At 58.2% G+C, this 68746-nt stretch overlaps 2 protein-coding genes across 4 annotated transcripts; both read left to right on the top strand.

Annotated features, from left to right (window-relative positions):
- The first annotated feature begins 1029 nt into the window (after nucleotides 1-1029).
- LOC141747809 (noggin-2-like) lies at nucleotides 1030-5232 on the top strand. The gene has a single exon (XM_074598579.1). The coding sequence runs from the start codon at nucleotides 2155-2157 to the stop codon at nucleotides 2794-2796; it is 642 nt and encodes a 213-aa protein (XP_074454680.1). The 5' UTR covers nucleotides 1030-2154; the 3' UTR covers nucleotides 2797-5232.
- Nucleotides 5233-24211: 18979 nt separating this feature from the next.
- On the top strand, nucleotides 24212-60328 carry NTN3 (netrin 3). Of its 3 annotated transcripts, none has more exons than XM_074598464.1 (7): nucleotides 24212-24862; nucleotides 33859-34854; nucleotides 41971-42159; nucleotides 49735-49884; nucleotides 50816-50869; nucleotides 58397-58471; nucleotides 58750-60328. In XM_074598464.1, exons 2-7 carry the CDS (start codon nucleotides 33888-33890, stop codon nucleotides 59076-59078), a joined length of 1764 nt encoding a protein of 587 aa, XP_074454565.1. In that variant the 5' UTR covers nucleotides 24212-24862; nucleotides 33859-33887; the 3' UTR covers nucleotides 59079-60328. The 3 variants fall into 3 exon arrangements, with proteins under 3 accessions (XP_074454565.1, XP_074454564.1, XP_074454566.1); XM_074598463.1 differs by lacking the exon at nucleotides 24212-24862 and adding an exon at nucleotides 30375-30796; XM_074598465.1 differs by lacking the exon at nucleotides 24212-24862 and adding an exon at nucleotides 30713-30848.
- The last annotated feature ends 8418 nt before the right edge of the window (nucleotides 60329-68746 follow it).

The following is a 68746-nucleotide window of genomic DNA, read 5'->3' as shown; positions in this document are numbered from 1 at the left end:
CGCCCTGCCTTGGCCCCAGTGGGTAGCTGGTTATCTCATGCCTTTGGGAGGGAGTGACTGGCATGGGCAGGAATGTTCTTACACACTGTCAGCCTGGAGGAACCAGCTGTGTGTCCAATTTCTGGACATGGTTCAAGTGTGAGCTCAGCGCCGAGCAATGTGGAGGTAAAAGAGGTGAGAAGGGTTTGGGTTTTCGCTGTATTGACACACACCAGGCTCCCACCCTCTGTTCCTCAAAGGTTGTGGGTCCAGCTCTCCACCAAAATATTGAGCCCCACACTCCTGAGAAAGGGGTGAAGAGACAGCCGCTGATTTATCCCGGCTTTCTATCATGCCATGTCACGCTGAGGGATGCGGGGACACTTTTGAGCGAGAGTGATGCTCCTGGAAGGCTGTAGCCTCCTTTTGCTGAAGGTGCCGAGATGGTGATCCTGGAGTGCCACACTCCGGTGTGCTGCCTCAGGGTCCTGCCCGAGAGGGGCTGTTGGGACATGGTGCCCTTCTCATCCTTTAGCTCTGTGGGAAGCTGGACGAGTGCTCCGAAGGTGGCGTGGGCTGCGATGGGGCAGCAGGGTGGCCGTGGAACGCAGAGGCAGAGCCAGGGATCGGCCGCCCGGGAGCTCTGCGCCGGTGCCCGGACCGCCCCGCCGCAGACAGAGGATGCCGAGGGCAGGCGAGGGCTCCTTCTGCCTCGTGGACCAACGCCACGAGCCCAGCGCTGGGCTGGTGGCCCCGGCGCCTCCCCGTGCGCGGCCCCCCCCGCCCCCGCGCCCCAGCCCGGGCCAGGGCCCCGAGGCCACCGTTCGTCCCGGCGCTGCGCGGCGCCGGCCGCTCCCGGCGGCGGCGGCAGGACCCGGCGGCGGCCGCGGTGGGGGTTGGGGGGGGAAACGGGACGGGGGGACGGGGGGGACGGGGCTGTCACTCAGCGCGCGGCGAAAGTGACAGCGGGGGCGGGGCGGCCGCGCGCCGGGCGCGTATTTAACTTGGGCGGCGGGCGGCGGCGCGGCAGTGCGCGGCGGGCGGGCGGTGGGGGCGGCGGGCAGGGGTGTGCGGCCGCACCGCACCGCACCGCACCGCACCGCACCGGGCTGAACCGCGCCGAAGCGGGCCGGAGCGAGACCCGCCGGGTTGGGCGGCACCGCGCCGGGCCGGCGGCAGCAGCAGCAGCAGCAGCAGCAGCAGCAGCAGCGCAGGGCGCGGAGCGGGCGAGGCGCAGAGCCGCGGCTGGATGCGCTGAGCGCGGCGGGGCCGAGCGGGCCCCCGGAGCAGCGGCAGCAGCGGCAGCAGCAGCGGCAGCAGCGGCAGCATGGGTCGCCGGGGTTGCTGAGAGGCGGCCAAGCCCGCCCCTGCCCGCCGCCGCCGCCGAGGAGCCGCACGGAGCGGCGGGCGACGCCAGGGACCGCGCCGGGAGCCGGTGCCGGGGACACCCCCCCCACACCCCCACCACCTCCACGCCGAGGATGCCCCGGGGCGCCGCGGGCCGCCCCAGCCGCTCGCCATGAGGAGGAGCCCGGCCGGGCCGCGGGCGCTGCCGCCGCCGCCCGCCGCCGCCTGAGCCCCGCGCCCCGGCGGTGGCCGCGCAGGGGCCGCCCGAGCGGGCCGCGCCGTGACCCTCCTCCCCGCCCCCTCGCCCGGCTCGCCCGGCTATAAAGGAGGGTTTTATTCTCGGGCTCCGGTCTCACGCCAAACCCTGTCACACCGTCTAGACAAGCTGTCGTGGGGCTCGGCCCAGCTGTCACCATGGCGATGGAGACGAGTCCGCTGTGAATTTTGGGGGGGAGCAAGCGAGAGCGGCGGCAGAGGAGGAGGAGGAGGAGGAGGAGGAGGAGGAGGAGGAGGAGGAAGGCTCGGCCGCCGCCGTGCCCTGCCCTGCCCCGCCGCCGCCCGCGGGGGAGGCACGGACCCCCCGGCGCTCTCGGCCGCGGCTGGAGCCGGCCCGGCGGGGAGTCCCGGGGAGCCAGCGGCCGCGGGCGCGGAGCGAGCCTCAGATGCGTCTGTCACACAACCCCGGCCGAGCTATTTAAAGTAACGGGCCTCGCCGGACTTTTGTCTCTGCCTATTTATGAGTCCCCGGGAGCTGGCAGGCGCCGCCGGGCAGCGCTAGGAGCCGAGCCCGCAGCGCCGAGCCGGGGCCGGCGGGGGCCCGCCCGGAGCATGACGGCGATCCGGGCGCTCCTGCTCTGCTCCTGCCTGGGGCTGCTGCTGCGCCCAGGGGGCGGGCAGCCCTTCCTGCGGCTGAGACCCTCGCCCAGCGACAACCTGCCCGTCAAAGACATCGTGGAGCACCCGGATCCCGAGTACGACCCCAAGGAGCAGGACCTGGACGAGAGGACTCTGAGGAAGAAGCTGGGCAGCCATTTCGATCCTGGTTTCATGGCCGTGGCCGTGCCGGGGCCGGCCAACGCCTCGGGCGCCGAGGCGGCGGCCGGGCGGGGGCGGGCGGCGCTGCCCGCCGAGCTGCGGCGGCTGGAGCTGGGCCCCCCCCAGGGACCGCGCCTGAGGGTGGGCAAGAAGGCGCGGAGGAAGGTGCTGCAGTGGCTCTGGGCGTACACCTACTGCCCCGTCCTCTACACCTGGAAGGACCTGGGCGTCCGCTTCTGGCCCCGCTACATCAAGGAGGGCAACTGCCTGGCCGAGAAGTCCTGCTCGCTGCCCGAGGGCATGTTCTGCAAGCCCGTCAAGTCGGTCACCAAGACCTTCCTGCGCTGGCACTGCCAGGGCTGGTCCAGCCAGAAGTACTGCACCTGGATCCCCGTGCAGTACCCGCTCATCTCCGAGTGCAAGTGCTCCTGCTAACGCCCCGGCCTTGCGCTGCCGCCGCCTCGCCTTTGGAGCATTTCGGGGGGTTGGGGGGTTATTTTTCCACGTCCCCACCCCCCCCCCACCCCCCAGCGCGGGGTTTGGGGGGGGGGGAGGAACTGGGATTTATTTTTATCTTTTGTTTTGTTTTTTGGTTTTTGTTTTTTTTTTTTTTGACTTATTTTAATGTTATTTTATTTGAGAGGGGAAAAGCGAACCCAGGAACTGCAGGGCAGGCCAAAGGCACAGTAAAGCACTACAATCAGATGTCTATTTTTATACGTATATAGCCTTCTAACAAAAGGAAAATAAAAAACTAAAAAAGAAAAAAAAAGAAAAAAAAAAGAAAAAATTACCAGCAGTGTAAATAGAGAGATTTTAAAGGAAAGGGGGGAAATTGCAGCTGTTTTTTTATTATTATTATAATTATTATTGTTATTATTATTATTTTAAAGACATAGGACCACATTTTAAAACCATCCCCACAGAACCTGAGCACTTCCCTGCTGAAGGGAAGGGCAGAAATTTCCCGTAAAGATGATTTTATCAAAAGGAGAAGGGGAGGGGGGCGGGTAAAAAAAAAAAAAAAAAAAGAAAGGAGAAGAAAGAACGGCAGCATCCCCGAAGATGGTTGTTTCTCTGTGCTGTATTTTTTTTTTGTCTTCTTCAGACCTTGTCACTGATGTTTGAACTAATTTGCCAAGCTCTCTAGGGTTTGTTTTTTTTTTAAAGTGTATAACAATTAATTAAGGAGGAAATTTTAATGAAAAGTACAAATCTATGAAAGAGTGGAATCGTTTTGTTGTGTGGGAATACATATAGTCATGTAGAGATGTTAAAGGAAATTTTCTGTGTACAGTTTATTTATTTTTAACGTTTGTGTATAGGAAAAAAAGCTAGAGATTATGCCAGAAACTATTGGAAATGTTTACTTGAATATTCCTTTAAAAACATATCAATGTAAATATGAGCTATCACTGATCAAAACATTTTTAGCAATAAACTCTATCTTTGAAGAAAAACCCCGCGCTGCACCCCAGCTCCCTGGGAGACCAGCGGAGACTCGAATTCTTGCTCGGAGCAGGTGATGAGTAAAGGGCTTTGGCTGGGCAACGCTGGTGTAAGTCACGAGACGCCCCGAAGGTTGGTAGAGCTCCACCAGTTTACGCCTCTCCTGGATCCCGCTCTGGGTTTTCTTTGCGTATATAACTTGTTGGGGAGAAGAAAAAAAAAAAAAAAAGACACGAGAGAATTGGCTCGTAACGCATGAAAGAGCTGCGATGTCCCGGACAAGGAGGTGTCATCTGAAGTCCTTGGGAGATTCCTGCTTCTTGTCGCCCATCCCGGGCTCCCGCATGCTCTGTGGCTCTTGGATTCGGCTCTCCCGCTGGCAGAGGAAGCGGTCGAGGTTACTGCCCCGGCCATCAAATCGCCTGACACAGCTTGGCAGCCTCGTGCGTGTCAGAACAAATGTTTTTTCTCGGCTGCCGCCACTAGCACAGGAGGGAAGGATGGAGACGAGCCCTGTGCCCAGCCCCATTGCCGTGATGGAGCCCCGGGGCTGGCACCTCTGCTGGGTGCGTGCTGGGGTCAGGAGGACACGCCAGTCCTGCAACAGTGCTGCGTGCCCTCAGCTTGCCGCCTGCCTGTGCCAGGGCCAGCAGCACCCACGGCTCTCCCGCTGGAGTTCATGGAGCCAGGGCGAGGGAGAGACAGGATGGCTCCGCACGGGCAGGCTGCTGGCAGTCTGGCCGGCTGGGGAGGAGCCCGGCACTGGCGAGCGGGGGCACTGGCAGTGCAAGCCCGCTCCCGACGGAGATCTGTCTGTCTGTCTGTCTGTCTTGTCATAGGACTTGGAGCGGGGCCCTGACAGGCTGCCAGGCCGTCCCCCTGTGTGCTCCGCGTGGGCTGCCGGTGCTGGAGGGGAAGGTTTGGCCGTTCCCTCCGGTGTCTGAAACGCGCCCGGCATCCCCGAGGAACAAACTGCTGCCGAAGGCCCTTGCCAGCGAGGAGCCGAGCTCTGCCAAGCCGTCTGCAGAGAGGCAGGGAGACCCCGTCCCCCTCCAGCTCGGCAGGCAGCAGAGGAGAGCAGCATGACACCGAGCCCTTGGGAAGGCGCTGGGACCCTCCGAGGGGTCTGGCTCACATCCCTCCATCTTCCTCCGGGGGGACCGCGCTGCAGCGAGCCCCCATAGAGCAGGCTGGCAGAGCCCGGAGGTCATACACAGATTGAGGCCGAAACAGAGAGAGGGCTTTCCTAAAGGGCGTGGTGGGGACAAGGCGAGAGGGACAGTGACATCCAACAGCCGATGTCCACGCAGAGCCCTGTGGCCATCCACTCAGCCCCGCACGAGGAAGCAGGTTGGCCTTTCCACGCCTTCGTCAGCGAAGGACCAGGGAAGGGGGGGACGCGAAGGGCAGGGTGAAAAAGAGACCTCGGTGAAGGCAATGTGCAAAACATCAGGGGCATTTGGGAGAGGAAGGGGAAAGCTCATTTTGCAAGAGGAACAACATCTGTGGTGTGGGGGCCGAACATCTGTAGGAGGGAGCATGGGGGGAGGGCATTCTGGGAAAATATTTCTGACATAATCCCAACAGTATCTGGTGTGTTGGGATTTGGTTACAAATGGCCCTCTAACGTCTTTGTGCGTTTTGTTCTGCTGGTTCCAGGGGCACACAGAGACCCCTGCTTTGTGCTAACCTGGGAAATAAACCATTCGCTGGACTCAATGGCTGAGTTCAGTTGCGCGGGGAAGGAGGGGGGTGGGAATAGGGAAGGCGAGATTTGTGTGAACTCCAGCGAAAACCAGCCTAAAAGCCTCCGTGCCATGTGCTGGAGGGAGGAGGGGGGCTGCCTCCGTCTCTGGGGAGAACTCAGTGGTCCCGCTTGAGATGACGGCTTGTCTGGAGGCGAAAGCAAAAGGCCCGAGTGCCGAGGCATTCAGTGCTGGCAGAGGGCGGCCCCGCGGGGTGGGGGCCTCCACAACCTGCCGCAGCGCTGGCCCGCGGTCACCTCGTGCCAACACGCGGTCGCCTCGTGCCGAGGCAGCCCCTGCTCGGCTGCCCTGGGAGGCGATGAGTCGGACGTGTGACGGCCAGGCCGTGGGCGTGATGGCTCGCCTCGTCTGCTGAGCCTCAAAGGAGCCAAAGACAAAGGGGAACAAGCCTGGTTCTTTGGTGCGGTTATTTCATTGTCTCCCCAAGCTGCTTGTGATTAAGGGACAAGCTTGGGGGGTGGGGGGAGAAGGGGGCAGAACAGGCAGAACCGTCAGAACCCCGAGATGTGGTGGGTGCCAACTTCTGAAGATGTGGGTCTTTCCCCTTGTGCTCTGGGGTGATGGCCTCGGAGGTGGGCCCGGAGCACCGAGGAAGGGTGGCGTCCTCTAGGTTGGGTCCCACTTGTCATCACGTTGTCAAGAGACACGCACGGCCATGGCCAGACACTGACAGGCACGTGCACACCCGCTCCTGGGCACCCAGACAGTCCCTCCGTTCGCCCAGTATTTGCAAGGGGACCGTGTCCATGCCCTGCGAAGCTGCAGTGAGCCACACGCTATGCGGTCTCCCTTCTCTGCGCTGAAGCTCAGGGGTTAAGCAGAAGGTGGTCAGCAGGAGGATCAGTGCTTTAACCCCTTCTTCCTTGAGGCAGGGCGGAGCGCAGGTGGCAGAGGAGGCTCCATGGGACCTGTTGGCTGCCCCACATCCTGGGAGCATGCATCCACTGGCACAACGGGGGAAGCAAAGGCAGCTTTCCCCTCCACAGCCAGCGCTGGCCAGAGCTCGCCTGTTCCGACACCACATGCTGTGCTGGGGCAGCTCCCTTGGCTGGATCACATCCATGTCTCTTCCTTGTAGTCCCTACAAAGCCCGACTTGGAGCAGAAAGCCCCTCTCTTGGGTCCGCAGAAGTCTCCATCTCTTCCTTCTGCATGTCAAGGCCCTTCTATCACCTGGGGAATTGCTCTCCCATGGACGAACCCAGATTTAGACGATCTTGTTTGTTTTGGGAGAGCGCGAGCTCAGGACGGCTTCTGACATTTGACTGAGTGGTACTGAGGCCCTTTTCCATTCTTCTGTCACATCCGGGTTTGGCCTTGACACCAGCAGCAGGTTAACTCTTTTGTCTCCAATGCCAAAGCGTATTTCATCCCCGTTTTCCCTTGCTGCCTTGCCCCATTTAGCTCAGGTCCCCTCAGCTAAAGCTGGTCTCCAGGAATGCAGTTTCTGTTGGCGTGCCGGCTCTGTCAGGGTGACCCAGATTCACGGGGCCAGAGCTCGCAGATGTCTAATGCCAGCTCTTGAGATATCTGACTCAGGCCCGGGTGATGATCTAAGCCCATCACTCATCATTCCTAGAAAGGCAGACGAATGGTCTGAAGGCAGTGATTGGCCTCCTCAAACTTTCGAGCCCAGGTTAAACCGGGCCTTTTTCCAATGTGCAAAATTGTGCTCGTCTCCTCCCCTGGTGTGAACATTTGCTGTCACTCGCCTTCGCAGCCCAGCATGGCCACCGGGAGCTGTTGGGGAAAGCCAGTCCCCCTGCACGCCCTGCTTGGTCCACCAGCAGGTCCCTGGTGAGCCCGTCCTGCTGACCGCTGCTGGCCAAGAGCTCCAGCTCAGCTGGACCTGCTCCCTCCAGACACCCCCAGCTCCTCATTTGTTACAACGATTGAAAACGTGCAACAACGCTCAGGGTTAACAGCGTACAGGCCAGGGTGGACCATGCTGACAGCCGGCATGCCCCATGGGGTAGGCAGAGGTGAGCTCTTTTCTCGCCATCTCCCCAGGGCTGCTGGGTGCGAGGGTGGGGGATCTGCTTCCTCTGTGCAAGCCCCACCTCAGGCTGCCTTTCTCTCCCTCCCCTCCTGTGCAGTTCTCCTTAGCTGCCTGTGTCTCCGTGTACAGTAAACCCAACCACATGCCTAGTTGCTGCTCGGCGGAGCTGGGCCCTGACCCCTTGGCAGCATGCGTGTGAGGGGATGCAGGGAGTATCTAGGGCTTTACTCACTGTCACTCCAAAGATGTCAGACGGACTGCTGGTTCATCTGCAAAAAATGTGCATGAGCCTCCCTTCCCCCTCGGTGATTAAAACCAAACATTAACAGCAGCACCATCCAGGAGACATGATTGCTCTTCGATGTTAGCTGTTTGGTATTCTACTCAAAAATGTCAGACACCCTGTCAAGGAGAAGGACCACATCATGTGGCGCCTAGGAGCCCAATCAGAGAGGCAGAGCCACGAAGAGCAAATCACGACTAGCTGGGAGGCAGCACTCGCAAGCCGACCATTGGCTAAAATGGCTCTTTCAGACGGACGGTGAATGAATCCATTCACAAAAAAAGCAGGGCTAGTTTGCAAACAGCCAAACAGTCTACATATTTTTTTTTTTTTGCACTGGATGCATCTGCCAGGGAGACACCCAAGCCCTGAAGCAGATGTGTAGGACATGGCTGGTACAGTTGTGCCCAAGCCCAGCATAGGTGCAGTGAATTCAGGGGGACCAATTCTGCCTCTCTCTGTTTGCAGGCCCTGCCATCCCTCCCAAGGATGTTCAATGCCCTGCTCAGAGAACCTCAGTCTCCTGCCAAACTCCCTGGAGCGGGGCACAGAGCACCAAGGGCCCACAGACCACCGTTGGGGTGTGGTAGGAGACCCTGCTCTTCAGCATTGCACAGATGTCCTGGAAAGGGAGAGGAGCCCTCACAGCAGCCCACACTCCCAGAGCGACGACAGAGCGGACAATGGGAAAGGCTCCTTCCTTGGATCTGGAAGCTGGGGGTCAAGGGCATTACTTTGTGTAACTGCCAGATCTGGGGCATGGTTGCTCATCGAGAGCCTGACTAGGTCAGCCATGTCATGTGCCTTGTTACCTGGTCTTTAGAAACCAGTTATCTCCCCATACTGGAGAGCAGAGAGCAAGGTGACCAGCCAAGATCACTGGATGCCCCCATGAGTTAGGATCTGGACTTTTCCCCCTAGGCAAGTCTTACAAGCCACTACAAAAAGGCAGGGCTTTGGAGCCAATGCTGCAAGAGCTGTCTGGGGGTCCATGGTGACCACTGGAGCTCCCAGGATGGCAATTCCACCAGCTGAGCAGCAGCATGCCCAGTGCACACCATGTTGCAGCTCCTCTGTCTCAGTGGTGGCTGCTGTGGAGGCAGCCTTTGGGAAGGTAGCAGGAGGCAGAGCTGAGCAGCAGGAACGCTGAGAAGGGAAGTAAATGCTGCATCCCTGGGTGCCAGGGCAGGACAGCCTTTGGGAAGCAGGCTCGAGTCTGGGGTGGGAAAAGAGAACAACAGCGAGCTTGTCATGGACGCTAGCTCACTCCGGGGAATCACGTACAGGTGTTCAGGTCTATAGGCTTCTCGGAGGGTTGTGCAAGAGCCATCAGACCCCCTCTGAGGCTGGCTGTGTCCTCAAGCGTTGTCTGGTCTGCTTCCATCCCATTTACTGCCAAAAGACACTTTCTCTCCAGGAGATGGTACTAACAAAGGACTGGGCCTCCAGCCTTGGCTCAGTTTATCTACTTTATTGGGACAGGGACCATATTTCATGCTGGAGCTGAGATTAAGCACTGAGCTGGAGTTGGTGTTCCGCTCTTTGACCGTATTTTAGGAAAGAACCTACTTCTGCCTCCTCCCTTCCCACCAGGAACCACGGCCAACAATCCTCTTGGACGCCTCTTTGAGCCGGAGAAGGCAGCGTGCGGGTCAATGCGTAGCCGTGAAGTTGGGACTTTGCCGCTAATAACGGAGGACGCCGGTGGAGATGGGTGTCGCGCTGTGGTACCAGCAGGAGGGAGTCCTCGGCCGAGCTGTACCAGGCCGTGCCCTCAGCCCCGGCTACCCACCGGCTGCCCTGCGGTCCCTCACCGGGAACACGGGGCTCTCCCTCCTCCCAGGCATTGCCCTGCAAGTGTCCCCAGCGGGGGACAGGCGGCGGTGGACCCCGCCGGCCGTGGCCAGGCCCTCCCTGCCGGGCGCTGCCCCTGAGCCCGAGGCGGGGCGCTATCGCTGCCCCCCTCGCTGGGAGGCCGGGGGGGGACCCTGGGGAGCGGCCGCGGCCGCCCCGCGCTGCGGCAGAGAGGTTTGGGGCGCTGGCCTGCCCCGTCCCCGCGGCCGCCCGTCCCCCTGCCCCATCCCCGGGGCCGGGCCGGGCCGGGCCCACCCGGGGCCGGGCCGGGCCCACCCGGCGCCGCCGCCGCCGCCGCCGCCGCGGGCGCCGTGACCCGGGAGGAGGGCGCCACCTGGCGGCCGCCGCGGGGCCGTGTCCGCCCCGTCCCGCCCGCGGGGTCGCTGCCGCCCGGACCCGCACAGCGGCCCTGCCCCGCCGCCGCCAAACCGGGCTCCGCAGGCTCCTCCCGGACGGCCGCCGCGCCGCGGGTTCCCCGGGCCTGTGGCTGTGCGCGGTGGCGGGCAGCGCCCTCCCGCCTGGGAGGGAGCGCGGCCGGCGGCCTGCCCTTGGGGCCTCGCCGGCCTTCCCGCACCGGCGGCCGCGGGGGGCGACTGGCGGAGCCCCGGCACCCGCGGCAGGGCTCACAGGGAGCAGCCGGCCGTGGGCCCTGCGCTTTGGGCACACCGAAGCCTTTGCCGGGTGGCGCGGTGGCGGAGAGGAGCTGGTCCCGCCAAGGGAGCTGAGCTTCCCCGTGGAGCGGCCAGGGCTCCTGCGGGCCAGACCTTTGAGCCCAGGCTGGAGACGTGTGTTGGAGGCGCAGCAGCTCTCCAGGAAGTGCAGCTTCTCACCAGCCACCACCGACCCCAGGGGTCCCGTTGGGCCACCCCGGCGTTGCTGGAGCTGCCTTTTCCCCTGGCCGCTGCAGCAGCAGTGGCAGCCACTGGCCCGCAAACAGACCCAAGAAATCCAAAGCCCTCCACGACTTTCCTCTGGGCTGAAGTGAATTTGCTCTTTGTGAGGAGCTTTAGCATGCCTTGAATATAAAGGCTTCCTACGGGGACTGACTAAGCAGCCCTCCATCCTCCCGAAGGGAGTGGTGGAAGAGGCACAACCAAAGATACCCTGCGTAGAAGAAAGGAGATATCCTCCGTGAATGCTCTGAGTGAAGTGGGATTCATCTAGGCCCCACCATCTCTTGTTGACTACACGCCGAGTGTCTGTACACAGTTGTTGTCCTGGTCCAGGTCCAGCCCTGTTGTCCAGCTCAGTTACTTCAATAAGCCTTCAAATTGCTTAACAAATACCACACAAATGTTTCAACGCTGAGAATTTGTACTCTGGGCTCAAAATGTGATTTATCTTCATCTATGCCTGCAAGATTTATCAGCCCCAATTTAGGGAATGGCTGCACTCTTTAAAGTGTGGTTCTAGTCAGAAAAACCAACTGGAGTCTCCTCTCAGTGAGTAGGACACAAGGCCAAACCAGAAGGGAAAAACTGAGAAATGTTTTTCTAAAAAAATCCTTGTGTTTTTTGGTCAAAAATTTTGAAGCATGGCTGAATTTAGAAACATTTGACCAACTCTGTAGCAAGCCAGGCGTCAGGAAAGGAATCGTGAAAATTCAGTCAGGTTTTTTCCTCTGTTCTTCATCAAAATTTCATATTCTGATGCCATTTTTCATCAAAAAGTGCTGGCAAGCACTACACAGCACATCTGCCTAAGAAAGGCCATCTGCAAACCTCCACCCCTTTGTAATGCGGATGGGGGATGTCTCCGTGGATACGCACACACAAGAGAATAAGAGCACTTGTTCATGTGCTCTGGGCAAGCCTGCTGAAGCATGGGGTGTGAGGACTTAATCCTGGGTGCAGAGGCGTGCACTGGTAAATATGGCAGTAATTTCTACTAACGAACCCTGCAGACTTGCAGTTCCAGTCATCGCTACTGTGCTTCTTCCTTTCTTCTTGCCGTGACACTGAGCTCCCAAGGGAGGAGGCTGGCTCTGCTACTCCCTGAGAGCCATTGGAGTGAGGCCAGGAAATCCCAATGCCATGGACAGCTTTGGAGAACGTGGAGTCTGCTTTCCTCCTTTGAAAGCCCTTCAATTCCATCTCCAACGTGCAGGCCATGCTCAGAAGGACAGGTCCAAAAAAAAACCCCAACCTCCAACAGGGTAAAACCTCAAACCAGGAAGAGCAGATCAAGAAATACAAGAAGACAGGCCATTAAATAGTTGTCACTAAGATCTAGAGAGGCCAGCATTGGAGCCAGATGACATTAAACGAGATCCATACTGTCAAATGCACCTTGTCTGGAGGTGGGAAGACCCGGAAGATGGGTGCAAAGACCCATGCCAGAAAGGAATAGCAACCAGAACTGGATTTGCTGTTGGCCGGAAACTTTTTCGGACCAAACTTATCTTGAAACTCTATTATTTGTCTATCTGTGCGATTTCCCATCAAATTAAATTGTAGCAAAAGAAGTCATGATGGGGCATTCTAGAGGTTTCCTTCAGAGAGCATCAGAGCCTTTTGACCCCATTTGAACCCCCAGACTCTGCACATTCGGTTTATCATGCTGGTGTGGTTGCCGTGACACAAGGCGAAGAAGGAACCAAAAGGTCCTTTCAGGCTGGATGGTGGGTGTGATCCTTTCCCCATAAGTGCAAGGAGAATGGTTTATTCCTCATCAACTTGTCTGAGTCTGTAAGTATTTCTCCCCCAAAGAAAATCCTTTGCAATTGAGCCTTTTCTGTGCAGTATTTGATGGTGCATAAGAAAAAGGATTTTCCTGCCTGGAGTAGCGTGCTGTTAGATGTTTCTAGCTGTAGCTCTCAGGTTGGAGGTATGGAACAAAAATCTGACCTTTTATGCCCACCATCTTTGAAGCTGGGAGGATCCCGATTTCAATCTCAGCAACAAAGGGCACACGTAAGTCTTGATTTAAAAGGTCTGAAATGACTCTCATCATCTCCTCTGGCTGCCTGTCTCATCCAGCCAGTCTCACCTCATCCCGCCTCACCTGGAGTCAGGCACAGGCAGCTGGATCCCATCCACACCGCCGTCCCGGCCAGCCCGCAGGTGAGATCATCTGGGCCAGATGTCCTGAGGTGGGGGCTCAAGGGGCATTATCCCCCTGTTTGTACCCATGTCACATAGCACGGCCGTGCAGCTGTGCGGTCCCCCAGGCCTGACCCAGCCTGGTTGTCATCCATCCCAGCCACGCGGGCAGCAATACAGGGGTGGGATGAAGTCCCGACCGACTTTCCCGAGGCTGAGCCAGACCCATGATGAGAGAGGAACCTCAGGAGATGCCCTCGTTTCCCCTACCACCATCAGCGATTCATTCTGCAGGCGAAGACCTGAGAGCAACCCCAGCCCACTCTCTGTGGTCCCCATGTCTCACCAGTGACGCCTGGTACCAGCCCTGCTTGTACTCATCCCCTTGGCTACCTCACAGAGGATGCTGAGCAGCTGCCATCCTGCTGTTTCTGTCTCGCGCACCGTTTGGCACCCAGACAGCAAGGGGCTGAGATGATGTGCAGTGACTAGCCTGTGGGGGTTAGCTTGTCATCACCTTTCTGAACAATTCTAACTAAAAAGAGATGATAAGCCACCCACTGGCAGGTGGCTGCCAATGAGCAGAGTCCCTGCGCAGTACTTCTGTCACTTGGAGTGCAGCAGGCAATATGCTCTCCACCAAGGAGCATTAGCTGGCAGTGCGTGTGTTTTTTCCCCAGATGGGGGGGATGGGGGGGTGGATCACAAGTGCAAAAAGTGCTACGGATGCTGACAGCACCTCTGAGACACCAGGTTAAATAAAAGCAGGGTCATGGTATCTGTTATCTCAAGACCTCTCCTGTGCAGGCGGGCATGTCTGGTCAGATGTGAATGATTTAAATCACACCAACAAATGAGATTTCCCCCTTACAGGATGCGTCAGCTTGGCCACTGCTCAATGTGCTCTGAGAATCGCAGTTCAGCATCATAGCCTTGTGCCTTCCGTCAGCAATCTAAGAACTGCAGCCAGGACCGCGCGGGCACCTCCCCGGGACTCCCTGGGCTTGCCATAGGGCTGTCCCTAGGGCGGCTCTTTGCCTTTGGCTTTGTTCAGCATCCCCAGGCCTTTCCTATGAGAGGAGCTGCTGGAAGTGTGAATTTCCGTGCCTCCAGACTGCTAGCCGGAGCACACGCTCTTCAGTAACCACTGGAGAAAACCGCAAGGTCTCATCCCTTGCTGTAGCTGCAAAACCTGCCTCCTTCTCGTTGCTGAGTGTCCTGCTGTGGGTATCTGCAGCTCTCCCATGCCTCCTGGTTAGGAGTAGAGCTCTGGGACCGTGAGGACACTTTCACTTTCACCTGCACATGCATGGGCAGGTTTCGCTCCTATCTGTGCTAGTTCTGCTTTTGGACAAGCCAAGGGACCGTCTGATGAGTTGTTTGGGTGTTTCAGTCCAAAGCCTGGTCCCGGGCTACAACTCCTCCAGGTTTGAGCTGCTTTTGACACATCTGCCGCCCAGGGCTGAGAAGAGGTTCCCAGGCCTGCTCAGAAGAAAACCGTCGCTGCCTGCTTGGCACCAGAGCTTGGACGGGAATTCTCTTGTTTTTCATGAACAGGCTGAGCGGTCAGCACATACCACGAGCAACAGTCAGAGGAGCAATAAATAGCCTACCCAGACCAGAAGGAGACAACCTGTTCAGTCTGGACCGCTCATCCCCTGCGCTGGGCAGAATGACTATTGCTCTGCGTCAAGGTCCCGTGCGTGCTGGGGAAAGAAAGCCTCCGGCCTGGCCCGGACTGCACCGAGTGCATCCTCCAAGAAGAGCCATGGTTACTGCTTTGCTCTGCACGTCCCAAGGATGTGGTAGGCAGCCATCGGGGTTGTCTTTGCTCCAGTGGGACATTTCCCTCCTGCTCCCGAAGCTGTGCCAAGACACGGATGCCATCGCTGCAGGCTGACTGTGGACTGCTCCTCCAGGGCTGGTTCCCGTTTGGGATCACACCCAACCATAGTCCTGCATCCCAACGAAAGACCCAGCTTTGCTTGTTCTCCAGGAAAAGGAACACTTTGAAAATGTTAAGTGTCTGTAACTCATCCCAGGAAAACCCTGTTTTCCCAGATTTTGTTTCTTTGCGGTCTTACACCACTGTAAGGGAGCAGGAGAGGTCCCAAGCAGTCAAGCACAAGGCCGTCACTTAGTGTTTCCCTTTTTCCTCTTTAAGGTCCGCAACAGAAGCGGGCGTGAAGGGTGTTCCTACTGCCACGGGCCAACATTTCCTCCTAGTTACCTCATGCCAAGCATCAAATCTGGAATAACCAGGGGTTGTAAAGTGCTCTGAACCTGAAAAGTGCTAACTAAGAAAATAAAGCACAACACGAGTGTTATTAATAAATGCCAGCCGCTGTTATATAACTCCTAATCATGAGCCGCGTCTTTCGGCCCCCATTGTTCCATTGTCAGGCCCCATTATCTGGGAACTCTTACCCACCGACCACAAGAAATACCCTGGGCTCTGCGGGTTTGCAAACTTTGTTGTTGGAAAGCTTTTCATGCAATTGTTTTTGCTTTGCGCTGTTGCCTTCCTTATTGTACAGATGTGGGTGTGTATCCCAGCCCACACCCTCTGTCTTTTGCCCCAGGATAACTTTGAAAATGAGCTGATCGTCTCAGTGAGTGTTTTTCCTAAGAAATCTCTTTAAAAACAACAACATTCAAACCAAAAAAACCCTTCATTTTCCTGAAGTGAAGCTTGTGCTGGGGAAGGATGCTGGCCTGCAATCCTAGCAGAATAAAGACTGCACTTTATCCTCAGAAGAGACTCCCCGCAGGACTGGCAGTGCCTTAGCCCAGGCCTGGAGGAAGAAGGGAGCGTTGGGGTAACCGGATCTCTGGGACTCGTTTGGAGCAGGGCATCTCTGTGGTTGCAGGGCTGGGCTATCAGTCCTCCCCCACTGGCCTACGAGCTTTCAGCAACGCCACTTCAGCGCTTCTTGTCCTGTTTGCCACAGCCCACGTGAGGTTTCTACCTGGGAGTCAACATGAAGCTCACCTGGTACCAGCACAAGCTCATTAGTGAGTCTCAGCTCTCCTTTACAAGCTAATCCAGATGCGTGCGAAAGTTTTCATGCCCCGATGAGGAGCATGTGGATCTTCGTGGCACCTTCGTGCTGGTCAGTGTGAGATACGCCAGCGTGGGCAGCTCTGCAGGCTGGATCACGGCTGCTGGGGTTGGTTGGGTCGTGGCCGCTCAGGTTAGAAGCGCTGTTGCTTCCCAGGGCTCAGGCTAGAGCTGACCACACCGAAAAATGGCTTTCTGCTCAAAATGAAAAATTTTACTGAACTTTGTCTGGATTTGGAAGAGAAATTATAAATCAAAACCAGAAAACGTTTGGCAAAAAGCTTTTGGTGTTCCGTTTCCGATGCCTGTATTTTCTCTACCAACAACATGTTTTAAAAATCAGTGCATTTTTTTCCTCCTTTCGCTGGAAAACCTGAAATGACACAGGAAGCTAAAAATAGTAACAATACCCAACCAACTCATTGGTGTTTTTCAATGAACTCCAATGCAAACTTCAGTGTTGGCTCGGGCAGGATTTGTTATTTTTCAGACCAGGGCCTGTATTAGGTTCCTGAATATATCCAACCAAAATGGTCTAGAAAAAGCCACCAATCCGTTCTTGAATGGTTTTCTCTGGAGCTCATCCAGCACCTCACACCTTCAGGCAGCAACAACCAGTAGAACACAGTGATGTTCTTGGGATGAGGATGGAGGTGAGGAGCACCCATGGCAGCGCTGCAGCATAACCGCAGCGTGGTCCCCAAGCCTGGGGCTCTGGGCTGGGGTCACCGTCCCTCGCCCTCAGGAGAGATGGGCTCTGGGACACTGTTCTCACAGGACCATCCTTGGTGCCTGCCTCTCCTCCCCAGGTGAGTCCCAGCTCTTCCAGGTGGCTGTCCTCTGGCACGTCCTGTGTTTTGCAGCAAAGGATGGGTGCAGAACATGCATGGCCACCACCAGACATCTTCTTGCCTCCTTCTGCCTGACCAATGCTTTCTCTTTAAGAGGGAGTGAGACGCAAGGCACAGAGGTTGTGTGTGCTGTGCGGGGAGCTGGGGCAACCCAGGAGATCACTCTCTTGGGACCTCTGCATGGCACAGAGACATCTACCTAACAATTGAGGGAATATTTTCCACCCAAAGAATCCATCTCGTGGTCCCCTCTTCATTTGTGACACAAGGGAAAATGTGAAGCAGCCAAGACGCGTGAATCACTGTCCCAAACAACATATAATGAACTCATAAAATCAAAGGCAGGGTTTGTTTCAACCCGTGCTGCCAGGGCTCCTTGGACATTGTCTGGAATGAATTTAAGTTGTTACAAAACTCTCTGTGTCTCTGTGTGTCTCTCTTCCCCCCAACCCCCCAACCCGTCTTTCTTCTCTTCCCCTTCATGCTCTGCTTTCCTATGAGCTCCTTCTCCCTCCTTTTCCTCCAACCTTTCCTCTCCCTCTCCTGCTTTCCTTCTCTCCTCATTCACCCTGGTCCCTCCTCCCCAGTCCTTTGCCCCAGCCCTTCCCCTCGGATCCCTGCTCCCTCCAGCCCTCCCTGTGCCTGGGGGCCAGGTACCCTCACCACTTTCCAGCCAGACTCATTTCCTGGACAGCTTCAGACAAAGACCTTTAGCTGATTCAACAGGACCCATAGCTCCTGCTCTATGGACATGGCCACGCCAAGGGATCCCCTGGGCTCTCCCCCAGCAGAAACTCAGCCCCGCCATCAGCAGAGGCTGGGTGGAGAGATGACCTTCCCAAGCAGTACCTGGGGCTGGAGGAGCACGGCCATGGAGAAGCAGCGTGAACCCCATTGCGAGTGCTCCAGCTGTCTGTAGGCCCAGCAAGCGCCACGCTAGGGGCTGAGGGTGGGGGGCACGCTGGCCCATGCTGGGTGCCGCAATGAGGGGCTTTGGCAATATGGCAGCAGCCATGCTTGGAAAATGCCTGCACACCCCATTTGCACATGCTGGCTTCAGGAGAGCATCGTGCTCCATCCCGCCGCTGCTGGGAGCAGGAACGTGCTCCCCAGTCTCTGCTGGGCATGATGATAATGGCAGTGGCGCAGGCAGCTGGTCCTGGCGGCGCATCAATCTGAGCAGGTGCTCACGCTCCTTCTGCTGCCTCCCAGGAACTGCCCTCATCCCTACAGACCTGACCATGTGCCAGCGCTCCGGAAGAGAGCAAGGAAGCAGGCGCTTAAATCCCACCGCCTCTTCAAAAGAAACAAGGATTTGTTTACATCACGCAAGGCGCTGCTTCTCACAAGTGAGCGTGCTCTGGAGCCTTGCAGAGCCTGCAGGGCACTGCCCGAGGCAGCCTTTGAGCAGAGTCAGTCCCTGCTGCTTTGGGAACCTGTGCTGGCATCTCTGTGCTGCGACTCATGGTCCCACCAGCAGGCTGGGAGAAGAAGGGACCCTGCGCCGTGCCCGGCTGAGCGTCAGATGCATGGCCCGAGCTGCTGAGGCTTTCTGGAATCCCAGCCCAAATCTGCCCAAACACTAAAGGCTGAATTGGTTTGGAGCAAACAAGACGCAAGCCAAACCTCAACCCCAGCCATGCCAGAGCCAGCCTAGCGAGCTGCTCCCGGCTCACACAGGACAGCCTCCATCTGCCAGGCAGGTTTGTGGACCTCTTCCCTTGATGTCTCGCTGGGAACACCCCTGCAGCACCAGGAGCGGGCTGTGCTCCGATTGCAACATCAGCAGCCGCTTTCTGTGGTGAATGCCTGCTTCTCCAGCGCTGCAGACGAGGTTTTATCCACCAGCCGGCACAGCTCAGATTCCTCCAGTGCATGAGGACATCGCCCAGCTCCTCCAGATCCCAGGAGTAAGCCCAAGGTTGGTGAGCAGCTGGAAATTGAGAGCAGACAGGAGTAGGTTCCTCAGCACCTAAAGATGCTGAGGTACCCAATGAGACTTATTAAAAGAGCTCCTTGTCCTAAAGCCAAGGTTTGCTGTGGACTTCAGGCCTGTGCACAGCGTTTGTGTCCCTTAAAAGCAGCACTCGGAGGTCAGATGAGGTGTTTCCAGCAGAAATCTTTGCTCTGCGTCCACATAACCCCGCTCAGCAGAGATGCTGCTAGCAGGCGGCTGTGCTTCCCTCATGGACCCGGCCACGCGTGGAGCATGGTGGTTCTCTGGTGGACCAGGCGTGCAAGACACCGCACAGCACCCTCCCGCTGATGAAAACACAAGTTTAGCTGCAAGCGCCCCGGGGGATGGGTTTTTCATGAATCCAGCGTACCGAGACACCCGCTCCCAGGCTGCTGGAGCCTCTCCCCGCCCAAGCCCCGAACAGCCGGGGATGCTCCGGGGCTGCGGGACCAGCGGCGGGGAAACGGCACCACCTCGCGGCTGCCCGGCCGGGGCCGCGCCGCCTCCGGGACGGATCAGGCCTCGCACCGAGCGGGGACACCTTTGGGGACGGTTCGGGACACGCGTGTCCCTGTGCCTGCTGTGGGGCAGGGACACGCCGGCTGCCGTAGCAGAGCAGGGGGTGACTAGAGAGACAGAATTGTAAGGGTGGGGTGGTGAAATTCTTGAGCCACCGGCACACACAGCCACAATGGTGATGTGGGAGTGGGACTAGTTAAAAAGGAACCGCAGCATGGCTGGAAAGGGCCAAGTTCAGGGCTTGCAGCTCAGAAAGCTGCCAAGAGAGGGAAGGAGGCACAAAATCAATTCCTGACCCCACTAACAGCTGCTGGTCTGGGGACCTGTGGTTAAGCAGGACACGCTCATGGCATTCAGCATTGCCCAGGGCATGTCTTCACTGTGGCAGCCAGCGTGAACAGGGACGTGCCTGTCCCTTCATTATGGGGCAAGGGCAGCTGCCAGGGGATAACATGGAGCTGGAGACATGCTGGAAGAGCAGAACCTGGGGTTCCTGCGGAGCTGCAGCTTGCTGGGAGAACAGAGGGTGTTTGGGGAGGTGTTGCACATCTTACCTGGCCTCTGCACCCTCCTCCCGCAGCATCCCCCCAGCCCACGGCTGGGAAGGGCGATGGCACCAGCACAGACTGTTGCGGGTCCAGCATCCCTCCAGCCTCCCCCCAGCTCCATCTCGCTGGGGAAGCTGCAGGGCAGGTTGGCCCTCGGTCTGCCCCAGCTTGGTCTTGTGCTATTAGCTAAAGCTCCAGCACCGCGCCTGACCTGTGCGATGTTAATGTACAGCATTCTCTGAGTGGGGTGGGCAGGGTCGGGGCATGGACAAATCCATGTAACGTCACTCTGCAGTGGCGTTATATGTTGGATGGTGCAGTGATGGTGCACCTTGTTTCTTTTTCCCAAGCCACATTCATTGCACACCTTTCAGCCAGCAGTCCCTGTCCTCACCAGTGTCTGCCTCTCATGTTGGCTTATGCTTGGAAACAGGTATTTATGTCAGTGGTGAAATGACTCATGTATAAATAAGACTCGATCCCCAGATGCTCAGCTTTCCCCTGACAGACTGCAAAGTCTCTGTCTGTCTGTGTTTTTCCCCATGGCAATGTCATGCCCATTTCACGCTGGCTCATAGGGGCATCCAGACTTGAAAAACTCATTGACCCTCCTGGGTGGCAGAGAAAAGTCATTATGGCACAGAGCAGTGCTGCCGGTGCCCAGGAAAGGCTCCTCTGGGCTGCCCCAGTACCCCCACGGTGCTCGGACCCCGGGCACTGCCTGCACCTGGACCCCAGGGTGGGCAGGCGGATGGGAGGTCTCAGTTCTCCAGCTGTGCAGAGGAAGGACCCAAATGCACCATGGTCGTGCTGCACCTGCAGGAAAGCTGGTGGTGAGTGGGAGGCTGAGGGCTGGAGGGGACAGACCCCACAGGCTGCTGAGCCACAGGCGAGCCTCGAGCTGCTGGTGTGATGGAGCAGTGGCAGGATGGCTTGTGCAAAGCACACCCAATGGGGCAGCGCCTTTGTACCTCTCTGCATGTCCTGGGAAGAGCACGTTTCAGTTCCTGGGGACAGCTGGGGTGACCTGCACTCCAGAAGAAACTGGGTGTGGGGACAGGCTCTAGACACAGCGTGGGAAGGGAGATGTGTCTGTCAGGAGACTGGCAGCCTGGCAAAGGAAGCAGGGGAGGTGTCCTTTGAAGAGTAAATGGCACAGAAAGAGGGGAAACATGAGAATCATGGGATCACCCTGAAGACAACCCAGTGGCTAAAATGCACTGGAGCAGGGACCTGCTGGGACCAGCCAAAGGAAAAAGTCTTCCCTTCTGGTAGCAAACCTCTTCCTTCTCCAGTGAAGAGATTAAAGAAGGACTCAGGGAAGGTGGTAAATGGTGTTTTCCCCCACCAGCAAGGTGGCAGGAGCCTGCCTGGGAACACAAATCATAGAATCATAGAATGGTTTGGGTCGGAAGGGACATTCAAAGGCCATCTAGTCCAACCCTCCTGCAATAGGCAGGGACACTTTCAACTCAAGCAGGTTGCCCAGAGCCCCGTCCAACCTGTCCTGGAATGTTTCCAGGGATGGGGCATCTACCACCTCTCTGGGCAACCTGGGCCAATGTCTCACCACCCTCAGCATAAAATTTCTTCCTTATAGCCAGTCTAAATCTTCCCTCTTTTAGTTTAAAACCATTTCCCCCTCTCCTTTTGCTACAGGCCCTGCTAAAAAGTCTGTCCCCATCTTTCTTATAAGCCGAGCGGGTGCCGCTGGGGCGGGCGGTGCGGGGCCAGCCCGGCAGAGGGCAAGCGAGGGCCGCGCATCGCCCCGCCGCTGCCGGGCACCGGGGAAGCCCGAGGTGCCGCTGGTCCCGAGCTCGCCGCCGGCAAAAAGCAAAGGCCAAGCAAGTCCCCTGCAGGAGGGGACCGGCCGTGAGTCCTCGTTGCGGGAGGGGATGTGAGATACCGGCTGCAGAGAAGGTGAGAGAGTTGGGATTGTTGAGCCTGGAGGAGAGAAGGCACCGTACTGCCGCTTTTCAATATATGCACCATATATATATGGGGATATAACCAAGATGGAGTGAGACTTTTTACCCATCTCCTGTAGCAACAGGACAAGGGGCAATGGTTTTAAACTGACAGAGAGTAGGATTGGACATAGAGGGTAGGTTTAGATTAGACATAAGGAAGAAATTATTTACTATGAGGGTGGTGAGACACTGGAACAGGTTGCCCAGAGAAGTTGTGAATGTCCCATCATTGGGAGTGTTCAAGGTCGGGTTGGATGGGGCTTTGAGCAACCTCATCTAGTGAAAGATGTCCCTGCAGAGGTGTTGGACTAGATGATCTTTTAAAAGTCCCTTCAACCCAAACCATTCTGTGATTCTGTATCTGCCCCAGCTGACTCGGTGCTGGAGCCACAACTTTTGCTCCAACAGCTCATGGATGTCTGTGTCCTTCCAGCAATCCATCGTTAAATGAGAAGCCTGGCTATTGCCAGACATCATGCCTTCATGTGGCACAAGGAGCAGGAATGAATGTGCACGCAGAACAGGAGCTTGCAGGGAGCAGTTTCCTGCAGCCACCAGGGTGACAGAAACCACACAGTGCATTCACCCTCTCCTCCTCCCAGCCCTCGTGAATTTGTCCAGGAATTAGTGCAATGTGGTGAGCATTGGGTAGCCAGTTCATGGTAATGTTGAAATGCCAAGGAACACCCAGCAGGGTCTCAGCAGTCTGATTCCTACTACAGTGAGTGTCCCATCCCTGCTGATGTCCTCAGCATGCCCCTGTTTGCCAAACCCAGATTCACATTTTTCTCTTGGGCTCTCCATCCTGCAAAGAGGGAATGTGCAGGGAACAGTGGAGACAGTTTCTGCCCTTCTCACCTGGGCTTTCACTGATGTGAGGCTTGTGGACACCAGCCCCAGGACTTGACTGTATGGTGGCCAACACCTTCAGTGTCACGCTAGGGTTCCCAGACAGGGGGTCTGACACCAACTTCTGAGTGTGAGAACAGCAGCCCCGAGGTGGTGGTGACACAGTTTCCCTGGATTAGCCAGGCCAGGGCAGCTCAGAACCATGGCTCATATCCATGGTAGTCCTTTTGCTTTCTGGTGAGGAAAACACCTTCAGGTCCATCCCTGGGACAACTCCTGCTTTGTGTCACCTCAGGATCGTGGAGCTGTATCCCCTTCTGCCCCCTTGCCTCGGTCATCCCAGCCTGTTCTCAGCCTCATGCACAGTCCTGCACTTTCCCAACCATCACTGTCCTCACTCTGCCCCACGCTCCCATCCAGCGCCAAGCAAGGCAAACACTGGCCCTGCACTTGCTTTCCCTCTGGGATCTGTATCTGCACTGCTGGCACTTTGTGGCTTGTGCCTCGGCCTCCTGGCTCTCCAAATGCACGAGTGTCCCTGAGAGAGACAGTGAGGCTGCAGGACACCCACAGCATTGGATGTAAAGAGCGTTGGGGTTCCCCTGTCCATGGCCTGGGTCTCCTCTGCCCTGTCACCTGGTGGTTTTGCCCTTGTTTATCCACGTCCCTGCTGCTGGAGTAGGGGGAAAACGCATTTTGTGCAACCAGCCTGAGAGCGGCAAACAGCATTTCCCCAGGGACTCGTGGCCAGCTGGGGTCTCCTCCTTCAGCAAGCATCTGCCAGCCGGCTGGGGAGAGCGCTTCTCCTGCAACCTGCTGCCCTGGAGCAACAGGATGTGGGTAACCAGGGGTCCTCCGGGAGCAGGGCCATGTGTGGTGGGGCCCTTGGATGTACCCGGTGAGCACCGTGCCTGCACCTTGCCCTTCTCCACACGTCCGGTACCTTCCTCAGTCCTCACATCCATTGCAAGGACAGCTATGGGAAGGATGTTCCCCAGGCCAAGCTGGGAGATGTGGGGGCTGCAGTGCTGTGAACACAACCCGAATGAGCGAGGGGATCCAGGACCAGGTTTTCTGCTGTCCCCAGTTGCCTCACACAAACGCTCATTAAATTAGTTTCACCTTTTTTCCTGCCCCTCTCGCAGGTGGCCTGTGGATATTGGGGGGCAGACCCTCCTGGGGAAGCCCGCAGGCAGCCTCTCGCAGTGGAAAATGCCCCTGTTTCTCTCTCCCCCGCTGACCAAAAATCAGAGGCCAAGGCCGGCCCCGGTGCAGCAGCACGTGAAAAGCCCCCACATCACGGGATGGAGCAGAGACTCCAACCTCCTCCGTAAGAGGAGGCTGCTCCCCGCCTGGTAAATCCCTCATTTCTTCTGCTTTGGGAAGCAGGGGGAGGATTATCGTCTGCCTTCTTGCGGCACCGGCTGAGCCCTTGGCGTGCAGGGCTGCCGCCCCGCCGTGACGGACCGGGATGACGGACACGCATTGGGCAATGCCAATCCCGGGGGTCGCGGTGGGTCTGGCCGGGCGGCAGGTGGGAGCCCGCCGCCACCGGGACCCCCGCGAACTCCCCGACGGGGAGGGCTGCCGGCCGGTGGGGCGGCCCCTTCCTCCCCTCCCGGCCCGCTCGGCCGCTGGCCCCTTCCCGCTCGGCTGCCGGCGGGGCGGCCGCGGCGGCGGGAGGGCGGAGGCAGGGCTGGCAGCGCCGCGGCGGGCGGCGCACACACGCACACACACCTCCCTGCATGTGATTAAATGGCTCGAAATCTGCTTCTGATTTCCTCGGGGAGGTGACTTTTCCCTTCTTTTCAACCCGGGATTTATTGGAGCCTTTTTACTCCGCTTCCAGGCAGCGGTCGGGGCTCAGTTTCTCCACTTCTTGCTTTTCTTTTTTTTTTTTTAAATATAATTTTTTGCTTGTTTGTTTTTCCCTTTCCTCTCCTTTTTTCCCTTCCCTCCTTCCCTGTCGCCTCCCTCCCGCAGCCGGAGCAGCCGCGGGCGGTGCGGCGGAGCGGGCGGGAGCACGGCCGGCTGCGGGCACGGCGCTGGGGACCCGCCCGCACCGCCGGGAGCAGCACTCCCGCTTTGCACTATTTCCCCTTATTTTGCTTTCTCTTTTCCTCCCCGTTCTTCCCTGGCAATTTGTTATTATTGCTTTTTTGCTTTTTTTCCCTTTTTTTTTTTTTTGTTTTCTGTGTTGCAATCAGCCAAGGGAAGGGGGAGCTGCCCCCCCCACCCCCCCGCCCGCCCTGCTGCTGCTGCTGCTGCTGCTGCTGCGGCGGCGGCCCCGGCTCCTCTCGCCGCCGCCACCCCGGACCTGCCGCCCGGACCGACCCCGCTACCTGCCCGGCCGCGGTAAGCTGCTCCTCCAACTTCCCGGCGCTGCCGGCCCCGGCCGAGCGGCTCCCCGCTCTCCTCCCCACCGCTCCCTCCCGCCTTGCCTTTTATTCCTCCCTCTTCCCCCCCCACACCCTCCCTTTATTTCCCTTTCCATCCTTTCACCGCCGAAATCGGGACCTCCCCGCGGCGGGGCCGGGAGTGCCGCCCGCCCGCCCGCAGCCGGGCACGGCCGAGCTCCGCTCCCGGCCCCGCCGGCGGCTCCGCGCTTTGTCCCGGCCCGGCTCGCTGCCACCGCCCCGCCGGAGCCGCCGGGGGGACGCGGGGGTGCTCGGCGCTGTGCGAAGCCTCGCGGTGTCGCACACCCCCCCTCCCCCTCCCGGCGGTACCGGAGCCCCCCGAGGCGCTGAGCCCCGGTGCGGGCAGCGGCGGGAGCCCTGCCAGGCTGCGGCCCGCGCTGCCAGCTCCGGCTGACCGGGCACGGGGCACACACGTGCTTTCCCCTGCCCGCAGCTCCACCCGAGGCCTTTATCCCCTGGGATGGTCTCCACCAGCACAAAGCCACCGGGTGCCTTGGCAGGGTGGCTTCGTCCTTGCCACCAACCAAGGTTTGGGGCCATCGTTGGTCCCTTCCCAGCACGGCCACCTCAGAGAGACCCTTCTGAGGGGCGACTCGGAGGGTAGGTTCCCTCTGGAAATTGCTCCCGTACAGTGCGCTCGGCTGCGTTGCAGCCCTGGGGCCAGGCTGGGTGAGACCCCTCAGACCCCCAGCACCCTGCCCCAAGCCACGGCTGGGGTGGGAGTTGGTAGTTCTGGCTGGGGCATGTGCAAGCAGGCTGTGGCACAGGGAGAAGGGAAGCTGGGCTGTGTTTGGTGGGTTTGCTTTTCCTTTTCTCTCTCAGAGCTCCTGAATCCTCATTTCTTCAAAACGCTGTCCCTCCCCCAGCTTCCCTGGCCCGCTGGAGAGTGGGTGGATGGAAATACCTTTCTTAGAATAAGGAATAACTGGCGTGATGGGAGACATGGTGCTCAGCAGTCTGCTGCCTCGCTTGGCTCTCGCCAAGCAGGGTGGGTGAGGAAGGCCCCATGGGCAGGAGCAGGAGCTCCTCTGGCAGCGCGATGATCGTGCCGCCTGGCCACTCAGCCAGGCAGTGCCGGTGCAGGGACTCTCCTCTCTTGGGTGAGCTCACCCTGAGAACGTATGGGATGTAAGCCAGGCTGAGCATCCTCACGTCCGTCTGTGCCGTTGGTAGTCAGGCTGAGATGACACTGAGTGTAGACCTGGATGAGCAAACCCCAGACGGCTGGAAGTGACACAGATCCTTCTTCTCTGGCTGAGCTCCCTGTTGCCTGCTCTCCAAGGCCTTCTCGTGGAGAAGCTGGAGCTCCCTGTAACTGGTGCAGCAGGGATGTGGCTTGAGCCGTGCTCCAAAAACACCCTCCAAGGCATATGGATGGATGGAGGGCACCTTTTTTTTTTCTTTTTTTTTTTTTCTGCAATATTCCATTTATAAAATAGAGGGAGCTGCTGTGCTTTTCTGGCCACCTGGTTGGAGCGAGCTGGTGTGGGGACAGGAGGTCCAGCAGTCCAAGCGCAGGGTGGGCTGCGGGGAGTCCCAACATCCCTTCCTCCTTCATCTGCGCGTGGAAGGAGGAAGGCGAGTCAGGTCCATGCAGAGAAGGTGACTTTAATGCCGGGTTGGGAAGGAGCCAAGGTGAGTCTGCAGCCTGGGGAAGAAAGAAGCCAGGCCCAGGGATGCAGCTGATGGCACTGTGGCCTGAAGTGAGGAGCCCACCGGGAGTGTAAGCTGCTGAGAGCCTGGGCTGAGGGACTTTGCTGCTGCTCCCTGGGCTCCAGAACCTGGTGTCTTCAGCCTGGGCTGGCTGGAGCAGATGTCCCACCTTGGGTGGCAGCTAGTGGAGGTGCGGGTCTGAGCAGGCTTTCCCAGCCCTGAAGGAGGTAAGCATCGGCACAGACCTTGGGGCATGTACTGAGATGGCTTCGTCTTCCATCAGCAGGGAAGCAACCCGCCGTGCCGAGGGTGTCCGCGGCACCTCTACCTCCTGTTCCCCCACCCTGTTAGTCAGGCCCTGCTCCATAAGGAAGCAATTATTTTGTGCCCCCACGAGCCCCTCCCTGAGCCTGCGCAGGACACTTGCGCTCAGTATGGAAACGCGACAGATTTTCCATATTCCGCTTTGCCCCGTGATGTTTAAAAACGTACGTGACGGCCTCTTCCAAATGCTGCAGACTTGGCTGGCACTCAAGCAATAACAGGCTGTGTGACACCAGGGGCATGAAATATCGTACCAATAGCCAGAGAGGAGGGGGGAAAAAAATGAGATGTCAAAGTGCAGCATGTTTCCGGCCCCGTTGTCGTGAGCCATCCTCTACCCTATGTGAGAGATCTTTCAAAGCTGGCCAAATGTTGTCATCTCTGAATACCATTTTAAATATTCATCCAGACTATTTTCAACATCTGTGCCCGGCATGTTGTGAAAAGGCAACAAGGGACGTTATGGAAACCAGATCACTTTATTCCCATATGGAGTGGAAAGGGGTTGAAGCAACGAAGACTTCTGGGCCAGGACCACGCGAGTCCCGTGCAGCCACTGGGAGCAGCGGGAGGAAAACCCTTTGCATCCTGCGGGATGCTCCCGGGAGCAGTTGACGGAGCCCAGCGGTGTGGCAGGAGTGTGCCAAGGGGTTCGGGGAGCTGGGGTGGGATTAGAGTTGGGTAAAGCAACAAGTCAAGCAGTAGTAGAGGTTAATAAATAGGGTGGCATTGAGGCAGACATGCTTTCTGCTCCCGCAAGGCCAGGGGCTCCAGATGCCTCCTTGACTTGGGAGCACGAGGAGGAAATCTCCAGCTTGCGCTGGCCACGGGATGCAACAGAGTGTTGGTGCAGCAAAATAGATGGAGCCCCGCAGTGCGGAGGTGATACCGTGCTTAAATCTCCCCTCCCGGGAGCGGGACCAGCTCTACCCAGGGCTGCTGGGGAGCGGAGTGGGCACGGGGGACCCAGCACAGCAGGATGCCCCTGTGGGACGTCGATCCCTCTTTCTTCCCATGGGCAGCGTGGCTCATGGATTACCGAAATGGGTGAGTGGGGATGCATCCGAGCATCCAGCCTTTGACAGCTCCGTGCACATGGTTGAGTCGCCTGGGGACTGTTTGCTTCACGGTAGATTTCTTTTTTTTTTTTTTTTTTGGGTTGTTTTCGATAACCTAGGGAATCTGGGCTCCGTTTCTGCCTTTTGTAACGTCAGGCTGCAACTAATTCAAGCCAGGCCAGATTCTGACCACAGGTATGCCAGTGTAAATTTGAATGGAGTCACTTACGTCTTGGTTTGGCCCGATCTGAATGGAGTTACTTCTGGCTGATGCCAAAGGGGCTGAGGTCAGAATCTGGCCCATCCTTTCCTGCGCGCAGTGTAATTTGTATGCGTCTCCTGGCACCGCTGGGGTATCGTATGGCTTGTGTAATGCTGGCTCTGGCCTGCCAGAGTGCATTGCAATATCTATCGCCGGGAGTGCTTGCTGCAGGAAGAAGCTGCCCTGTAATTGCCCGCATGAGCTGCGCGTACTTCGGGGAGCAGGGGCTGAAAGCCCGAGGGGCTGCGCAGAGCAGTCGGCTCCATGGATGTGGGTCTGTATGCTCTTGGAAGCTTCTGATATTTAAATATCAGAAGAGAGGAGGGAGCTCATAAAGAAAAGCGAGGCATCTCCTTGGTGCCATTAGCTGCATCCCAAGTGGGCACTGGTTGCTCCATTAGCAGCTGGGAAGGTGATTACCACTGCCCACCCGCCGCATCCCTCCGGCTTCTCCCCACCACGTACGCTCCCTCCCACTGGAAAGTCGAGCCCAGTCCCAGCGCCTTGGCTGCGTGGGGTTTTTCCTTTCATTTTAAATACTTCTTGGTTGTGTTTTTTTGTCCCAGCGACACATGGAATGATTTATCCACGGACGGAGCACGGTTTGGTCCTGATGCATTCTGCTTGTTGGGCGGCGGGAGGAAAGCATGCATCCCCCAGCTGGCATCGGTGCGGTGGGCGAGGGACCGGTGCCCGCCGAGGGGAGGGAGGTTGTGGGGACCACGGCAGCTCCCCATTCATGGGGCTGGGGCAGATCTGCAGTGGGTCGCCCCCACAGCACATGTGGCAAGGGAGTGGGGATGCTGTCATTAGAAAGGGCCCATAACAAGGTGGGAACGTGTGTGGTCCAGTAACAGATGCATCCCGGTTAAGGGACTCGCTCTCATCATCTGCTCTGAGCTTTGGGTCCCCTCCTGTCCCACCAGTGCCCTCCTGCTTGGAGGGCACCTGAGCTACTGGTGGGCTTTACTGGGGATGGCACAGCTCAGGGATGAGCAGTCCTCATGGATCGGCCCTATCTGAGCACTTTGGATCCAGTTGCTGGATGCCCTCAAGTTCTCGGGTCCTTTGGTCCTTCCTGGGCTTTTCTGCCCCCTGCTACATGGCTGTGCCATGCCATGAGGAGCCTTTTGATGCCCTATGAGGGTGGGTGGCTCCATCCCTGTCCTGTGCTGGCACCCAGGACCTCATCCCCATGCACAGGGTGATGCAGCACTTTGTGGGGCCCAGGCATCCCCATCCTAACAGGTTCTGAGTAAGGCCATGGCCTGTCCCTGGGGGATGTGAGCACCCCACATACCATGCTGCCCTGGCCCGGAGGAGAAACCCAGCCCACTGCACCATGCCAACGGCATTGGAGAGGACCCAGGGGAGCGGCACACGTCCTTGGCAAGGAGGGAAGCACCATTTCCCTGCCATCCCTCGGGGCTTTCCCCTTCCCCTCCCCAGCAGCGCCGGCTGCTTGGCTTTAGCTGTGGCCTGCCCTCAAAACCCACGGTTTTCAGTGGCCGGGCTGCGATGGAGCACTGCTTGGGCGGCTCACACCTTCCCCCTCTGCTTTAATTAGAGAAGGCTGATCCTGCGCCGCAAAGGTCCTGGGATCAAATCTGGCTAATAACCCCCTCCCCTCCCGCCCTGTGTTGTTCCACTTAATCCTGTAATTACCTCTGCAAAGCTGCCACTGCCCCGGTCTGCTGGGTGGTGACCCTGGGCCTGCCGTCGGCACCAGCATCCGTATTTGGGGAAGTTTGCTCTCTTTGCCCTGGCTCATGTGCTGCACCTGCCTCATGTGTTCAATTCTGGGGACCAAGCACTCACCCGATGGCTTGGCATCAGGAGACCCAGAGCTCTGGGCAAGTAGCTGTGCCCAGCATCGCTCTCGGCAGCGACGTCTCCCAGGAAGGAGAACCCACAGCGGGCTGGAGCATCGCCCCAACAAGCCTCCTGCAAGGCGGGGAAACGCCACTGGTCGCCTTGGGAAGCGTGTTGCTGTAGGGAGAAGGGGTGTGGAGGCGTTGGATGCAGTAGCTAATTTTTTTAAAGCACTTCTGAAGCGCTACGTCGGCGTGACTTCCTTCCAAACCGCACGGCTGTTAGCATTCCCCAAGCGGAGGAGTGAGGAAATCGCCCACCTCAAAAATGCAGCCGCTTCTGGGGAGGAGCCGGGAGGGCGGCCGCTTCCTCGGGAAGGGTGAGCCCTGCCACCATGTCCCCCCAGCCCCGCCAGAGATGGTGGTGGCCAGGAGCTGCCGGCCACCCGAGAGCCTCTCTGGGGACACCTTCAGGATGCCATCCCTGGGAGATGCACCCGGTTGCTTATGTCCCTCCAGGCGGGTGCTGGTCTGGATTCGGCGCTGAGAGGCTCGTCCCATCGCTCCCTGCTTAATCAGCAGCGTCTCCATTTGATCTGAACCGGGAGCAGCGAAGATGGAAGTGAAAAGGGGGGGCAGATGGGGGCCGGGGAGGGAAATACCCACTCCCGGGCCTCTCTGGCAGCTTGCCGGCAGTCCCGGGGTCACACTGAATATGCATAAAAGGGAGCAGATTGCAGCTTGCCGTCCTCTCCGATATGGAGGTGAGGCCCGCGGAGACCACCGGCCCCGGCTCTCTTTCAGTGGGATAATGGGGTGAGCCGAGCGCGGAGCGTGCGTGCCTGTGTGTGGTCTGGTGGATGATAATGATTTCCATTCATGCCCTGCCTCCGCAGCGCCGATGTGCCGCTGGGCGAGCGTTGGCTCCCCGGCAGGAGCAGAGCCCCCAAAAGTCGGGCACCGAATCTCTGGGCTTGTGCGTTGGCATGGCTGGTGGGAGGGACGGAGTTTCCCATCAGGGCAGGGAGGATGGACAGGAGATGCTCGTTCCCCGTGTGTCCCAAAAGCAGCAGTAACCCCAGCCCTGGTCCCAGCCCTGCTGCCCCAGCGCTGCCCATAACACCTTCGCCTCTGGGCTCTCCCCTTGCTGCTGTTGGGTGTTGCTGCTGTCTCTCTCCCCTGGGCAGGGACCTCCCAACACCTTGGTGACTTACCAAATGGGAAATTAAAAGGCCTTTGCAGGTGGCACGCCTGAGCACGTCCCTACTCCTGTCCCTTTACTGCCATGTGGCAGGAAGTGGTGGGTGGAGGAGACTTCTCTTTGGCAGGGTTCAGCCTTGTCGGATGCACCCTGAGTCACCCCTGGGTGGATGGATGCAGCTGCTGAGGCATCCCCAGGACTTTCTCCTCTCTCCTCCCAGTGTAGAGGTCTTCCCACAGGGTTGTCCCCATGCTACGTGCTGCCCCGGGGCTGGTGGGATGGGAGGTGATGGTGGCTGCACCCAGCTGGGTCCCTCTCTGTGGGGTGTGCGGTGGGATGGGGATGACGGCGGGGCTGGCAGCATCACTGGATTGGAGGAGCTGTGCTGAGTGTCCGCAGGTATGCGCGTGGCCAGGGCTCACCAGGCATTGCAGCCTGTCAGCATTTCACAGCCCGCAGTGCCGGGTGGGAGTACAGGAGTGGGGCTCTGCCTGTGGGCTGGCAGGGGCTCTGCTTCACTGCCTGCTGCTTGTCACCAGGCAGTGGTGACACTGGGGATGGTTCCATCGGGATTGCGTTGGGGGGGTTAACCAGCCACTGCCTTTGCTCAACAGCTCCTGGATAGGCAGACTCAGGGGAGCTCGCCCAGGAGGCAGCTGCCTGCAATGGGGCCGGGGCTCCCCAGGGGTTGCTCTTCACAGCTTGGTGCTTGTGGCATGGTGCTTCCTCTGCTGCGGTGGCTGCTGCGTTCCTGCATGCCATACTCCTCGAGTAGGGACTTCCCGGTGCTTTGGGTGCTCCAGGGACAGCATCCCTTGTCTTGCTGCCTGCCCAGCCATCGAGCCATAGGCTGACATGTCCCCGAAAAGCTCTGCAGCACTGCCGGGTAGCGGGGGATGCAGAGACCACCAAGGGAGCCACCAATTTTTCAGCAGTGAACATCTCCTTTTCCATCAGCAGAGGATTAAGCAGTGAGGAAACAGCACAGAGGTGGCAGGGCCAGGATTTGTTCTGGGGGAGTTGTCCAGGGATGGGCTGAGACCCCTGTCCCCGCTCCCCCCTCGGTGGGCACGGGTTCTGGTGCTGGCTGCCCGGCTGAGCGTGGCTGGGAAGGGAGGAGCTTCCCCCCATTAGTGGTTTGGCAGCCTGGAAAGAGGCAGCTTTCTTCCACAGCCACGGCTCCGTTTTTTTGGCAAAAGGGGAAAAAAAAAACCCAACAACAAAAAAATCCTGGATTATTTGAAACAGGCTTTCCCCTGCCAGCCTCCTTTGGCCGGAGTGGGCAGTTGGACAGGCAGGAGCGGGGTTGGGGGCTGTAGATGGGCAGCATCTGCTGGGTCATGCTGCCAGCGCCGGGCTTTGTTCCTCAGAGCGAAGTGCAAAACCCAAGTCATCCCATAAGGGTTTTCTAGTGGGAGAGGGGATGATGGGGGGGATCCCCTCTGCCTGCCCTGGCTGTGGCACAGGCTGGTGGAGGCCGGAGAACCTGGCTTGTTGGCTGGGACGGGCAGCAGCTCATGGGATGGCAGGGCTGATGCCATCCTCCCAGCCGGGCAGCTCAGGGGTCTACGGCCAGCTGGAGCACCCGGGGCCCTTCTCCAGTGAATGGGTGAGCTGGAGTGGCTGGCGCGATGCTCAGGATGGGGCGTGGCTGATCTGCAGCTTGCGGGGGGTGCTCCTGCTGCAGCCAGAGCTGGCAGGAGGGGACGTGACCTCCAGTCCCTCTTCCACCCTCCAAGCCAGAAGTGCAGGAGATGGGCCGTGTCCCCTGGGAGCCACCCAGCGTCCCCTGGCGCTGTGCTGTGGCTGCCAGGAGAGAGGCCCAGCCAAGCCCTGCATTTGGTCCTTTCTTTTGCCTCCATTAACAGACAGGCCAGACCTAGACCTGGGTTTCTTGGAGGTGAGACTACAATAACCTCCTTTTGCCAGTGGAGGTGGCGTGGTGGTGGGACGTGGAGGGGATCCAACCCCTGGCTTCGAGAAGCCACCATGCCCATGGCCAGCGGGATGCTGCTGGGGCTGTGGCACAGCAGGAAAAGTGGTGCCAGCCCCAGCTGTGCCCTGGGACTTCATCCTGGCGGGTTCCTGCCTGTTGTAAAATGTCCCCACAAGGTGTTTTCGCTGCTGCCCCTTTCTCCTCTGCTGCTGGGGGCTGTCTCAGGCTGCAGTTGGATAACTTGGGGGTTGAAGCCACTGTGGCAGCTGAAAGGTCTCCCCAGCTCTTCCCCGCCACCTCTCCTTGGCAGCTGTGTGGTGACAGGGGTCTCCGAGCTGTGTGTGACAGCCGGGGCTGCTGGCAGGCGTGAGCATTCATGTCCCTCCTGAGACAGTTTGTGAGAGGCCAAGGAAGGGCTGGACTCTCATTTCAACCTGCTCCTCCCAAACCTCAGCTCCTTCTGCCATTTCCCACAGTATTTTTGCTCCTGCTGATGAGGAGCAAGGGGTTGCTGTGGATAAGGCACCACAACGTAATCTCCTCCCTGCCCTGCTCCCAGGATGCTGCACCAGTAGATGTGGGGTGGGAAGGTGGGCACGGGTTAAGGGCCGGACATGGGGTGTTCCCCATCCCGTGTTCCCCATCCCCGTGGGGCTGCCAGCGCCATTCACTCTTTGCTCTCGCCCCAGGGAGGAGCCGCTTCCCTCGCCCCGGGAGGATGGAGGTCCTGCAGCTCCTGCGCCTGCTCCTCACTGCCGCCATGCTGGGCCTCTCCCAGACAGTGAACCCCTTCGTAGCCCAGCAGAACCCCCCAGACCCTTGCTACGACGAGAGCGGCGCTCCTCGCCGCTGCATCCCTGAATTCGTCAATGCCGCTTTCGGGAAGGAGGTTCAAGCCTCCAGCACGTGCGGGAAGCCCCCCACGCGGCACTGCAATGCCTCGGACCCCCGCCGAGCCCACCCGCCCGCCTACCTGACCGACCTCAACACCGCCTCCAACATGACGTGTTGGCGGTCAGAGACCTTCCACCACTCGCCCCAGAACGTCACCCTCACCCTCTCCCTCGGCAAGAAGTTTGAGGTGGTCTACGTCAGCCTCCAGTTCTGCTCGCCCCGGCCCGAGTCCACCGCCATCCTCAAGTCCATGGACTATGGCAAGACCTGGGTGCCCTACCAGTACTACTCCTCCCAGTGCCGTAAGATCTACGGCAAGCCCAGCAAAGCCACCGTCACCAAGCAGAATGAGCAGGAGGCCCTTTGCACTGATGGCCTCACCGACCTCTACCCCCTCACCGGCGGGCTCATCGCCTTCAGCACCCTCGATGGGCGACCGTCCGCCCAGGACTTCGACAGCAGCCCTGTGCTCCAGGACTGGGTGACGGCCACCGACATCCGCGTGGTCTTCAGCCGCCCGCATCTCTTCCGTGACCTGGGCAGCCGGGATGCCGGCGAGGAGGAGGGGGGCACCAGCTCAACCCCCTATTACTACGCAGTGGGGGAGCTGCAGGTGGGCGGGCGCTGCAAATGCAACGGGCACGCGGCGCGCTGCGTGAAGGACAAGGAGCAGAAGCTGGTGTGCGACTGCAAGCACAACACAGAGGGTCCCGAGTGCGACCGCTGCAAGCCTTTCCACTATGATCGCCCCTGGCAGCGGGCCAGCGCTCGCGAGGCCAATGAGTGTCTGGGTGAGTGATTTTTTTTTTTTTTTTATCATTTTATTTTTTTCTGGGGCTGAAACCACAAAACAAGTCACTGGGGGAGGAAATGGTGGGTGGTGAGCCAAAGCAATGGAGCATGCTTGTCCGGAGATGCTGGGAAGCATTCTCCTCGCTGGAGGGCTGAGAAAGGCTCAAGCATCTGCCCTGCCTCTCTTATGGGTGCCCTCCCTGGAGGTGTGGTGGTTTTGACCATGAGCCAAAGTGCCAAAACCCTCTGAAAAATCACTGGTGTCTTCCAGCTGGTCGGCAAACCTCGCCGTGGGATGTGGGATGCCCGGCTGGATGTGTTTCCCTTGGGCAGCAAAAGAGCTGTCCCTGGGCTGGGAGGGGGAATCGTGGCGGTGCCCTGCGAGATGTGCTTTGGGGCAGGGAACAGGTGGCAAAACCTGGAAGAGACTAAGGAAACACTTGAGATACCCCAGTTCCACACTTTATCATTCACGTTCGGTGTGACACAGAGCTTTGTGTGGTGGTTTTAGATTGTCTGTCCTTGCAAAGGTTTCCACGAGTTAAAAATACTGTCAATGAAATGAAACATTTCCAAAACATCAAACTGGTGTTGCTTGGCTGTCCTGCTCTTGGATCTTTGTGGGATTTTGGTGGAGGTTTTTGCCTTTTTTCCTGATTTGGGATGGGGCTGGGGGATACCAGAGCCCTGTGAAGGTCTGGGAGAGAGAGGAACAGCCTCTCTCTCCTCCTGGACCGGAGCCCGGGTCCCAGGGGGTGGCGGGAGGATGGATATAAGGGAAAGCTGTACCATTAATCAGCCCCTGAAAGGCTCAGTGGATGTGCCAGAGGTCAGAGGGACTTGTTAGTATTTGTGATCGATGTCTTGTTGAGATCCCAGCTGTCAGCTTAAATATATATATGTTACAGTGGATTTCTTCTAAGAACGGCTAAAAAGGCAGCAGATTCAAAGCAAGTGCCAGAGCCGATGCTTTAAAGCACCTCATGCCCTGTGGGAATGTGTCAGTCCTTGCGTTTTCCCACTTGTCTCAGAAAGATGAGTTTTTGAAGCAAAGCTCAGAAAAAAATCCACCCTCAAACTCCACACCCTGCCCACGACTGCTGCCTCCAGCGGCCCGCAGGTCGGGCAGGGGAGGCTCCGGCTGGTGTGTCAACCCATGGAACCCCCCTGGGACAAAGGGAGGACCCCGACCCGATGGCTGCCTCTCCTGTGGCACCCCACATTGCATCCTCCTCACCGCCAAATCCTCCAGTAAAGCAGCGTGATGGCAGCAGAGGTGGCTCTGCCGGCACAAAAGGGGTTAAAACAGAGGAAGCTCATTTTGGGGGAACGTCTGCAGATCTCCTGTCCGTCTGTCCGTCCACCTCAAAGCAAGGCTCCCGCTCCGCAGGGCCATGCTCCCAAGCATCCCTGCCCCCAGCGGCATCTCCCTTTTGGCAGATGGGGCTGAGAAGATAAACGAGGGAGAGGAGAGGAGGAGGGGGCCCGGCGCGGTCCCTTCAGGCTCCCCCCTGACAAGCCCCGCGCACAAAGACCCTTCCCCGAGCTGCGTGTGAAAGTAGTTTTTCCTGTTGATTCGCTCCCCTTCTTTCTCCCATTCCCCTCTCGGGCTTTGTGCCTTCTCTGAAGGGACCTGAAAGAGCTTCTCCATCACCCGCCTCCGAAGGGCTTAGCGGCTGAAAGCTGGATTAGCTCCCCGAGCCTTCCCCTCTGTGCCTTTCAACAATGACATCTCCCCAGCCAGCACGAACAGACGCAGCAATTAGCACCAATTAAAAGGAGAGGCCGCCCGGGAAGTTCCCTTTGCTCAGTCCGGAGGCTGCGGGGTTTCGGACTGCGGTCCTGTGGCCAGGCATCGGTGATGCCAGCTCATGGTGGTGGATGGTTGCGCATGGCCGGGGAGGTGTGAGGAGGAGGAGGGTGGATGGATGCAGGAGCTTGGCAGCCCAGGGCCAGCTGAGGGGCAGGGGGCTGCAGCAACCCAAAAGTGGATCCGGATGGAGCCATGGGGCTGGTACGGCCTCAGGTCATGCTGGGGTGTCACCTCTTGGCTCCGTGCTGCCCAGCGCCGGGCATGGGGGTTTGTCCCCTTCCAGCACATGGGAGTCTCTGCCTGCTCCAGCATGGGGACAAATTAATGTCCTGCACCATGTCACACTGCTGGGACATCCATCCATGCAGCTGGGAGTGAGGACAACCTTTTCTTATTTCACAAGAAGTTCTGCCTCTGGCTGGTGCAAGGAAATGCAGGGGTGAAACAGCCCAGTGGTGCCTGAGGTCTGAGCATCAGTGCAGGGTGTCACCCCTCCACAGCTGCCGGAGGGCGGCTATGGCGTTTGCGGGGACACCGCCGTGCTGCGGTGTTACGGGTTTCAGCATGACTTTGGCAAGCAGGCACGTTTGGGGATGTCGCAGCCAGGAGGGCGACAGTGGATTGGCCACGCTGCTGGCTTGGCAAGAGGGCAAGGTGCCAGCTCCGTGCTGCAGGGTGCATGGCCCCATGCCTGGTGGTTACAGAGCGATGCCATTGGTCCACAGGCACAGGGGGCTCTCCCGACACTCCAAAAGGGCTGCGTGTCCCTCAGGCAGCTTGCCCTGCCAATATTGGGATGCTCTGTGTGTGCCCTGCGTGAAACAGGGGACTGAGAAGGGCAGGAAAGAGAGAGCCGTGTCCCCTTCCATGTGTCCCCCCAGCTTTTACCCCAGGTCAGGCTCAGCAAAGGATAATCCTGTCAGAGCGACCGGTGGGAGCGTGATCACCAAAATCCCGAGCCCCTCTATGCGGTGCATCAGCTTTATTCCTGCAGATTCGTGCCTTCTCCTTCCCACCACCGCTGCCAGCCCCTGCCTGCACAGGCAGAGCTGCTGGGGACAGCTCGGTCACCCCCTCGGCAGGCTGTCCCCGAAACACCCGCCCTGGGGAAGGGGGGGAAGCGGATTAGCACAAGGCAGCCACTGGAAGTAATTGATGCACTCGCTGGTAATGCGGGAGCTCTTGTTCCCTTTGTGGCCGCCGCGGCGGGAGCGCTCCCCGGAGCACCGGGATAATGCACGGGGCTCGCTTTGATCTGGGCGGCTCGTCAGGGAAGGGGCTGCGCGCTCCTGGGAAGCCTTCGCTGGCTGCTGCTCCCTCAAGCGGGACTGTGGCGATCGATCCGGGATGCCGGTGCCTGAAAACACCAATCTCCGGAGCGGTGATGGGATTTAGAGGATGCCATGTGCTTCCCCGGTGTCCTCTGCCCCTTCCTGTAGATGTTTGCTTTCTTTTTCTGTCTCAGTGCTTCCCATGCAATAATCCTCTCGGGAATCCCACAGTGAGCTAGCCTGGGCTGCTTTGCCCCGTGGAGCAGGATCTGTGCTGTTTGTTAGCAGTCGCATCTGCGACCCCTTCCCTTGCCGCATCCCCCGCAGCGGGGTGCTCCCTGCCCTCTCGCCAGCAGATGTCCTGGAAACCAGCGGGTTCCCAGCAGCTCCGGCCACGGTACTTCCCCAGGGAGAGCCAGGGAAGGGGTTCGTGGTAGGTGATGGCTTTCAGAGGTGGGTAAGCGGGCAGCATCCCCCTGCCACCCCTGCCCAGGCACCTGCTCCCCATGGGGTGCAGCATCCCAGCAGATCTGGGGTGCAGGGGGGAGGTAGCCACCGTGGTGGAGGGGATTAACTCTTGTCTGGGCATCCTGAGTCCTGTTCCTGCCGAGATGGGGCTGGAGTGGCTCAGCCTTGTCTCTCGCAGCCCCTCGGGGAGGGCTTCCCGCTTCTACTTCCCCTCCTGCTTCTTGGCGGCAGCAGTGCGAGCCCCAGCCCCTGTCTCCGAACACCTTCCCCGTGACGGAGGGGCAGCACGGACGGGAGGGAAGGGGCTTTTCTGGTCTCCGTTCCCGTGCCTGGGGCGGAGGTGCAGCCCATCCTGCCCCGCCGCCCGGCCGGGCTCTCCTCCAGCCAAAGCAGGGGCGTAGCTGAGTCTGCTGCGGGTTGGCAGCAGCAGCTGGTCTAGGGTTTCGCTGAGCCGGCTGCCTTGGCTAATTATTCCCAGGGAACTTGTAGGGGCGGTGAGCCCCTCTCCCACCCTGCGGGCTCCATCGCCTGCCACGCGTGTGTCCCGGTGCACGGCGCTGCCCATCCCCTGCCCAGACCCCCAAACCCCCCCCATGCCCCCAGCCCGGGTGCCTCCATCTGCAGCGACCCAGGGCAGGTTGTGGGGCGGCCAGGGCCTGGGCAAGGGTTCAAACACCACCAAAAGGGGGACAGAAGGTTGCTCCGCTGCAAGGTGTCGCCGTTTAATTAGTCTATTATTGCAAATTATTAGATCTTGTGATTGTTTAATTGATCATATGATTGTTTAATTGGGCATACTGTACAAGGGCGGAAGCGAGCTACCACGTAATTAGCCCCAAACTGTGCAATTAAATTCTTATTAATACCCCAAACAGCAGGGAACATTCAAGCCTTTAATTAGTGATTAACGGGAGACAGACAGAGCTTGCAACTGAGTCAGCGCTGAGGAACAGTGCAAGTATTTAGCCGGGTAAGAGAGGGGACCAGTCTGCCCCGATTAGCGCCGGGTGGCTGTGCTGGGGAGGGGGTGAGGGGACAGTCACGCGTGCTGGTGTGACCCTGTCCCCGAGCAGGGGACAGCCACCCATCCCAGCCTGGCCAAGCCCGGGCAGGTCTCCCGTGTCAGCTGGCCGGAATTGTGCCCAAATCCTGCCTCAGCTCGCACTAAGGTGGGGGGAGTTTGTTGACACCCAGCCCTGGCTGGGAGCAACAGCCTGGAGCGGGCGGCATCGCTGCCTGCAGGCAGAGTGGGACGGTGCCGGGCAGCAAGAGATGGTTTCTCCCCAAAAGCCAGCTCCTGGGAGGTTTTGCGACAGGTTCCCAGGAAAAGGTGGCCCCAGGGCTGATGGGGAGGTGCCAGCCGGGAGGGCCCCCAGCCCGCAGCAGAGTCAGTGGGGCCGTGAAAAGTCCCCTGCCAGTTACTCTCTCACCAATTAAACTGGAGGCAGAGAGGGACCCGCGCCGGGGGCGGCGAATCATTTACCTGACCTTTCTCCTCCACTGCCTGTCGCTTCCCCTCTGGGCTGCCGTCCCCTCTTCTTCCCCAGAGGATGCCAGGGGCTCACGGGGGTGGCCCTGAGCACTCCCAACGGGATGGCAAAGCTGCCTTGTGGGGTGACCCAACTGGCCTTTCACTGATGCAAGGAAATACCCCCCCAAAAAACCCAGCTCCTTTGCCGCAGTTACATGCGGCTGCCTCTGCTCAGCGGCACGAACCACCCTGGCTCGTCCCTGTCCCGTTATCTGGTGAGAGCAAGAGCAGCCTGGATGTCGGGGTACTTCACCGCATGGTTCCTGGCCCTGGCAAAGCCTGGCCGGCCATCGGCATCCCTGGCACAGCAGCATCCCCGACACAGCAGCATCGTAGGCTGCCTGGGACCATGGGCAATATTTGCTGCTCTCCCTCCAGGTGCTGCATCCCATTGCCTAGCCCTGTGTCAGAATTTGCCTCAAAAGTCCCTTTTTTTCGCTGTCACCTCAGAAGAAAAATGAGCTCAAAAGGCACAAGTCCCCAAAGGCACCTACCGCCACGCCAGGCTGTTATTTTGATGCCTGCCACGTGATTTTTACACTAATCTCATAACTCGGGAGAGCTCCGGGGGGAGCTGAGGTTTGAGCGCACGGTGCCGGCAGCACCGAGGCCGGCAACAACCTCTCGCTCAACTCCTTTAAGCCTCCAAAAAGGCTCTTTTTTAGGGCTGGGGTTTGCTCCAGCTTTTTTCCCCCAGCGTCTCCGAGGCCAGAGAGAGGAGGTGAACGTTTGATCTGCGCGGGCTGAAGCTCCCACCGGCGCTGCCGGCCGGGGGGGAGGCGACTTCACACGACCGCCAAGCCAGGCCTCAGCAGTTAAATCTGGGCTGACACGTTAATGAATTTCACAGTACGCCTGGAAAAACTCTCACCCAACCTCAATTTACCGGCATGGGGAGGGGGCCGGGGCTGGGGGAGGAGGGTGCCGCGTTTTGCCGAAGGAAATCTTGTTCCCATTATCTTTTTGCGAGGGTGTTAAGCAGGAACGGGCAGTGCTTTGCCTTTTTATCTCGCACACGTGGAATCGGGCCCGGGGGGGGGTGGCTGCATGGTTCCTGTGGCTAATGACAAAATAGCGTGCGTGTGTGCGCGCACGTGCAGGCTTCTGTGCACGCATACTCGTGTGTGTGTATGCATGCACACACGTGAGCACACCTATGAACGTGCACGCGCGCACGTGTGAGCACGCCTGTTTGTGTGCAGGTTTGCGTGCACATGTGTGTTGTGGCTGCCCCATCCCTGGAAGTATTCCAGGCCAGGCTGGATGAGGCTTGGAGCAACCTGGTCCAGTGCGAGGTGTCCCTGCTCAGGGCAGGGCGGTGGAACGAGATGATCTTTAAGGTCCCTTCCAACCCGAACCATTCTGTGATTCTGTGTAACAGTGTGTGGATATTTGTGTGCACATCTGTGTGCAGTCATGTTCATGTGTCCACATTTGTGCGCACATGAGTTGTGTATGTGCTTGTGCACATTTGTGTGTGCGCACACGGGTCGCTGTGTGAGCTTCTTTGTGCGTGTGCACGTGCACACAGGCTAGAGCCTTAAATATAAGGAATTTGGGGGCTCCATTGCTGACACCAAGCCAGCAACTAGTGAGGCAGCAGAGGCAACGCCGTCACAACCCCTGGCACAAGGCGAGTGGTCCTGCCAAAAGCCAGCCGGGCTCTGTCGCCAGAGCTGGCTGCCAGGGAAGGGGCAGGGGGAAACGGGGCTGCAGGTGGCAGGCTGTCGCGGCCAGACTCCCCGGCTGCACCCCTCCATCCCGCACGCATCTGCCTTCAGCCGTGCGTTGCCCCGTCCCTACACATGCCCTTTCTCCTCCGCCCTGACCTCCCGGCACCGGCCCCATGGGGCGGCGGATGCCGCACATCTGGACAGCACGTTGGGGCCAGCTGTGCCGTGCCCATCCCGCTCTGCCGGCGCAGGCAGCCCCGGCCCCCAGCAGCAATGGGGGACACCAGGGCAGCTCCAGCCCACCCACGGGGGCTCCCAGGTTTCGCCTCCAGCCCTCACCTTCTCCCCTTCCCTCGCAGCCTGCAACTGCAACCTGCATGCCCGGCGCTGCCGCTTCAACATGGAGCTCTACAAGCTCTCGGGCAGGAAGAGCGGCGGCGTCTGCCTCAACTGCCGGCACAACACCGCGGGGCGGCATTGCCACTACTGCAAGGAGGGCTTCTACCGGGACCTCAGCAAGTCCATCATGGACCGCAAGGCCTGCAAAGGTAAGCCAGAAGTTCTTCACGTGGGTAGCACCAGTGATATAATCTCTGTTGTTCTCCTTGCTCTTCCTTCCCATCCTTGGGACATCCCTCTGCTCTGCTTGGTGTCTGGCAGATCCCTCCAGCAGCTGCAGGTCACCTCTAGCATCTGTCACCCTGGTCATCTCTGCCGGGACATCACTTGGAAGTCAGCATCTCCCCAAGGGATGGGGAAAAGACAGGCAGGGAGTGAGCAGGCTCCAGGAGCCCTGTCCTTCCCGGGAGGGTCCTGGTGTGGCCGCAGTCAGTGTTTGGAGAGATGCTGGGAAGGTGTCAGAGAAGGCGCATGACTAAATGTGCTGGAAACCTGCCTCTGATACTGGCATCGTCTGGGCCATAGACACGCTTAGAAGCGTTCAAGCTGCTTCACAAAATGCCCCATGGTGGCTTCCATGCCTTGGAGGGCTGGGGATACCGAGGGAGGTTTCCATCTCCCTGCTGGGCTGCGGTGCAGGACCCTACCGTGTGCTTTTCAGCGATGGGGTGGCTCTTGGGACCTGTTTTGGGGAGGTGCTGAGCCCCATGGCTCCCGGTGCCTGCGAGCAGGGTGGCTTGTCCCAGAGCTGGTCAGGAGCCGCGCTGGCTCCAAGCCATCAAGCTGCAGCTCGACCTCGCAAGGTCCCCTGCCTGTGCCAAATATCATGGGATCTGCACCTCTCCTCTCCCTCCTCTACCTCCTGGCCAAACCCATCTGCTTTGTCTTATCTCTGCCCGCTCAGCCCGCTCTGTGGAGCCTTTTTACTCTGTGAAGCCTCACAACAATAGTTGTGTTAGAGATAGGAAAACACAGTGCCCGTCCCCAACGATTGGTGGGATCCAGGCTGAAATGCTGGAGCAGGCAGGAGGTTGGCCACGGCAGCTCTGAGGCCAGGAATTCATCCCTGATCCCCTTTTTTCCAGCTTAGATCGCAAGTACCTCCCAGAAGGGAGTGCAATGTCCCCTCCGGTGCACAATGCAGCCACATGGGCTCCGGGCACCTTCGCTGCTGTGAGGACGTGATGTTAGCGTGTTTATGTAGAGCCTACAGCAACTGCTGAAGCTGGTTTCGGACCATTAACCTTGTGGCCACGGACCTGAATCGAAGGATTTGGCTTTTGGGGCTCTACTCTTGTCTGCCTTATTGTTTGTAGGTATGGCTCGTTTGGGTCCAGGATGTTATAGGTAAAATCCCACCATTGCCCATGCTGTGTGAGCCGCCTCTGCCCATCCCTGTTCCCACGGGAGCGGCAGAGAGGATGGAGCAAAGGGAGAAACTTCCCACATTTGACCGACGCGGTGGTGGCAGCAGGAGCACGGCTGAGTGGGTGCTCTCAGGGGGAGCCCTGCCTGCAGCCAGCTCATTAGCAAACAGCGAGCTAATCATTTTTAATAACCCAGGCAGCTGACTTGGCCGGTCCTACCTCATCAGCCCATGTCCCCAGGGGACCACGCGCTGCGTCCCAGCCCCATGGACTTGGCCAAGCCACGTCACAGCTATGGCTATGGGCACAGCAGCCCCCCGGCTGCAGCAAGGGTTTCCCATTGATGGGGCTTGTGCCAGGTGGCAACCAGGTCCCAAAGCCGTGTCAGGTGCCCAGCATCCTTGGGGTGACACTGGGAGGCACTGGGAGAGAGGAAGAGGAGGAGGCAGGACAAGGCACGCGTCCCCAGGGTCAATAGCACAGCATCCCAGGTCGCATCCCATTCCTGGGAGGGGTCCTGGCTCTGACTGAGGCCGGGGAGGGGTGGCAGCAGCCCCCGGCTCCTGCTGCAGCACCACCAGACTGGGGCAGCTGCAGCAAAATTCCCTTTCCCGTGAGGATTTTCTTCAAGCGCCTGGGGGCTCGCAGGCAGCCCCGGCTCACCCCCACTGGCTCCAGGGCTCATGGCATGCATACCTCACCTCGCATCCTCTGTGAGCAGCACCCCAACTTCACCACCCCTCCCTGAACAAGGGGTTTCTGCTCCCCATTGGTCCACCAGCTCCTTCTACTTTTGCTACCAAAATTACGTGATAAAGTCCCAATAAAAGCGGAAGCCTTGCAGGCGTGAAGTCCCTGCGGGACCCAGGGTCCCCAGTGCTGCCTCTGTGCTGGGCATTGAGGTCTCCGTTTCTGCTCCAGCCAGGGAAGAGAGCACTCACCAAAAAAAATAATAGTAAATAAAACTATTTGGGTTGGGACAGTCCTCCTATCAGTACAGGCTGGGGGATGATGTGATAGAGAGTAGCCCTGCGAAAAAGGACCTGGGGGTCCTGGTGGATGAAAAGCTGGACATGAGCCAACAATGTGCGCTTGCAGCCCAGAAGGCCAACCGCATCCTGGGCTGCATCAAACAAAGCGCAGCCAGCAGATCCAGAGAGGGGATTCTCCCCCTCTACTATGCTCTGGTGAGACCCCACCTGGAGAACTGTGTGCAGCTCTGGAGCCCTCAGCACAAGAAGGACACGGACCTGTTGGAGCAGGGCCAGAGGAGGCCACGAAGATGATCAAAGGGCTGGAGCCCCTCTGCTGTGAGGACAGGCTGAGAGAGCTGGGGTTGTTCAGCCTGGAGAAGAGAAGGCTCCAGGGAGACCTTCGAGCCCCTTCCAGTCCCTAAAGGGGTCCTACAGGAAAGCTGGGGAGGGGCTGTTGGCAAGGGCATGTAGTGATAGGACGAGGGGCAATGGTTTAAACTAGAGCAGGGCAGGTTCAGATGAGACATTAGGAAGAAGTTCTTTACACTGAGGGTGGTGAGACACTGGCCCAGGTTGCCCAGAGAGGTGGTGGAGGCCCCATCCTGGAGACATTCAAGGCCAGGCTGGATGAGGCTCTGAGCAACCTGGTCTAGTTGAAGTTGTCCCTGCTCACTGCAGGGGGGTTGGACTAGATGGCCTTTAGAGGTCCGTTCCATTCCGTTCCATTCCGTTCCATTCCGTTCCATTCCGTTCCATTCCGTTCCATTCCATTCCATTCCATTCTATTCTATTCTATTCTATTCTATTCTATTCTATTCTATTCTATTCTATTCTATTCTATTCTAAACCAAGCAGGATTTGGCTGGTGCTGGAAGCAGGGTTGGGGGGGTAACTGAATACAGCCCAGCTCAATGTGGGGGTACAGGTTTGTGGGATTGGGGAAGCTGCGGGTGCAGCAATTCCTACCGGGGCTGTGGCTCAGGTCCCTCCGTTTTGAGGGCTGAGGATGGAGGACGTGGAGGGGCCGGAGCCGCCTCCCTCTGCCTGCGCCTGCCTAATGCAGGCAGCAGCCTGCAGTCTGCCAGGGCAGGGCAGCAGGGCAGCAGTCGTGGAGCATTAAGGTGATGGAAAACGTTTCAGATTCAACGGGGGGCTCCTCCAGAGGGGACAGGGTGGCGGAGCATCCCGGGGTGCTCAGGAGCTGGTGGGACGGGGCAAGGGCTGGTGCTGCTGCGCAGGAGAAACGCCAGCGAGCGATGCCCAGGCTGCGGAGGAGTGGGGGGCTGCAGCAGGTCCCCCCCGGCAGACAAACCTCCCTCCCCTGCCCCTCCCTGTGCCAAGCCACCGGCAGGTCTCTGCCAGCCCGGCCCAGTGGGTGCCGCTTCCGGAGGGCTGGCAAGGTTTGCCCACAGCTTGGAAATGCCGCACAGGTTCAGCCCAGCCAGATGAACATGTGCACAAGGGTCGGCCCCCGCCATGGTGCATATGTTGAGGAGGATCTGGCAGTAAAGGCAGTACCCTGGGTGTTGGGAGCCAGTTCCTGGCTCTGCCTCAGGGAACTGAGTTAATAATGAAATCCCTGATGCTGCTGCTTCTTTGGCTGCCCCTCCTTCAGCAAAGCAGAAAGTGTTTCCACCCCTTTCTTGTACTTAGCCAGTGGTGGATCCGTTGGGATTGGGAGCTCCTTGGAGCAGGACCCAGGAGCCTGCTCGGTGCCATGAGTGGGAGCTGGTGCTGCCAGAGAGATACATAAATACACGGAGATATGACAAGAGAGTTTGGGCTTGGTTTTTCCAAAGATGTGTCCTGTACCTACAGCTCAGATACCTACACTCCTGCAAGAAAAAAAAAAAAAGGAAAGAAAAGGCAAAGCAAGGCTCCTGACAGCAGATCTTAAAAGCAGGCGTGGGGCAAGCTGCTGTGAGCCGACATCTGCAGCTTTGAACGAGGGTACTTTGTGCTCACCGCAGTGTTGGTCCAGGGTGGAAGCTGAGCATCCCAGCAAAGGCAGATTTTGCAGGTGCTAAGGAACGAAGCTGGGTTTATATTCAGGACGCAAAACGCTAGCCAGGAGGCCAGGAACTATTACATTTTATTTAAACAAACCCCCAAGTATGTTACTAAATAACCGTCCAACCATGGTTCGTCTCTGCTGGGATGCAACGCCTTTGAAATAAATATCCAAAAATACTAAAATATTGACTGCAGATTGCACAAGCCTGCATCTCCTGCCGGCAACCGAGCTGAGCCCTCGGCTGCCAGCCGGCAAGCGGGGAGGCAAGCTCTTCCCTCCAGCCGCCGGCCTGCCAGCAGCCGGCGTCACCGCTGGACGCTGCGAGACGGAAAAGCTGGGAGGATGGAAAAGGCAGAACAACCTACAGGATTAATTCAATGGTGGTAATTGAAAAGTCAAATAAAGAATGGCTGTGCATTAATCCCTGTAATTTAAACAAAGCTGTAAACCGTGAGCGTTCTCCAATGAAAACTGGTGAAGCAGTAGCAGCTAAGCCTTAAGACGCAAAAATACCCTCAATATTAGGTGCAAGACATGCTTTCTGGCAAGCGCAGCTCGATGAGTTAAGCTCCGAGCTAGTGACTTAATCCACCATTCAAGCACTGCGGGCCAGATCCTGGCAACTGGCGGGGCTGCGAGCCGCAGGGCTCGGTGTGTGGGCAGCGGGCAAGGAGCTGTGCCATGCTGGCCCTGCCTTCCCGCTGGCGGCATGGGGCCCCTGGCCGGCCCCCCTCGGTGGGTCACGGCAGGACCAGGAGCGATGGAGATGCTCCAGCTGGAGTGGTGGGATGCGGCCATGCTGGGATGTGGGACTGGTCGGGGTAAGCGCTGAGTGCTGCCTGGGATGCTCTTCCCATCGGAGCGGGAAGGAGCAAGGGGTTTTGTGGGACTGCAGGAAATCCCACCATGGCGGGGTGAGGGGCCAGAGGGTGGTCTGGCAGAGACCAAGCTCATCTCCCAAAGACATCCATCTCTTGCGGACATAAGATGAGAAAAACTGCCTTCATTGCTGATCCAGGTAAAACACGAGCAGTCATTGAAAGCCGCCTTCTACTACATGAAGAGGGATGTGCTTAGATGAGTTGGATCTTGATTGTGCTGAGATTTATGTCCATCCTTAGACTTTACACCAGGAATACAACGCTGGGGCCCAAGAGATTATCCACAACGTGTGAAGCTAAGTGCTTGTATAAATCTTTGCTGGAAGCCTGCCTTTGGCCATAAATTTTTTAGGGCAGGGACTGTCTGTCGCTGTGCGTGCAGAGCAGGAGTGATGGCTGCAGGCACCTCCGAGCTCTCCCTGCGTGGTTACATCTCTTGGACGAGCGAGTGTTTGGCAGGGCTTGTGCCCAGCTGCTCTGAGGTGGGTTGGACTTCGCCAGCTGGAGATGGGCGCTGTGGCCCTGGGAGGAGTCCGAGCACCAGTGGTGGGGTGAGAGCCCCCTGTTCAGAGCAGCACTGGTGTGATGCTGGTGGCACCGGGCTGCCTTTTCCAGCAGGGGTGTGATGAGGATGGGTCATGCTTCATGCCTAGGCCCACTAACAGAAACCCAAGCCTTTGCTAGTGGAAAAGAGACAAAGCAATGGATGGTTTCCAAGAGGTGTACCTGCCAGCTCGTCAAAGGCACCTGCTTCCTCCAAGTGGCTCAGGATCCAGCCAAGCCCACGCAGAAGAGCCCTGAGGAGTAGCCATAGGGAGACCATCCAGGTCCATCTGAAGCCGATGAAATGTCCCAGAGCACGGTGGTTCAAGAAAAGGCGATTAGCGCAATGTTCTCCTCCAGGCGAAGCAGCAGTGCTGTTCCCATGGGTCATCCAAGCTGGCCCAGCACTGGACTGTCACTGACAGCTTTGCTTCTTGCAGTCCAGGGCAGGACCATGGCTTGATCCCAGGACCTTTGGGGGTCCCCAGTGAACTGGTGGTGGGTGTTTGCAGGAGAGCCAGGAGAGCCAGCCGCCCTGGCAGGAGACAAGCCTGTTGTGGCTGAAGAAAGATCCCATGTTTCCGACAGCCCCGTGTCATGCCAAGACTCCCTTGCTCACTGCCATTTGTTATCACAGCTGAGCCCCCAAAATATCCTTGTCAGAAAGACGTCCGTTTCCAGTCTCAGCCAAGATCTGATAAGGATGAAGCATCTGGTCCCCATTAGAGGCTGCTCGCTCTGGTTTCTGGCCATGCGGGAGGGGTCTGAGGAGCAGCGCTGTGGTGCTCCCACCAGTCCCATCTGGTGAAAATTAGGGAAACGATAACATCGGGGGGCTGCGGGGGCAGGCAGGGGGGGATGTTTTTGTTTTGCTTTGGAATCACGTTCAACTCTTACACTGATGGAGTCTGAGATAACCTCCTCCAGCACATAGCCAGTCCAGCCCCATGCAGGCAGATGGGACAATCCTCTCCTGAGTGAGCATCTCCTTCCTCATAGGCAACCCCTGGTGGGTCCCGTCATCCAGTGTTGTGTGATGGAGAGTCACTTCAGGTCTGTCCTGAGGCTGGAGACCCAACTTTCACCCTCCTCAGGTGTGGCTTTTTCCCTGGGAAGGCTGTGGTGGAAAGCCATGGGCATGTCTTTTGGCTGAGGTCTCCAGGAGGCAGGATGGGCATTGAGGCTCATGAGCTTGGGAAAGATAAAAAAAAACTTTTCAGACCATCCTAAAACCAAAACAAGGCTGAAGTTTGTGTAAAAGCTCAGTGTTCGTTCAGTTCCTTGGACTGGAAAGCTCAGAGGTGGGGGAGCAAGCGGTGAAAATGCATTTCACTGCTGTGACAGGAGCATTGCTTCGGGTTTGAGGTGGGGGAAGAGCAGACCTGGGCAAGTATCTCTCCGCTCCCTGTCCTGCTGTGCCCTCGCTCCCACGCTGGCCATGAACAAGGGTTTGCGTGGACCCATGTGAGCCCCGCTCCCTTTGCTTGCACAGGACAGGGCTGGCAGCTGGCATGGAGCTGCCCGTGGAAATCCCTCCTCCCGCCTGCACCCATGCCGGGCTGTCCCCGGAGCAGCTGCCTGCAACGTGGGCAGGAAGAAACTCTGCTACTGGTGTCCAGGCCTTAAATGCCAGCTGGCAGCTGCAGGTGCCTGTGTGAGCGGTGGGGTCTCCAGGGGCTCCTCCTGAACATCCCCATCAGCAGAGGCTGTGCTTTGGCCAAGACCTTCATCCACACGCCCTCCTGCCCCTGCTGCTCACAGCACATTTGGGGCCACGGTCTGGACCCACGGGTCTCAGCTGTGCCGGCCACTGTGGCTGCTTTCCACCAGTGTGCTGGTAGGACTCACCACCCCCTCACCTCCCCAGGGGTGGCACCTTGGGTCCGGTTTGGGATTTGCATTGCGCATCACCTCTCACGTAGCCTTTTCTCTCTCTCCCACCCAGCCTGCGACTGCCACCCCGTCGGCGCGGCCGGCAAGACCTGCAACCAGACAACGGGGCAGTGCCCATGCAAGGATGGCGTGACCGGCCTCACCTGCAACCGCTGTGCCAAGGGTTACCAGCAGAGCCGCTCGCCAGTGGCCCCCTGCATCAGTGAGTGCCGCCATGCCTTGCCCTGCGCTCGGGGACCCTCACCGGCGCTGGGAGATGCTCTTCTTGGGCTGGCTTGCAGTGGGTGGGAGGCTGAGCCGAGAGTCTGCCCATCCAGCTGGTTGTGCTCGATGGTCAAGGCAGGATGGTTGGGTCACCTTCTGGAGGCACTCAGGCTTTGTTCCCCCAGACCAGGAGGCTCTGAAAGACCTTTTGGGTTAGTGATTCCAGCCACCTCTGCTGGGACATGTCTTCAGCTGCAGCAAGGTACCTTCCTCATCCAGCTGAGTCCTGAGCGTGGGCAGGTCTGGGGCAAGGCCAGATCCTGTGGTCAGTGTAAAACTGTGTTTATTGTCGCAGTGGGTCTGAATTTGACCCAAACGGTAGAGGAAAAATTTCCCACCTGCAGCATCTGCCGGCACTGCTGGAACGGTGGCAGCCCGGAGGAGCTGACAGGGCTGGCTCCTCTCCCTCTGCTCTTCCCCAGTTTTGGAGACAGAATTAGGACAGAATTTCCCCCAGGTTTTGTTGCCAGGAGTCCCAAGAAAATGTTGTCTTAGCCCGCGCTTGTCCCTGTACTGTGCAGCCTGGAGCGTGCTCAGATCAGCCGAGCATCAGCCAATGCCCCAACTGAGTTCAGACGAGCTGAGCACCCAGGGAGCATCCGTGCCTGGAACACGTCCTGCACAGCAGTGACTTGGACGTTGCAGCATCTCAGCCTGTCCCAATTTACTGAGCTCAGTTTGGGCATCTCTGGGTCTATTTAACGGCTTGTGATATTCAGGTCAGACTCATCTCACCCCTCTTTCTTAGCAATCTGCTGGAGGTGACCCACCATCCCCTCTGTACCCCACTTGCAGAGGGCTTTTGTCCAGGTGTCACCCCCAGGGTTGGGGACCCCTTTCCTTAAGATGTCTCTCCTTTTCTTTTCCAGAGATCCCTGCCATCAACCCCACCTCCCTGGTCACCAGCACGGAGGCACCTGCAGGTAAGTGCTCCGCGTCCTGGGCTGAGCTCACAGCCCCAGCCCTGCCCAGAGACATCCCATCCCACTGCCCCTCTCCCCATCCCACCAGGGAGAAGGACTGAGCCCTGCCAAACTCTTTGGCAAAAAGATTAATGGTGAAAAATTTTGGCAAACAATTTTGGCGAAAAAAATGACTGAGATTTGAAAAGCTATATATTTCTGGAAAGTGACCAGTACAGCTTGACGGGGCTTTCTCGGGGAAAGGGTTTCTCCATCCCCTCCGAGGAGAAAAGCAGGGTTGCAGCCTGCCAGGGCCTCACCGCCCCACAGCAGGTTATGGCAGGGGTTGTGGCATACGGCACCTATGTCTCAGCGGGTGCCTGGTGGCTGGCTTTGTATAATCTCCTTTTATAGGTGCCAGTGTGAGGGAGGTTTCTCTTCAGTGCCTTTTCCCTCCGCAGGGCCATGGCTCTCTAAGCAGCACTGGGGCGGTGGAGTCTGGCTGTGCTGGGGCACGGGCTGCCAGGTGTCCCTGAGACACGGGTGACATGAGCCTTGACCCATCCCTGTCCAGAGGAGTGACGTGTCTGGGTCTGAGCTGCTTGTCCCTGCTCTGCGGGATGATGGGACCATGGGAAGATCGATGTCACCGCTGCTGGCACCCAGTGGGAGAGGGGGGCAGCGCCGGTGGCAGGCTGCAGGCTTTGCAGGGGCAAGGGAGGCATTTCTGCCGCTGTCCTTAGAGCTCCTCAAGGGCCGCCCTGGCATCCCCAGGCTGGAGCAACAAGTCTCACGTCTCCACACACGCTGCAAGTTTGCTCACACTCCTGCAGAGGCTCAGCTGGGGCTGGGCACTGGTGAGTGCATGGATGCTGCACACACCGGTGGGCTAGGGTCCCTCTACCAGCCCCACCACTGCTGCCAAGGCCCCACCGAGGTGCCCTCAGCTCTCACCCTGACACAACACATGCCGATAGCACCACACAGTGGTGCACCGACCTCCAGACCCTGTGCCACCCACCGCCACGCTCAGCCCTCCCCGGCGCTGCAGGACATGGCCCCGCAGATGCCATGGCGGAGAGGTAAAGCAGCCGCTTTGCACCTCCTCCCCGGCCCCCCCTCTTCTGTCAGCCACCCCCTGCCATCTCGTCCGTCTGCCTGGCACCTCCGTGCCCTGCGCAGGGGTCGCAGCGGTGGGAGTGGATGGGCTGTGCTGACAGTGGGCCAGCTCTTCAGAGGCAGGCGTGGCCACGTGTCAGAGGGGGCCGTAGCAGGGCTTTTCTCTTCCCCCTCTCCTTCCTAGCCATCCCGTGTCTATCCCTCTGCAGGGCTCCCAACTCACGTTGAAGGGGACCTTCTTTCCCTAGCTTGGGAAAGAAGCAGCCCTTTTCCTCCTCAGGCCACCCTTCAACCTGCAGTCCCCAAGGCTTTGTCTTCTCCCGCATGCCAGCGGGGTGAATAGATGTCCCTGCACCATCCTCCACTCCATCCAATGGCACGTGGTACTTGGAACAGAGCAGGGGCACCTCCAGCTCCCCATGCCCATATTTAATGAGGAGCTTCCCCAGGCCCTGTTCAGGGTAGGTCGATCCCGGGAGAGCCAGTGTGCTCCTTGGAGACCTGATGCCCTGCCTGCCTCCTTCTCCCTAGCTCTCCCTCCCACGGCCACCCCGCCTTGGGGGTGTAAAGTGCCAACAGCCCCTTCCCAGGCTGGCACACACCGGTGATGTGCTCCTCAGCCTTTTGGGAACATCTTCCCTTATGGACCATAAGAGCTGAGCTGTCTGCGATGGTGACACTGCAGGGGAGGCTGTGTGGAACTTGGGGCAGACCACCACCACCTCTGCCCCTGCCCTCCCTGCCCGCCCTGCCTGCTGCAAGGGAGGGAGCTGGGAACACCAGGCTGTGTGGAAAGGGAAAAAAGGGGAGGGGAAAGCGGGATTTGGACAGGTTTATTGCAAACAGAGAGTGACACACGGAGCAGAGTTAATCAAGGTGACTCCCCTCCAGTGCTTTATAAATAGAAACAGTCTTAGAGTGGTGTCTGATATTTTCAGCTGCGTAAAAATAAATGGCACTGGCTGGGTGTTTGCTTTGTTTTAGCAGAGCAGGTCTGCTTTAAACTGCTCCTAGTTTTATCTGTGGGTTTGTTGTTTTAAGATTTCTGGCTTCTAGCTCGAATATCTTTAATGCAAAGTAGCTTGCCTCTGCCCAGAGTCCGCGTCGGGGGGAGCAGGGGACCTGCTGGGGTCCTGCTGCCCCCTTTGCTGGGGGAGATCAGAGATGGGGCAGGTGATGCTGCCCTGCCCGGCTCTGCCGGGGACACCCTGCCTCCAGCCTGCTTGTGCTGTGGGCAGGGCTGGCCACAGCGGTGTGCCCTGCCTGCTGCCTGCCCCCTGCCTGCTGCCTGCCCCCTGCCCTGCTGCCTGCCCCCTGCCTGCCCCCTGCCCTGCTGCCTGCCCCCTGCCTGCACCCTGCCTGCTGTCTGCACCCTGCCCCACTGCCTGCACCTTGCCTGCTGCCCACACCCTGAACCCTGCCTGCTGCCTGCACCCTGCCCTGCTGCCTGCAGCCTGCTCCGCTGCCTGCCCCCTGCCTGCAGCATGCACCCTGCCCCACTGCCTGCACCCTGCCTGCTGCCTGCACCCTGCCCCACTGCCTGCTGCCTGCCCCCTGCCCGCACCCCGCTCCCCTAGGAACCTCCAGGCTGTTCCAGAAGCAAAGCACACCCAAGGGGGCTCTCAGCCCCCCAGCGCCCCACAGTCCTCCCCCACAAGGCAGCCTCCAAGCCCCTTCTCCCCCCATTTCCCCACCTCCCTCCCTGCCTCTGGCAGCAGGTGCCGGGCTGTGGGAACAGGGGGACATTGTTCGGGGCTGCCGTGATCAGGTGCTGGGCTTCCCCCCTCTTCCCATCCTCCTCCCTGCTGGCGTCCTGTCCCCGGGCGCGTCCGGGCTTTTCGCTGACGTTGCCATCCTCTGCATCGCTCTTCCCAGCTCTCTTCTGCCTTTCCGACCCTCCGGAGCCTTTGAGGTCCGGCTTTGATCTCTCTGCCCAAGCAGCCAACTGGCTCAGCAATGAAACGTCCTGGGTCCACTTCTCGTAATTTTTATTATTATTATTTTAAAATATTTTCCACTTAGTGGGGAAAAAAAAAAAATCCTTGTTCCCCGTTAGCAGAATTAACAAAACTTGTGGAGCGCAAAACAGGGCTTTAAAGGAATTCAAAGTCAGCAGTAAAAGATTTGCAGCCATAACACCTAATTAAGTTACATCTCTCTTAAAACAAAATATTCCGTCTTTTTTTCAAGGCGAGGAGAAGTAAACCAGATGTGCAAACTTGCCGCCTCTCACACATGCTCTCCCCATGGAGATGGGGGATGCCCGCACTGGGCTCGCCGGGCACTATCTACCTCCTCCTGTGTCCCTGCCAGTTCTTGCCCCGCTCCGTCCACCCGTCCTGGGTGCCGGCTGCCCACCACCGACAGCCAAGACATTGCCAGTACCTGGGGTTCTGCTGCCTGCACCGTGGGCTGGTGCCAGACCAGCATCAGCAGGCGGCAGTTGGGTGGGCACACGCCTGTGGCGGTCACTGCCCCCGGTGTCCATGGAGGGTCCCGTGGGGTGAAGGGGCTGAGAGTTGCCCTGGGACACAAACGGGACCGAGCTGTGGCACAGGGCAGGAGCTCCCATTTGGAGCCCCCTTTGCATAACAAGAAAGGACAGAGCAGTGTGTCCGGGATGGGGCTGTAGTATATCCCAGGGATGCAGCAGTGTCTGGGAATGGGGCTGTAGCGTATCCCAGGGGATGCAGTGGTGTCCGGGATGAGGCTGTAGCACATCCTAGGGGATGCAGTGTGTCCAGGATGGGGCTGTTGCCTATGCCAGGGATGCAGCATTGTCTGGGATGGGGCTTTAGTGTATCCCAGGGATGCAGCATTGTCTGGGATGGGGCTGTAGTGTATCCCAGGGGACACAGTGTGTCCGGAATGGGGCTGTAGTGTATCCCAGGGATGCAGCGGTGTCCGGGATGGGGCTGTAGCATACGCCAGGGGGATGCAGCAGCATCTCAGGGTTTGTGGGTGCACTTTCACAGCGTCAGACTGTAGCAGGTCTCTGCCATCCCCCAGCCCTTCCAACAGGGCTCGACAGCCCCGTCAGGCTGCACAGACATGGCAGGAGGGGTGGGCAGGAGGACGACTACAGGCGGAGGCTAAACTTGATCTTCTTTCCGCTACCCTGCAGCACGTGTAGCACCACGAAGTTTAAAGGGGAGCTGGGAAGGTGGGGGATGCTCTGGGAGCCGCCGGGGGAGAGGCACTCCTCAAACGGCTTCTCTGATGGCCATCCAGCTTCTCCTGGCAGTTTTGTGGGGTGGACAGAGAACGTGCTGCCCAGCTGGGCTGGCAGGGCACGCAGAGCCACGGCCAGGCTCCCCGGCCTGTGGGAAGAGCCACCACCCAGCACCCGGCATCCTGGCAGGCATGGGAGGATGGAGTCATGGTCCATAGCTGTGTCCTGGCGAGGAGTGGGGGGCTGAGACCCTCAGTAGAGCCCTGCTGCAGGGGGGACCCTGTGGGGACGGGACAGGGTGCCCAGGGAGAGGTGGTTTGTGAGGGCAGGACCCAGCCACCCCCCAGGTGGGGACTGAGCTGCAGGGCAGCCCCGGCACCCCGGCCTGGCCACTTCCCTGGGCGCAGCACCCATCCTGGCCCCAGGCACGGCGATGGAGGCCACGAGCACAAAGGCAAGGAAGGGAAGCAATTCGAGTTACTTGGTCTTTTTTTTTTTTTTCTTTCCATGTTTCTTACCTAAATTGAGCAGGAATTGATTTTATATTTGAGGAATGTTTCTCAGCACAAAGCTGAGGTTAAAAAAAAATCCCCAAACTAATCCCAAATTGTTATTTCCCAACACTGTTTTCTGGCTCTTTGGAATCGCAGTTTTATTATGTTAATCATGAGCAGGAGCCCAGGGCAGTTACTGGTTTTCTTTCTGCTTTTCTTACTTTTCTTTCTTCCCCAGGGCTGAGCGAGGTGGGTGGCAGGTTGGCTGAGGCTGCCCCGCAGCTCGGTCCCACCACCCATCATCCTGCCGCCCACGGGCTCAGCACCAGTGTGGCCTTGGCTCTGGGAGGTGGCCACCCTGGCCATCCTCCTGCTGGACACCCCAGTTGGTGCCACCCTCCTCGGCCACGGCACCCAGTGCCCACGGGCAGCCCCATGGCAGAGCCACAACAGATGCCGGCTGCAGGATGGTTTCCGTGCCCCTCAGCCAGCTGGCGCTGCATGGCATGGTGCTGGCAAACTGCTGCAGCGGCACAGCTCCCAGCTCCCCTCCAGCACTGGCGGTGCAGCAAACCTATATGATCCTGCATCCTCGCCAAAGGCTCGCACGGGGCCAGGGCCCAGGTTGGACCCCGCAGCGGGCACGGGGGGTCACACCCTGCACCCAGCCCCAAAAAGTGCCTGATAGCCCCCCCCATGCCAGGGCGGTTGCTTGGGCATATGGACAGGCTCCTCCACTCTGCTCGGGGATGAAAAGGACACCCGTCCTGCCAGGCGCTCCCCAAAATAAGGGGGGGACACCCTTTTGGAGTCCCCTTCAGGTAGCAAGAAAAAATGGATCAGTGTGTCGGGGATGGGCCTGTAACATGTCCCAGGGGTGCAGCGGTGTACGAGATGGGGCTGTAGCGTATCCTAGGGGCTCAGCAGTGCCTGGGATGGGGCTGTAGCACAGCCCAGGGATGCAGCAGTGTCCAGGATGGGGCTGTAGCCTATCCCAGGGGCTCAGCAGTGTCTGGGACAGGGCTGTAGCACATCCCAGGGGTGCAGTGGTGTCCGGGATGGGGCTGTAGCACATCCCAGGGATGCAGCAGTGTCTGCGACAGGGCTGTAGCACAGCCCAGGGATGCAGTGGATGGGGGCACCATCAGCATTGCTGCCAAGTGCTTCAGTGCACTCAGTAGTCACCCTCCACGGGGGACCCTGCACCCTCTCTGCAGCCACCACAGCTGTCCCAGGGGGTGCAGCGGGGCTGGGGCAGCGCTGCCAGCCCATGCAGAGGGGCAGCGTGCCGGCACGGGGAGAGGCTGAGCCGAGCATCAGGGCTCATACGCCTCTGCCAAGAATTAGCTTCATGCCGCGCTGCTTCTATCGATGACAAATTTGCAACAGGCGGCACAAAGTCCCCATTAAAAAGGAGCTGGGCAGAAAGGAGAGCAGCAGAGCCCAGGGCGAGTTTGTGCTCCTGGGCTTCTTTCTTTCCTCTTTTTTCCTCCTCCCCTTGGCACAGGGCGCTGTTATTCCCCGTCTTCCCCCAGACCCTTGCCTCCATCCCCAGCGATTGCTGTGGCAACCCACAAACAAAGACAACTTCAGGGACTGCTGGCTCTGTCCCAGCATGCAGGGCCAAGCTGGAGAGAGAACCTGCAAGAGGGAGAGAAGAAAGATGGGCTTAGAAAAAACATGCCATTTGGAAAGAGACAAATTGAGATGTTCAAAGGAAGATGGCAGGGGGACAGAAAGGAATAGAACTGGGCTGCTTCAGGCAATTGTTGGGATCAAAGCCTTTGAGGAGAAGGAAAGAGGCATTCCCTGCCCTCCCTCTGCTTGAGATGCAAATCTGGGGTCTTTAGAAATGCTCAGAAAAAAAGCCTCCTTGAGGACATGAGTGTCCCAAGAGCTGGGGGACAGCAGGGAGGGATGCTGCGTGGGGTGGAGGACAGGCTGGTGGCCTCCCCAGCCATGCTGGAGCAGCCTGAGCAGGCGATGCTCAGGCAGCAGGAGTGACCTGGCACAAAAGAGCTGCTTCCCTCGCCCACCTGCTTCCCCCGGCCTGAGTCCCCTTCCCTGCTTTTGGGACACCAGCAGGTCTCTGGTGGGGCTGCCCCATGAGGTTGCTTCCCACCACCCTGGCCCCTGAGGGCTGAGTCACCTCTGAGGCTCACAGCCCCCTTGGCCTGGGGTCAGACCTTGCTTTGGGTCCCTTCCCTGCGGGGCCCATGGTGGAGTTGTGCTGGGTCCTCTCTTCCCCACGTCGCCCAGGTTTGCAGGGCCACAGCTGTCCTGGTTGACCCTCTTTGGCCATGGCCCCTGCCTGCTCTCCATGGTGGCCACCATCACCTCACCTCCATTTCTCCCATCCATCCCCTTCTGCGCCCAGAAGGAGGTTCCTCACACTGCCTCCACCACCCCTGTGCTGCTTTATTCTGCTGGACACCATCACCTTCAGCACAGGAGGTGACATGGTCTGCTCTGTGTGACCAAAGCCACTTGATTTCTCTCCCAGCTGATGTCGTGTCAGTGTTCATGCTGAGATATGAGCCCCCAGGAGGCAGCTGGACTTGCTGGACCCCCATCCCCAGCAGCAGCCCAGGCCCTGGCTCAGGAGCCTTCTGGAGGGAGCTGGGACGTGGAGTACCCACCATCCTCTGCCAGACTGGGTCTTGCTGCTGTCCCCTCCACCCTGTTCCCTCTTTCCTCATGGTGGGACGGGACCCCACATGCTTCAAGACCCTCAGTGCTCAACTCTCTGTTTTTCCTCCGCAGACTGTGACTCTTACTGCAAGCCAGCCAAGGGCAACTACAAGATCAACATGAAAAAGTACTGCAAGAAGGACTATGGTAAGGACCTCCTCCTTCCCTGGGCCACATTGGGCTTTGCCACAGAGGCAGCCCAGGGCCAGCTGCAGGATGGCCATGGGTGGGGGAGATGCAGGTGTCCCAGGGGATGGGGAGCATACAGCATGGAGAGGGGTCCCCAAATCAACCCTCCCAAAGGTTGGCACAATGGATGAGGCAGGTGGGGCTGCTGAGGACGAGCAGTTCCCATCACCAAAGCTTCCTTGGGGAGCAAGGCAAAGCATCCCCCGTCACCATGCCTCCCCCTCTTTTTCCCTCAGTGGTCCAGGTGAACATCCTGGAAATGGAAACAGTGGCCAATTGGGCCAAGTTCACCATCAACATCCTCTCTGTCTACAAGTGCCGCGATGAGCGGGTTAAGCGCGGTGACAACTTCTTGTGGATCCACCTGAAAGACCTGTCCTGCAAGTGCCCCAAGATCCAGATCAGCAAGAAGTACTTAGTCATGGGGATCAGCGAAAACTCCACGGACCGGCCGGGACTGATGGCCGACAAGAACAGCCTGGTCATCCAGTGGCGGGACGCCTGGACACGCCGCCTTCGGAAACTGCAGCGGCGGGAGAAGAAGGGGAAGTGCGTGAAGCCCTGAGGGGTTTCCACCCCTCCCGTCCCACTCCGCGCTCAGCCCCAGCTCGGCTGTGTGCTGCCAGACTGCGCCCAGAAACTCTGTACATATATATAGTGTGAACGGACTCTTCTGTCTATAGTGTATATTTTGGCAATGGTTTCCCTTTGTGTGTGCGTGTGCACGCATGGGTGTGCGTGTGGGTCTTTTTTTTCTAAGTATGTATTAAAAATAACACAGTAATGACAAACCTTTAATGAGGAGCAAAGTGGAGCAAGATCCTGTGGGTGCCTGAAGGAGCTTGAAGGGGATTGTTGTCCTGCTCCGGGCATGCTGTTTGTAGCACTCATTTTCTAGGCTTTTCTTTCCCTTTTAACAAAGTCTTCTGCCTGGTGTTGACATCTGAGTTTACAGCTCTCCCTTCTCCAGCATCTGGGGCCTGCCTCTTCCTCGCTCTCTGAGAACATGCTGCTGTCAGACCTCTCTCTGCCCTGTAGGAACAGAAGGTCAGAGTCTTCTGTCCTTCATCCCAATGTGCAAATGGGGCAGGCTGAGTGGAAACCGTCCAATGCTGCAGAGGGACCAGCCTCAGGAGCTCCACCAGGAAGAGCGAATGAACTTTTGCAAGGCCTGATTCCCTGGTGACCTCGGGTTTACACAGACCAGCACCGCCACCTGGGGCAGGACCCATGGGATGCTGCAGTGCCATGGGGAGGAGTCAGACCCTGACAGTGCATTGGTGTCCACCAGGGAGAAAGGGACGGACTTTGTAACTCCCTGGCCATTGTCTTATCCTGGTCCATAGTCCTAGACCCAGTGGGAAAGACCTGGAGAAACCCATTTTCTCCTCCCGTGTCCACCAGGGCCTGCCCTGCCTGCAGGACCTGGGGTGGAGTGGTCAGGCTGACCAGAGCCATCAAGTACCGTCGTCCACCCTCCCAGGTCTATGTCCTTATATTCTCACAGCTGATGCCAACTGACGTAATTGCACCTATTTTTGTTGAGCTGACACCAAGTGACCATCTGCCTTGGTGTGCATCCTTCAGAGCTGGCCTGACTGCATGCTCTCCTGGGAAGTATTGCTGTGGACGAGGTTGTCCGAGGAGATGCACAAGGCAGAGGTGGCAGGAAGAGAGAAGAGCTTTCATTGACCCACCTCTAGTCTTTTATATCTTCTTCACCGTGTATTAGTCTCCGGTTCAAACAGACATCAGTATCTTCCCATGTTGAGATTGTAGAGGTCTTGGCATAATAAATATGAGTAGAAATACTAGGTGCTCTGACAACAGATATTCCTTTCCCTACAAACCTTGCCTTGCTTATTGAATGGCTCAGTGAGGTATTGTAGCCTGTATCGCAGCCTTTCAGTGCCTTAGGAAGATGCTTTGCCCTTTTGAGCTCATGGCAGCTTGTGTGGACTCCCGATCCCATGTGTGGCCTGGTGCTTCTGAGCAACAGCATCCCAGCACGGTGCTGGAGCCTGGAGCTGAAGAGACTGGTGGAGCACTGTTGGGGTTCAGGACAGGGGAGTTTGGGGACCGAGGATCTAGGCACAGGGGGATATCTGTGTGGACATGCAAGTGCCCTAGTTGGGGAGCCCTGTGCATTGGTGAAGCTGCTGGAGATGCTGAAGGTGGCTTTTCAGAGACGCGGAGGGCCTGCAGTGCCATCTTTCAGGTCCCGTGTATGCTGGGGTGCCTACACAGGGTATGGGCAGAGCCGGGGGGAGGCCAGAAGCTGAGGGGAAAAGGGCATGTGGGACCACCTAGGCTCAGATGAGCTGGTCCTATGCCACAACCCTGACATAGACCTCCCCTTCCCTCCTCCAACTGAGCTGAGGGCACCCTGCTAACCCTGGTTCCTCTTGTTCTGGTTGTCACAGGCTGTTGACCTCTGCCATGAGATGGCCCTTGAAGTACATGGGCCACCCAGCCCTCCTCTTCCTCCCAGGGCTGTTTGCACCCAGGAGTCCAGGAAGCAGCGCTGCTGCCCTTGCCCCAGGCCACTCCGACCCCATGCACCCAACAGTCCTCACCCATGAGTCAGTGGTGGAAAACCCTTTGGTTGTGCTTGGCCGTGACTCCCCACAGCCCCAGGGGCTGCTCGATATCACCTCACAGGGTGCAGGGGCTCACTGGCCCCTCTTCTCAGCAGCTGCAGCCCACAAAAGAGCAGGGGGGCACCACTGCTCTGTGAGCATGGGTGATCATCAGGGCAGGTCTGCAGAAGCATGTGCTTTCTCCAAGCAAGGACAGCCTTCAGGTGAGGCATGATGTGTCTGTGCTCCCAAAAAAGCTCTCTGCACAGCCTGCTGGGGCAGGAGGCTCCAGGGTTTCCTCTGGCATCTGATTTCTCCTCCCTTGAAGCAGGGCATCTAAAATTCTTTGAGGACTTTGATGTTGGTGGTTGAAGTTCTCCATTTATCCTCCCAGACGGCTCTTCCCTCTTGTTTCATCTCTGCCATCCAAGACTGCTGAAAAGGAGGGATGGCTCCCAGCTGATGTCCCAGTACATATGGGTGTCCTGCTGGGGCAGGACATGGGGGCAGGACCACTACATACCCCGTGGAATGCTGCTGAGGAGAGGAACTCTCTCTCTTTGGCTGGGGGATGTCCTAAAATCCTGGCTGGGGGATGTCCTAAAATCCTGGCTGGAGGACTGGAGCAGGCCACTCTTCACCCTTCACTAAGGCTGCTGCCTGGAAGACGTTTTCCTGACTTCCCCTGCTTGTGTCCCCCCCGAAGTCCGAAGCAAGAATTCATCTTTCTTCTTCCTCTCCCTCTGCCTGGTATGGCCGGCTGGAAACTCCTGCACGCTGGTTTGGCTGTCGTGGGACATCGGGGCTGGGTCACCCGGAGCTGTTGCCGGCATGCCAAGCATGGTGGCGGAGGTGCCGCGGGGTTGCACAGAGATGCTGCTTGTCCTGCCCCACAGCTCGGGGCAGGGTTTGGGGCGGACACTACTGCAGGCACCGTTTGGGGGAGGCTGCGAAACCAGCCGGGGGCTGCAGTGCCATGTTCACAGGGATGCCGCGGGGTTGCACAGAGATGCTGCTTGTCCTGCCCCACAGCTCGGGGCAGGGTTTGGGGCGGACACTACTGCAGGCACCGTTTGGGGGAGGCTGCGAAACCAACCGGGGGCTGCAGTGCCATGTTCACAGGGATGCTGCGGAGTTGGCCCTGATGGCTGTCCCTTTCCATGCCCTGCTTGCCACACAAGCAGGTCGCTGGGGAAACGGGGCCTTTTGCAGAGAGGGCTGGAGACACCGCCTCCAGCCTGCGTGCCAGCCCTGCACGGACCCTGCATGCCCACTGTGACTCTTCTGGCCACATTTAATCAAAGACGAGTACCAAACACAGACGGATGTGTCCCCAGGGGCAAGGGGCAGCACCCCACCCTGGGAACCCAGCCTGCCCAGCCGTGCCCAACGCCCTCTGCAGCAGGTTTTTTGGGAGAAGTGATGCTGCCCAGGGGATTTAGACACGGAGCTGCTCCCAGATGCATATTTAAATCCCCATACATGTCCGCGTGCCTTTTTATCTTCTTTTTCTGTTTCTTTTATAATTTAAATGTATGACTGGACAGGGCAGATACAGGATGCTGGTGGGGTCAGTCCTTTGCAAGTCACCCCATGCAGATTTGGGGGTGGGCTCTGCTGTGCTTCTTGGGGTACCCTGGCCCTGGCTGCTGGGACATGCGTGGTGTAAATACCATCCCCAGGGTGCCCGTGCAGGGGGACCCCGGCCCTGCAACGTGGTGGCATCTGTGAAATACGTAAAAAGAAAAGCCAGCGAATGTTATGGACCGTAGTGTAAGATATATGGTATGTGCGTTTGGGGAGTTTATTGTTATTTTATTATTATTATTATTTCTAATAACATGAGTCTAATAAGTACTGACCACTTAATTCAGTGTCTTCTTTGCGTGCGCAGGCAGTTTGTGCATGGGCTGTGGGGTGGGGGGGCTTTGCCAAAGGGTTTCTCTCTCCCATCACCCCCATCTCTGCAGGTCGGGGCTGTGCTGACCCACAGGGTTTCATGAGCACTGCAGGAACTTCCCCACAGCTTTGTATCTGGACACGAGTGGGCTCGGGACGTGCCATGGGCCCGCTCCATACATCCCCAGATGCACCAGGGACCGATGACTAATGGCCCATCAGTGGCCCACAGGACCCCATCTACCTCTCTGGGTACAACAGGGACAGCAGACCCCAGAGAGCTCTTCCACCTCACCAAGATGGAGTCACCTCTTTACAAAAGCCTCCAGCTGGCTTCTTTTTATTCATTGGACTCACCAGGCAAGTGGGGAGCTCTCCCCAACCTCCCACCCACCTCCACTTCTCTGGCAGCTCAAGCACCTGGAGTTACCCAAACCTGGAGGGCTTCACACCCACCGAGGTTAAATAGCTGGAAAAACTCTCCATCTTCCCATCACGACTCTCCAAGAGCTGCAACTGAAAAAAAAAAGGAAGATTAATGATATTAGTTGCTGTTTATTTTATTTAGGTATTGTTTTTATATACTCATTAATGGCTTATGTAATTATTTCATTGCTGTTCATAACACTAGCATTTAAACAAAGCCACAGTTAAAAGAAAGAGTAATCAAGCGAAATTTCCAGTAGGGTTAACTGCTTTTAAAGCTAATTTAAGGCGGAAAAGAAGGGATAATTAGCAGTCAAGCAAGGGATTGCCTTCCTGCCTGCGCTGATGCAACGGGAGGCTGGTTGGCGCGAGCTCTGTCAGGCTGGAGCTGTGCTGGGGCATTCCCGGGCAGGGCTGTGGGGTGTGCACTGAGGCCACCCCCTTGGTGGCAGGGAGGGTTTGTCACCGCAGGGTGCTGCCAGAGCCCACGGGTGACGCCGGGGCGGGGGGACTTGGGTGCCAGCAGCGGATGCCACGCGGTCCTGGTGGCCACGGCCAGCAGCCGTAGGATTTGCAAGGGCAAGAGATGCTGCAGAGCAAACCTGCCTTGCCAGAATGAAGGCATAGGTTTTCCAAAACAGCTTTTCAAGGAAAAAAACAAAAAATTAATTCAGCAAAGGATCTGAAAAGACTTCGGCACGCTGCGGTGCACTCCCGTTTCCTAGAGCACAGCCACCTCATCCCCAAGCGGCAATGGCCAAAGTGACCACGCACATTTTGCATCAGTGGTTTTGTTTTTTTTTTAACAGACCTTTTCCTGGTATTCAGCTGGGGCAAAACGTTTGAGATTCAAAAGCAGCGGAAAGAGAGGCCAAGTTTGCAACTTCCACCCTGCTTTGGGGCTGAATTTTGCAGCTGGTTGAAATTTTCCTCATTTCAAAATGCCGATGGACATTTTTCATGGAAAACCGGAATTTGGCCAAGGAGAGAAGCAAAATGTGAGAATACTACAGAAAACTCGACGTTCTTTTTCTGTATCGTCCAGCCAGCTCCACTCATGAGGTATCACAGGAGCTCAGACAGCAGAACCCCTACCTTAGTGGACAGACAGACGGGTGGATGGATAGACATGGATGGATGGATGCATATGCAGATTATTTCCCACCATTTTGCTATTGGTAACCAAAGTCCATGTAAATAAAATTAGACCTGAATCCCACAGGAAAACACCTCCCTTGGGTGTGGCCCAGTCAAGCAAAGAGCATTTTGCTGGGCCGACAGGGCACAGCGCAGTGCTGGGCTCTGGGAACACGCTGCCTGGTGAGGAGCTGTGTCTCTAACTATGTGCAAGACCTGCTTCCTTGGTCCCTTGTCATGGCCTGATGTGGTATCCTTGTTCTTCTTGCTCCCTTGATGCTCTCTGGTACACAGAGCAACTTTTCTCCATCCTGTGATGCAAATCCACATAGGTCTTAGTAGTGTCTCCAGCTGTCGGAGAGCAGGGATGGTGGCCCTGCCAGCCTGTCCTTTCCATGCTTCTGTGGTTAATAACACAAAAAGTGGTACTTTGTCTCTTGTGGATGTGGTGTACTAGGGACCGGTGCCCTGCTGCCATCCCTCAGGTGGGGTGACCTGTCCAACTGCCCCTACTCAGTGCTGCATCCTCCATCCTGGCCCTGCCATGCCCTTGGTTCCACAGCACTCCGTCTGGCATCCCTTACCCAAGCATGGCTTTACAACCCTCACAAGCCTCATTAACCTCCCAAATTTGCTTCCTAAGCAAACCTCGACCTCTACATTTCCCAGCCCTCCTCCTGCCCTCCCAACCAAGGCTCTTCCATCCACTCAGGCTCCTGCCAGAGGAGCTGTAGCACCTGGGCAGGGTGAGCTTTTCCCACTCATGGCCATGTCGGCCAAGTGTGCAGGGGGGTTAGCTGCTCCAGCCACTCTTGTCCTTGCAAAATGGTGAGAAATGTGCTATTCTTCAAAATGCCACATGTATTTTTACAAGCCTTGGGGGCCTTGATTACATCAGAGTTAATCACCGCGCCGTTCATTTGTTTGTCCATTTATTCCTTCATCCAGTCTATCTGTCTCCCCGTTCATCCTTATTAGGGCACAATTCACTGGATAAACACGCGCTCCCCGTCCGCGCAGGGTACCCGGCACCCGCGTGGGGCACGGGGAGGCAGGGGCTCAGCTCAGCAGAGCCTGGGCAGCAGGGAGGCAGCTTCCCATGTCAGCTGCACGGGGGGAACATGAGGAAACCATTAATCGATGGGCTGGCCCGCGCCGTGTTTTCCTAAGGAAGAGCCGAAGATGGGGAACGGCTGAGGTCAGAGGGGCACCATCTGGAGAAACCCGTTGACTCCCTCCTGCCGGGGTTTTCCCACCTCAGTGGCGATGGAGAGGATGAGGCAAAAAAGATCAGTGCCCACCAGTGCCCTGGGAATGGGGGGACCCTGCTGCACCCCACGACCTGCATCTGCACTGCGGTGGCCCTAAGGCATCCCTGTGATGTTGCGCCACAACATTTGCCAGTGGCACAGAAAGACCATCCCACCCAGGGATGCTGCTGCCCCGGCAGAGCCGTGCTGATCCCCCCGTGACGCGGGCACGGCATCGCTGTGCATCCTTCCAGGCTTTCACCCCTCACCTGCTGCCATAACCTCATCCCCCCCCGTGTCATCCTCTGCCATTCGTGTCCCCAGCCCGTGAGGCACAGGACCCAGGTGGCGTGGCTTGTTCAAGGGGGATGGTGTATCTCCGTTAAGTCAATGAGAGGCTGGGTGCCTCCGCACAGGGCAGGATCAGGCTCTCACTGCCAAGCCGCCAGCCGGCATCCATTGAAGCAAGTCGTCTATTTACACAGCCACCACGAGACTCAAATAAACAGCCAATGTTTTCATCTTGGACACAACGCACTACCCTGAAAGCTTGGAGAAAGGGCCTCTCCGCTGTCAAAATAAACACCACCCGCCGCTTCCCCCTCGGCGCACCCACGCGATGGGAAATCATTGGCCTTTGTTTATTGGGAGGAGCAGGGAGAGGTGGCACTTCCAGAAGTCGTCTGGTGCTGGGATAGTTCAGAGGAGGGATTGCCTGTCGGAGGGCTGGCAGCAGCCACCAGCTGACCCCTGGGTTTGCCACAGCAGGGACCACGGTCCTGCTCATGGCACAGGGAGAGAGGGGATGGAGACGGGGCAGAGCAGACCCAGCCCAGCATGTACGAGAGATCTGGAGGGGCCTGGGTCAGGTCTCTCTTCGGCATCGTCATCCCCGCAGAGACCTCTGAAGCAGGAGTGTAAAGTCGGGAGCTGTGTCCCGCCCATCCCCTGCCTGTGCCCTGCTGGACAGATGACAGCGGGAGCAAAGCTTCTCCAGCGCTTGCAGCTCCAGGGCTGTGCGACAGGTCACTAACCCGACCTCATGGCCCTTTGAGGCTTTTGGTATGTGGTGACTCTTAAGTGTCCCTTCCCAGCGCCTCTGGCCGCCCACGCTATAATCCCTGCGGCCCCGGGGCCCAGCCGGGATGGGGTCGGTGCTGCTCGGGTTGGTGCCCTGGGAGCCCTGGGTGCTCTCCACGCCATGACAGCGAGGGTTTGCTGGTCTATCAGGAAGTCCAGCAGAGCCTGGCAGGCTCTGGCTCATGCCTTGAGCCAGCAATCGAGGTGGCTTTGTCTGGCACACCCATACGGAGCTTCACACTGTCCCTTTTCCAGCAAAGCCGGACAGTGCCCAGAGCTGGGAGTGAGCAGGGTGGCCAAAGGGGGCCCCCTGGGGTGGCTGGGCAGTGCTGTCCCCGGCACCGGCAAGGCTCAGCTCTTCCTCCTGCCTTGCCCAGGTCCGAGCCGCACAGCGGCAGCCCCGTGGGTGCCAGTCTCCACCTCCAGCCCCATCCCTCACTCCAGCACTCAGCTTCTCGCCTTCAAGAGTGATCCCTTTCCAGCAACCTGCCGCATCCTGTGGGGAAATTCCCGGTCTTGTCTATTATGTGAAATTAGCTCTCTGGGAGCGCCTGGTGAAATCGCGGAGCATTCGTCCGCTCCGGGTGCTTTCAGACTTTTCCCTGGCATCCAGCGGGACGGCCATAAATCTCCGCTACTGCCTCCGAGTCGAACATTTCCTCCGAGCCCCATTATTAATTTTCTGAAAGATCCCATAAACTCCCAGATGGAAAAATATGGAGATATTTGCACATGTGCCGTAAAACACATTGCCCATCTATTTCAAATGGATGTGGCAATATATAAAACATACTTAGGGCATGAGCCAGGTTTCACGGTATTTAAACAAGGCGGCATGATGTAATTGGAATTTACAGTATAGGAGCAGATTGAAGCTGGGACTTGGTTGCGTACCATATATCTTCGATCTCCTGAAGATTTGGCCTGCTTTATAACGCCAAATGCCTTTTGTACTTGTCACCTATATTTTAAGTGGATGAACAGCTCCTTTCGTGAAATATAACGGTTGGAAAATATATTTTTTTTTTCCATATGAATTTTGCAGCCTCTCTGGAGAGGAGAAATCTGCTTTGTCCCCCTTGCAAACAGTACGTATTCCCAGGGACGCAAGTGTCTCAGAGCTTCACTTCCCTCATCCCCCTGCCCGGATGGCTCCTGTCCTCCAGCAGCACGATGTGCCACCACCTCTCCTGTGCCATGTCCTCCAGCCCTGCAGGCTCTGTGGTGCAGGGTGGGGGTGAGGGCCTGCTGCCCACAGCCACTGTTCCCGGGGCACGAGAGGGTGGAGAGCCCCCGGTGCTGCTCCCTGATGCTGGGAAGAGCAGCCAATGCTCCAGGCGCTTCTCGCAGGAGTGTGAGCCAGGCAGAGAGCAGCCCCTGGAAGAGGTGCCACCATCAGGTCCCTAAAAAAGATGCTCTGGCAAAGCCTGTCAGATGTGCTCCCCACCTCCCTGCAGCCCCTTCAAGCCAGCACTGGGGGGAGCAGGGGGCAACGGGAGGGTGATGGAAGAGCCGGGGATGCTTAGGGACCACCAGCAGCAGGGCTGTCCCCATCACCAATGCAAGCACCTGTCTGCCATCCCTCCCAGGACAGGATGGGCAGACGGGCGCAGCAAAGCTGGGGATTTTTTGACTCCGGCAGCCCAGTTCCTCCCAGCAAGGTCCTGATCTCTCACCCCCTCCCCACGCTGCTCAGCCCCCTGCACTGCTTACCGAAGTAGGGGATTTCTGGGGAGGTGGAGGGACACAGGGGGGTCTGCGGCTGAGCCGGTCCCTGCCTGCTGCACCCCCTCCCTGCCTCACCCACACCCTTCCTGGGGTGCCCACCCCGCCCAGGGGGACACCCCAGCACAGATCGGGGT

Source organism: Larus michahellis, chromosome 8 (assembly GCF_964199755.1).
Source record: "Larus michahellis chromosome 8, bLarMic1.1, whole genome shotgun sequence".
NCBI lineage: Eukaryota > Metazoa > Chordata > Aves > Charadriiformes > Laridae > Larus > Larus michahellis.
This window is presented reverse-complemented; position numbering and strand designations above follow the sequence as displayed.

Bases quoted from the DNA above. Each gene is read 5' to 3' on its own strand.
- LOC141747809 (XM_074598579.1), top strand. From the start codon at position 2,155: ATGACGGCGATCCGGGCGCTCCTGCTCTGCTCCTGCCTGGGGCTGCTG.
- NTN3 (XM_074598463.1), top strand. From the start codon at position 30,649: ATGGAAGTGAAAAGGGGGGGCAGATGGGGGCCGGGGAGGGAAATACCC. The intron at 42,160-49,734 runs GTAAGCCAGAAG...TCTCCCACCCAG, and splicing joins GGACCGCAAGGCCTGCAAAG to CCTGCGACTGCCACCCCGTC. The intron at 50,870-58,396 runs GTAAGTGCTCCG...TTTCCTCCGCAG, and splicing joins CAGCACGGAGGCACCTGCAG to ACTGTGACTCTTACTGCAAG.